General features: G+C 40.1%; 1 protein-coding gene across 1 annotated transcript; it reads right to left on the reverse strand.

Annotated features, from left to right (window-relative positions):
- Positions 1–12,136: 12,136 nt before the first annotated feature.
- Positions 12,137–34,650, reverse strand: DALRD3 (DALR anticodon binding domain containing 3). Its single transcript, XM_053720796.1, has 13 exons — positions 34,457–34,650; positions 31,371–31,672; positions 27,808–27,992; positions 26,153–26,211; positions 25,915–26,031; positions 25,356–25,426; positions 24,771–24,829; positions 23,936–24,018; positions 22,196–22,319; positions 22,063–22,121; positions 18,114–18,227; positions 16,557–16,625; positions 12,137–13,575 (listed from the first exon to the last, which is right to left on the reverse strand). The coding sequence occupies exons 1-13, from the start codon at positions 34,643–34,645 to the stop codon at positions 13,456–13,458; spliced, it is 1,551 nt and encodes a 516-aa protein (XP_053576771.1). The 5' UTR covers positions 34,646–34,650; the 3' UTR covers positions 12,137–13,455.
- Between the last annotated feature and the right edge of the window lie 37,439 nt (positions 34,651–72,089).

Below are 72,089 nucleotides of genomic sequence, written 5' to 3' on the forward strand. Positions count from 1 at the left end.
ACTGCCAATTCTAATCTCACACCTGTCACTCTAGAAAACAGTTAACGGTGCCAACACACGTGAATGTTAATTCAGGCAATGAAAAGCTGTGTGTCCAGTTGCTTAATCAGATGTCTCGGTACAAAAGCTTTGTCACCGCAGCACTTGACAAGAGCGGATGCTTTACACCTGAGCCGTTAGAGAAGTTTTATTACGTGTGTTATCTGCCACAGATTCCTGGCTTCTGTTATAGCATAATGCAGTGAAAAGCATCTGCACATCTGCTATACAAGAGCTAAAACCATGTTCGTGTAAATTTGTGATTTCAAATTAAAAGAAAAACAAAACTATTCATAAACCAACTAACTGGTGCAGCACTTCAGAAAAGCATAGTAATTACATCTGGTGTACGCGCACTTATATACTAAATATGCTACAGGAAAATGATCACAATTACTCACTTTAATCATTTAAAGGGACACGAAACACCTGGAAATTACAAGACATTTTCTGTTGTGTTGCTATAGAATAACACAGGGGTCTTCAGTGAGTTGTGATCTACTTATTTGTCACTTAATAGAATTTAAGAAAATTGTGCATTTATGTTGCTCCAAGTGCTAAAAAGCAGGGTGGTGTTGTGTTTTTCACATTCATTGGGGCATATTTATTAGGCTTCGTATGGAGCTTGATGCCCCGTGTTTCTGGCGAGCCTTCAGGCTCGCCGGAAACAGAAGTTAAAGACCGCTGCTCCATAGCCTGGCTGTCTGCCTGCTCTGAGGCGGCAGACAGAAATCGTCAGAAATCAACCCGATCAAATCCGATCGGGTTGATTGATACCCCCTGCTAGCGAATCTGCAGGGGGCGGCATTGCACCACCAGTTCACCAGAAATGCAGAGAGCGTATGCTGTTATCATTTATCGATGTGCAGCGGATATTAATAAATAGGCCCCATAGTGTGTTGGTTGTACCTTGACACCTAATAACTGCACTTTGTGCTTCTAGGGTGCAATTTTAAAGAAACATTTAGCTGCAGCACATTTCAGTAAATGGAGAAGAGACAGAGAAATTAAACCCCCCCCCAAAAAATGATTTCATGATTCAGATACAGCAGCAGTTTTAAACAACTTTCTAATTTACTTCTATTATCAATTTTGTTCTTTTGGTATCTTTTGTTGAGAAGCTGGTAATGTAAGCTTAGGAGTTAGCTCATTTATGGACTACTATATGGCAGCAGTTTTACAAGAATGTTATCCATTTGTAAGAGCACTAGAGGGCAGCACTATTTCCTGTCACGCAGTGCTCCAGATGCCTACCTAGGTATCTCTTCAAAACAGAATATGATGGGAACAAAGCAAATTTGATAATAGAAGTAAATTGTAAACTTTGTTGAAATGGTTTGTTCTGTCGGAGTCACAAGAGAAACGTTTTGGGTTTCATATCCCTTTAAGGCCCAGTGTGTGTAGGCCTCAATTTTTATTTACCAACCCATTTTAAATTTTCCAACCTCTGACATGGTACATGTGGCATTACAATTAAAGGGACATTATACACTAATTTTTTCTTTGCATAAATGTTTTGTAGATGATCTATTTATACAGCCCATAAAGTTTGTTGTTTTTTTTATATAGTTTTGCTTATTTTTTAATAACATTGCTCTAATTTTCAGTCTTCTAACCAAGCCCCAAAGTTTTATGAGAATACCGTCAGATACCTACTCCAGCCTGCTCCTGTTTGTGTAAAGGGTCTTTTCATATGCAAAAGAAGGGGGAGGGGGGGAGTGTCTTGTTTCCCACTTGCAGTGGGCGTTCCAGCTGCCTTTTCAACAGAGCCAAACTGACAGCTTCTAAGTAAGTTTTTAAACAGTTTTATACTGGATTTTTATATCCGTATCTGTGCATCTTATTCTTTATAGTAGAGTCTATTACATGCAGTTATATGAAAATGAGTGTACACTGTCCCTTTAAATTCCCAATAATTAGAACACATAAAATGGTCGCGCTATCCTTTTCATGATAATGTAACTTTAGTGCTATTGTGCCATCCTTTTCATGACAACGTAACTTTAGTGCTGTCGCGCTATCCTTTTCATGATAACGTAACTTTAGTGCTATTGTGCCATCCTTTTCATGACAACGTAACTTTAGTGCTGTCGCGCCATCCTTTTCATGATAACGTAACTTTAGTGCGGTCGTGCCATCCTTTTCATGATAACGTAACTTTAGTGCGGTTGTGCCATCCTTTTCATGATAACGTAACTTTAGTGCAGTCGCGCCATCCTTTTCATGATAACGTAACTTTAGTGCGGTCGTGCCATCCTTTTCATGATAACGTAACTTTAGTGCGGTCGTGCCATCCTTTTCATGATAAAGTAACTTTAGTGCGGTCGCGCCATCCTTTTCATGATAACCTAACTTTAGTGCGGTCACGCTATGCTTTTTATGATAACGTAACTTTAGTGCGGTCATGCCATCCTTTTCATGATAACGTAACTTTAGTGCGGTCACGCTATCCTTTTCATGATAACGTAACTTTAGTGCTGTTGCACCATCCTTTCCATGATAACGTAACTTTAGTGTGTTGCGCCATCCTTTTCATGATAACGTAACTTTAGTGTGGTCGCACCATCCTTTTCATGATAACGTAACTTTAGAGCGGTCATACCATCCTTTTCATGATAACGTAACTTTAGTGCGGTCACGCTATACTTTTCATGATGAAAAGGATGCTAATAATTACAAAAATTGTTGCGAACACTGCATCCATATAGTGCTCCTGAGCATACCTCTGTATGCTCCAAAGGAAAAAAAAATAATTTAGCCTTTCATGTCCCTTTAATTAAAGCATCAGTATAAGTATTTTTTTAATATTTGTACAAGACAGTACTAAGAATGAATAAATACATTTATTAAGAAGTCTTTCCAGTTCATTTGTTGTGAATTCACTAAAGAATGTAGAGATTAGTGAACTTTAGTGAATCAGCTGAGCAGAATAAGAAAGCTACTGGTGAAGATGGAGAGGGTGGTGGAAGCGTTGGAGGATAAGGATTATATCTGTTAAATAACAGAAAACAGTGAAGTTTGAGATACCTCCTAGTGAATTTAGCAGTTTTTTCTTTATTTATCTGTTCATGCATAAGAATAAACCTTTCATTTGTTATTACTGTAACCTGCAGGTTCCAGGAACAGAAATCTCGTAAGGTTTCCAGAAAACTCGCCGTCTCAGAGGCCCTCACAGAAACCGGTAAAAAATAAGCCCAAAGCCTTCCCTGCCGAAGAGGTGACACCGTGGGTCCTGCCATCTCCTTCTGAGAGCTCTCTCACTGAGCTGTTGAGTAGCATAACGTCCCCACGGCCTTGCTCACGTGACTTGGTGCGGAATCCTGAGGATCCTAAGCCCCGTCTGGTGCAGGAGATCAGCCGGCAACAGACTCTGTTGTCTGAGCTGCAGCTACTGAGAGATAAAAGTACTAGCCGAGCTCAGCCTAGGGCCCGAACTAGTATAATGAAGCTGCGGAATCTAAATAAGCTCCATAGCATGAAGCTCCCACCAGTGCCTCAAGTGACTGAACTCAGCTTCAGCAGAAACTTTAGTTTTTCGTTCTTTGAGCTGCCTGAGCACCAGAGTCTTCAGCACTGGCTCCAGCGGCAAAGAGTAGTGTATATGACGATGAGGCAGCTGTATTGTTAGAGGTAATGCTGTGCACATGTAGATATACTGTACACAGGAGTATTTATTTTTCTTTTATGGATTTAGTTACTTATTCAGCATTAGTATTCCCTACAAACCCTTTACAAATCCACGGCTTATAGTCAGGAGAAAAGTCACAAATTCCAGCAGATATTTGCTCGTCCTACTTGTTTAATAATTCTACAGGCATACCTCATTTTATTGGGCTTCGCAGATATTGCTCTTTTTACAAATTGAAGGTTTGTGGCAACCCTATGTCGAGCAAGTCTATTGGAGCCATTTCTTCCAACACATATACACATAAAAACACATGCATACACATATAAACACATGCATACACATATAAACACATGCATACACATATATACACATGCATACACATATATACACATGCATACACATATAAACACATGCATACACATATATACACATGCATACACATATAAACACATGCATACACATATAAACACATGCATACACATATATACACATGCATACACATATAAACACATGCATACACATATAAACACATGCATACACATATAAACACATGCATACACATATATACACATGCATACACATATAAACACATGCATACACATATATACACATATAAACACATATATAAACATATATATAAACACATATATAAACATATATATATATATATATATATATACACATGCATACACATAAAAACACATGCATACACATATAAACACATGCATACACATATATACACATGCATACACATGCATACACATATATACACATATAAACACATATATAAACATATATATAAACACATATATAAACATATATATATATATATATATATATATACACACATGCATACACATATATACACATGCATACACATATATACACATGCATACACATATATACACATGCATACACATATATACACATGCATACACATATATACACATGCATACACATATATACACATGCATACACATATAAACACATATATAAACATATATAAACATATATATATAAACACATATATAAACATATATATATATATATACACATGCATACACATATATACACATGCATACACATATAAACACATGCATACACATATAAACACATGCATACACATATATACATATATATAAACACATATATAAACATATATATATATATACACATGCATACACATATATACACATGCATACACATATATACACATGCATACACATATAAACACATGCTTACACATATATACATATATATAAACACATATATAAACATATATATATATATATATATATACACATGCATACACATATATACACATGCATACACATATAAACACATGCATACATATATATAAACACATATATAAACATATATATATATACACATGCATACACATATATACGCACCTATATATACACACCACCAGCAAAAAGAGTATGACTCCATGAAGGCTTAGAGGGTGCTTAGCATTTTATAGCAATAAAGTATTTTTTAAGGTATGTACATAGTTTGTTTTGTTTTTTTGACATAATGCTGTTGCACACTTAATAGACTACAGCATAGTGTAAACTAAATATAACTTTTATATGCACTGGGAAATAAAAATAGTGTGACTCACTTAATTGCTATATTCGCTTTATTGCGGTGGTCTGGAACCGAACCCTCAATATCTCGAGGTACGCCTGTATTTCTAGTTGTTTATAACTTCTCTCTCTTACGACCCCAAGCACTTATTTATCTTCAGTTTCCCTCAACTCTCTGGCACATCTTTCTACAGCCGCCATCACAAGGCAGTATCCAACACATTGGATCAGCACAACACCTAACGGCCACAGCCTAGGCTAGATCAGTGAAGTAGGAGCAACACTTTCACGGCCTCCCTCTGTTGGCCTCCACAGATATGCAAAAATGACAGATGAAGGTGGCACACTTGAATAAGCAAAACCATTTATTGGAGCAGAGCAACGTTTTGGGATTCCTGTTCCTTTCTCAAGCTTGAAAAAAGGGACAGGAGTCCCAAAACATTGCTCCTCAAATAAAAAGTTTTGCTTATTCAAGTGTGCCACCTTTATCTGTCGTCGTTGCCATCACAAGACAGGACCAAGCAACCTCTTTATAACATGGTGTCTCCCAGAGATCACAGGTATCACAGCCTTCCTCGTCTTGCAATGCTGTTTGTTTAAGGGGCCACTCAGAAGCCACAGAGAACTGCCCCTGACTCTCCAGCGCTAGTCACATGACTCAGCGGTTAAACGGTTATGATTACTTTTAAAATGACACACTGTGACAAATTAGATGATTCCGCTGCTATTTTGCTTTCATTTTGGTGCTCTCAGTTCCTATAAGTGGAGTCTGAGCAAACTGCACAACTTCTACATAAAGTTACATGGTTACGTATTGGTTTTAGCTGTGAACATGCGCCACCAACTGAACATAAAGACATTTTGCACTTGTCAAAAGGGACAGTAAACTCATAATTAATAAAAGGGACATTCCGGTCAAAATGTAAATGCACATAGATGAATTACATCTTTGAACAGAAACATATTTGCAATAAACAAGTATTGGCAAAAATGCTTCTAGTAAAAGTAATCACTGTTTTAGCGTTAACATTATTATCTGCATGTGCACGTGAGGCATAGCTAGATATTCTCAGTGCACCAGCATTTTATATACTGCAGCTGCTCAGAGCACCAGTGGGGCTTATATCAATATCCGCAATTAATAAATTGAGTCATTACCAGATGGTACAAGCACCTTAGGCTCTTTGAGCAAGTGCTATGTTTAAAATGCTTGTGCACGGTGCATACTTAAATACAATATAGCTTTATAAGTATTTTTTCTAATACATGTATAATACAAGCAGTCTTCACAGACAAATCTGTAGAAAGAGACAATAGATAGAGGCGCCAATGGTGGATCTTGAACACTTGTGACAAGTGGTATACACAGGGTACTCACATGTATAGAAGGCAATCAGTTATGCCTATAGAGACAGGCTGGATAGATAGGCATAACTGATTGCCTTCTATACATGTAAGTACCCTGTGTATACCACTTGTCACAAGTGTTCAAGATCCACCATTGATCTGCACCATTGGCGCCTCTATCTATTGTCTCTTTCTACAGATTGCCTTCTATTGGATGCCGTTAGAGAGCTGCCCTTATGATCAGCTAGCTGGACTGCTGTTGAAATCCAGCCTGCTCCTATTGGCATAATTGATTGCCTTATATAGAAGTGAGTACCCTGTGTTCGTCCTACATCAGCTACATTTAAGATTCATCATTGATCTGCACCATTGGCGCCTCTTCCCTCTGTGTTTCTTTCTTCACAGACAAATGTTGCCAGTCAGGTGGAGGCAGTTTAATACTTTTCAATATTATAACATTTCTTGTCATTTATAAATACTACTTAAGCTATCCAAAGCACAAATGAATTGCATGATCTAACAAACTGGTTTAATGATCATTTGTGCAACAAACAATGAAAACACTTAAAGGGACACTGAACCCAATTTTTTTTCTTTCGAGATTCAGATAGAGCATGCAATTTTAAGCAACTTTCTAATTTACTCCTATTAGCAAATGTTCTTCATTCTCTTGGAATCTGTATTTGAAAAGCAAGAATGTACATTTAAATGCCGGCCCATTTTAGTGAACAACCTGGGTTGTTTTTGCTGATTGGTGGATAAATTCATCCACCAATAAACAAGTGCTGTCCAAGGTCCTGGACTTTCTTTTCAAATAAAGATAGCAAGAGAACGAAGAAAAATTGATAATAGGAGTAAATTAGAAAGTTGTTTAAAATTGCCTGCTCTATCTGAATCACAAACGACAAAATTTGGGTTCAGTGTCCCTTTAAGCAACTTTCTAATTTACTCCTATTATCATTTTTTTCTTCGTTCTCTTGTTATCTTTATTTGAAAAATAATGCATCTAAGCTGGACAGCACATTTTATTGGTGGATAAATTTATTTACCAATCCGCAAGAACAACCCAGGTTGTTCACCAAAAATGGTCCGGCATCTAAACTTACATTCTTGCATTTGAAATAAAGATAGCAAGAGAATGAAGAAATTTTGATAATAGGAGTAAATTAGAAAGTTGCTTAAAATGTCATGCTCTATCTGAATCACGAAAGAAAAATTTTGGGTTCAGTGTCCCTTTAAACCACATTAGCTATTCAGTTGTATCCAAGTGGTCAGTAAAGTCATCACGTGCATTATACAGTCAATATTTGCATCTGTACTTGTTGCCTCCATCATACTCAACCCCTTGAGTGTAGAGGGTGACACCTGTTTGTCATCCACACTGTGTCGGGACAACAACCACGCGTTGTCATGTTGGGTGAGTGTTCTTTCTGAAGGGTATTCTGACGACCCCCCCACACACATTGCACCCTCCTTCCCAATCTCCATCTGCCCTACCACCACATACCCCAGTGATGATGTCACAAGGAACCCCCTGCAGCAGCGGAGACTTCCTTGTTATTGAGTCCCTACTTTAATGGATCTGAAGCCCAAACATTTTCATTCATGATTCGGAGAGAACCTACAGTTTTAAACAGCTTTCCATTATACTTCTATTATCTAATTTGCTATGTTCTCTTGGTATATTATGTTGAAAAGTATACCTAGGTAGGCTCAGGAGCTGCTGATTGGTGGCAGCACATATATGCCTTTTATCATTGGCTTAGGCTTACCGATATGTTCAGCTAGCTCCCAGTAGTGCATTGTTGCTTCTTCAATAAAGAGAATGAAGCAAAATTGATAATAGAATACAATTGGAAAGTTGTTTAAAATGGTATGCTCTCTCCGAATCATGCAAGGAAATCTGGGATATCATGTCCCTTAAGTCTCAGATCTCTTACAGGGACATTACTTTTTAAATAAGGGGTCTAAAGCCCCTGTAAGATGCAGATGATCGCTGTACAATTGGAAAATACCCACAGCAGCACTTAAAATGCTACTAACCCCGGAGAAAGAGGAGAGACCAGGATCATGGATTTCACCAGAATTTTCAAGGGGTGCATGCCTGAACTTGATTTGCAAAACCTTGTAAATGACAGTGTTAAATTAACCGATAACATTTATTTTGTATACAGAGCTTGTAATGCAGTGTTTAATTTCCAATATGCTATTGATATATATATATATATATATATATATATATATATAAAAAATAATGTACCTTTATTAAAGCAAAATATATTTATCTCTCTGTGGGTCTCAGCTGGTGAGAAATGTTTACTGCAGTGTTTGAAAATCATTATTATTTTACAACACAATTCATTTGAAATAACTTAAAGGGGCAGTAAAGTCAAAATTAAACTTAAAGGGACATAATACTCATATGCTAAATCACTTGAAACTGATGCAGTATAACTGTAAAAAGCTGACAGGAAAATATCACCTGAGCATCTCTATGTAAAAAAGGAAGATATTTTACCTCACAATTTCCTCAGCTCAGCAGAGTAAGTTCTGTGTAAAAAGTTATACTCAGCTGCTGGTAAAAAAAAAATATAAATGAAGAAATGAACTGCAACCAATCAGCATCAACAGTGTTGAGGTCATGAACTCTTTCACTGTGATCTCATGAGATTTCACTTAACTCTCATGAGATTTCATAGTAAACTTCCTTAAACTAAATAGGGAAATAACATGAGAGTGTGCACGAAGCTCACTCCCTTAGCTGTCCTGGGACAGACATACTGATTTGCTGCTTCGAAGTCCTTTACAATGGGATGTGGCTACTGAGGAATTTTTGAGGTAAAATATCTTTCTTTTTTACATAGAGATGTTCAGGTGATATTTTCTAGTCAGCTTTTTACAGCTATGCTGCATCACTTTCAAGTGTTTCAGCATTTGGGTATCATGGTACTTTAAAGTGATACTAAACCCAAATTTTTTCTTTAATGATTCCGATATTATCAAATGTTCTTCGTTCTCTTGGTATCTTTATTTAAAAAGCAGAAATGTAAAGCATAGGTAGGCTGACCATATTGCCGCTTTAAAAAGGGACACATATGAAAAATACATATGTCAGGGCTGTTTTCAGGGCTGTTTAAAGAAATGGTTTTGTATAAGAACCCTCACATATGTATTTTTCATATGTGTTCCTTCTTAAAGCGGCAATATGGTCAGCCTAAGCATAGGAGATGGCCCATTTTTGGTTGAGAACCTGGGTTATGCTTGCTTATTGGTGGCTAAATGTCAGTCATCAACAAGCAGGCACTATCCATGGTGCTGAACCTAAAATGAGCTGGTTCCTAATCTTTACATTCTTGCTTTTTAAATAAAGATTAGAAGAACAAAGAAAATTTGATAAAAGGAATAAATTAGAACGTTGCTTAAAATTGCTGCTCTATCTGAATCATTGAATAAAAAATTTGGGGTTAGTTTCCCTTTAAATGGATAGGAAAGAGTATGAAATTTTAAACTTTCAAATTGACTTATATTATTGATTTTGCTTAGTTGTCTTGGTATCCTTTGTTAAAGAGTAAACCAAGGTGAGCTCAGGAATGTGCACATAGGCATCTGGCAGCAGTGCTTGCAACATTGTCAGAAGCAATGTTATACATAGTTGCAAACACTGCTGCCATAGATTGTTCTAGACACGTGCATGGCTCCTAAGCCCCTACCAGCCTACCTATAATTACTCTTCAGCAAAGGATACCAAGAGAACAAAGCACATTTGATCATATACTGTATATGTATATATAAATGTGTGAACTTCATCTGAATCATTAAAGTTTAATTTTAACTTTACCGTCCCTTTAATTTGGTCTGGGTACATGAATTATGTATTAGTGTTGTACATTTACATGTTTCTATATTCACAAACTGCAGCTGAGCTGTATAAATAGTAACCCAAATGATACCCGCTGCAAGCACATGCTGTGTATGAAAGGGCAGTCATCATATTCCTCTCACCTGCATTATGTAGCTGTTCAGTTTGTACCATCTTCCCTGCACTTGTGTGGAACAAACACTTGTCGCTGGGTTGCTATGACAACTAAAACTTGGCAACAGATATCCTGGAAAATTGCCCCAACTATCTGCCTCCTAATACAACTTCAGTAACTCTCAAGTGATCTGCTCCTCTTACACTGGAGGTGGCCAACTGGGAACAGCAAGATCATCTTGTGCCGCGGCAACTCAACTCCATGAGAGCATACTGAGGTAGGTTCAGAAGCACTATATGGCAGCTTTGTAACAATCCTATACATAGAGTGCACAAGACACATGCACGTGCCTCAGCCTACCTCAGTATGCTCACATAGAAAGGAGTAGACCAAGAGAAAGAGGGAAATTTAATAACAAAAGAAGATTGGAATGTTTTTTCATATTGTCTAAATGATATTCCCTTGTCAGTTTAAACACTAAATACTTGCTCATCATAACGATGTACCCTGAGAATAGCAGGCAGATGCGTTTTCATTTCTATTAGTTGTTTGAAGAGACACGAAAAAAACAAAAACTTTTTGCTTCATGATTCCAACAAAACACACAATTTTATTTATTTTTAGATTTGCTTTATTCTCTTGACATTCTTTGTTGAGGGAGCAGCACTGCACTACTGGGAGCTAGCTGAACACATCTGGTGAGCCAATGACGAGGCATACATGTGTAGCAACCTCGATCCCAGTTATAGCATTGCTTTTCCTGAGCCTACATAGCTATGCTTTTCAACAAAGAATATCAAGAAAATTAAGCAAATTAGATAACAGAAGTAATTTGAAAAAGTGTTTAAAATGCTGCTGTATCCGAGTTATGAATGTTTAATTTAGACTTTACTGTCCCTTTAAATATTGAAGAAATAAACAGAGGTTTAGGGTCCGATAATCTAAAGCTCTCGGCTCTGGCGAGTTTATCTCTTCAGCACCAAATGTTAGAAAGCTGCGTATCTCACTATGCAGGTTACTGGATGTGACGGAGAGACACGTTACAATACTACGTAAAAAAAGGTTTTGTGCGATTTCTCTACATGTGGTGAGTCAGGTCCTATGTCTTATTAAAGTAATCGCCATGTTGCAACTTAAGTTTCTTCTCTGCTGAGGCCAGATAGGCACTGATGAGTTACAAGAGCGTGCAAACAATGGTCGTTTGGAATATAGTGGTAATAGGCTTGTGAAGTCTTATACTTTCATTTCCTGAGGAAATTAGAAAACACGCAAATTTTAAGTTACCAGAAAAGGGGACAAAATAAATAATGAAAGTGTATTGCAAATGTTTTTACTACACACGTAATTAAACACTTTATAATATAATCTCATACTAATGTTCTTTCACACACGCATGTTTATTATCTATCCGTCTGTCTGTCTGTCATGAAAATAATCTTTATTATACAGCTGTGCTGCAGGAGACTGGAAATGAGCTTAACCCTTGAGTGGAAAAGCATTACTGAAATCCAAAGGTTAATAGGTAAACTCAGGATTAGTGACAAGAGCAGGAGAACAGATTTTTTTATAAAAAGTACTATTTATTTGTTGTAAGAACGGAATACATAAATGCTAAAATAAACTATATTCGGTGGCAGATGGCTTTAAATGCACTGATGTATGTTTAGGGTAAAACAACAAGTGCGGTGTAAACCTGTGGATTTGACGTACGGTCTTATCTTTAGACAAACTGTTAAAATGCATTTTTAGAACAAAACAAATACTGTAATGTAATGAGACCCCATTCTAGGCACAATCTAAGAGTGCTGGTGTATAAAACTGTGATACACTTGTACATATAATAGTTACCTGTATCTCAGTACTGTATATGCATTGGTTTATTCCTGGGATATAACAGTATCCTGACAAAAGCTACAAGGCCAAAAGGCTTTGTGACACAGCAGTGACTAGAATTCATCAAAGCTGAAGGAGGCCTGACATTGGGTAAGGACGTGACATGAGAGCACATGACATAAGAGGACGTGATCTGAGAGGACGTAACGTGACATGAAAGGACGTGACATGAGAGCACATGACATAAGAGGACGTGATCTGAGAGGACGTAACGTGACATGAAAGGACGTGACATGAGAGCACATGACATAAGAGGACGTGATCTGAGAGGACGTTACATGAGAGGACCTGAAGTGATATGAGAGCACATGACATGAGAGCACATGACATAAGAGGACGTGACATGAGAAGACGTAATGTGAGATGAGAGGACGTGACATGAGACTCTGGTTGTGACTGGGTTTATATATTATGTATTAACATCTTCTTCACACTCTGTAACCCTCTGTGTGCCACTGCCACTATAAAACGTGCAGTCAGATGAGAGGAAAGTGACTGCAAATACATAACTCTAATGTAAGGGAATCTGCGTCTGATATTAGACACATCTCTCTATATGACAATTTATATCCTTTTTAGTATAATTGCAGATCCTCTTGCAGCATATTCCACAATATTCTTTCACTGAAATAACAACAAAAACACAGAGGGCTAAATTCACTAATGTCCTGTCCAGGTTCACTAGATTCACTGAATATTCGAGCTGAGTGAGCTTCAATTAATCTGTTGCATAGAACAGCACAGGTATTGGTGAGGCTAGAAAGGGTTTTGGTGAAAATTAGTCAATATGACATATCTTAAAGCATGCTTTCTACATGCAAAATAAGTTATCGCATCCGTCTCTAATATACATATATGTCTATAAATAGGATTATTTCTGTACATTTGTTGCTTTGGCACGTTTTAGGGATTCCATCCTCTCCATTGCCCTTTATGGCTCCACGGCCACTGATGCATGATCCATCGTGGTCAGACTGGAGCAGATTTATATCTTTGTTAGTGGGGAGAGATGCAGGGTTCCCAGTGCAGCATGCAGCAAGCTTTGCACCGCCTTCATCAGCTGTAACCGCGCAAACATCTGTCCATACAGATGCGGCAGAGGCTCCTGGGGGCAGATAATGGCAGAAGTTAAAATATATTGACAGTTTGCAAGTGGTTTACAAATGCGCACTATACATGACACAATCCGGTAAGCAGAAGTTTACTGTCTACCAACATTACATACACATTTTTATAGGGTTAATTATTATTGTCATTAGCTCCTTAATTCACAGCTGATTTAGATCAGATCATGTAGCCAGTCCATATCATTTAGGTTAGACTGTGAGCTTAAACCAGGATATTTCTTTACTACGTCTGATAGATTGTACAATTTCTATTATCAGTTACTTTATTCCGTAAGTAGCCTTTGTTAAAAAGCAGGAAAGTCAGCTCAGGGGCGTGCACGTGTATTTGAGATATGAAGTTATTTTGTCCAGACAATTATTCCACGTGAATTATAAAGATGAATACATTCATATTAGACATGAGGCACACAGAAAAGAGAAAATAAAAAGGATCTATTCTTATTCAATAATGAAAGTACAAGAAAAAAAAAAGAAGAAACTTTCCTACTCCTTTTCAATAACATCTAATAATGATAAAAGTACAGAAGGAGTTAAAACAAAAGCAAGATGCTTTTAATAAATTAGTCTTACTAAATAGTGCGCCAGACACATGCTCGCTGACTATCTGGGTATGTTTTCAACATAAATACATTGAGAACTAAATTTGTTTGATAACGTAAGTATATTGCAAACATTTTACAATTTTATATTCTATCTGAATCATGAAAGAAAATGTTTGGTTTTCATCTCCCTTTATGTTAGCATGACGCTCTGTCACGGCAGTGATAATCACTCAAGTGCCCATTGCAGACTTCCACAAACACCTACAATCTGCCATGTACACAATCACACACACAAACTGGATTTATGGGTTGTCGCTGTGGTGCTATATATGGGATGAAAGCACAGCATGACCTTTTTGAAGGTAACAATTATATGAATTGTCTGTCTACAAAGTGACACAATGGGCTAGATTTATCAAGCCCTTTTCTCCACTTTGACTGCAGGTTCGCACAAGTGAGTTTGCAGTCAGGATTTATCCAGCCCTGTTCTTCATCTCTTAGGTAGAGAATTTTAATCTCCCCGATCTCGTCTAACTGAAGAGATTGACAGCTCCTGCTTGCGTGTGATTGGCTGTGCCCATGGAAGGGGGCAGGGTTACATGCAAGTGCAAAGGTAAGCTTGTGTGCAATGTTAAATGCAGGCAGCGGATTGCTGCCAGCCAGAGGAGAAGCCAGGCAGATATGGGCGAATATGTCCACCCATTGTCCGCCAGTGTTTGATAAATTGAGCCCATTATTTCATTATACAGTACATCTACAAACACTGCAGTAAGGTTGTGCAAGTCACAATACTTCATCTGTTTGCGATCAGCTGTGACATAGCTTTGCCTATGTCTCCTGTGTGTGATCAAGATCAGCTGTTACATAGTAGCACCTAAGTCTCCTGTGTGTGATAACGATCAGCTGTGACATAGCAGCACCAAAGTCTACTGTGTGTGATCACACTCAACTGTGACATAGCAGCACCTGAGCCTCCTGTGTTTGATTACGATCAGCTGTGACATAGCAGCACCTAAGTCTCCTGTGTGTTATCACAATCAGCTGTGACATAGCAGCACCTAAGCCTCCTCTGTGTGATCACGATCAGCTGTGACATAGCAGCACCTAAGTCTCCTGTGTGTGATCACGGTCAGCTGTGGCAAAGCAGCACCTAAGTCTCCTGTATGTGATCATGATCAGCTGTGACGTAGCACCACCTAAGTCTCCTGTGTGTGATGATTACGGTCAGCTGTGGCATAGCAGTCTCTTGTGTGCAGCTCAGGCATTGTTCTGAAGCATCTTACAGCTTGTGACAATGTGTAAATGCTCATCACTGGGGACACAGCAAACCTTAGAGCGCTGCTATTTGACAAATGATGGGTTTGTGAAATAAAGTCTACAAACAGCTTCAGTACTACCACTAATGGGTAACTGGAATTACAGTGCCCTTCATATAAAAGGACATTGCAGCACAGACTCACACGTACTTTGTTTAAATAATATAAAATATCAATAATAAAATGCCATAGTGTACTATACTAGTTGAACACATTGGGTAAGCCAATGACAAAAGAAATAGGGGTGCAGCCACCAATCAGCAGTCAATTTTTCTGTGAGCTAAAAGGATTGAATTGTTCTCCAATCAGCCCTCTAGTTACAACAAAAGGCCTCCCAAGGGATAGCACTGATTGGAGAACAGTACAAACCGCTCACAGAAAAATTGACTTTTGAAGTGGGCGGCAGAGCACAGGGTATTTTAATATCTATAATAAAAAGCAAATTATAGCACAGCTTCATTAGAACTGATGAATTTTAACTCCATCTAAAATATCACTAACATTCCGGATCTGTTTTAAAGGGGAGATTTATCATCACTTTATTTAAAACAGCAATTAAAGGGACATTAAACCCAACTCAGAGCATGCAATTTTAAACAACATTTTAATATACCTCTATTATGTAATTTGGTTGATTCTTTAGATATCCTTTGTTGAAGAAATAGCAATGCACATGGATGAGCCAATCACATGAAGTATCTATGTGCAGCCACCAACCAACAGCTATTAAGCATATCTAGATATGCTTTTCATCCAAGGATATTAAGAGAATAAAGTACATTAGATTATATAAGTAAATTAGAAAGTTGTTTAAAATTGCATGCTCTTTCTAAATTAAAGAAAAAAAATAAGTTTGTTCTTTTGTATTTTAATGTTTTCTTATTAATTGATCCAGTTTCACTTTAATAAACTAAACCTATACGGCGTGGGGAACTGACAATAGTTTTGTGGTGTCCAGCGTGGCCAGTTAGGAGCAGTATTAAATGCCCGTCGGACAAAAGAAACACATTTTACAGATTTTCTTCTCAGTGTCAAGTAACACTCATGTAGTTACAGTATAATCCTCTGGGGGGAGCCAAATGCACACAAACGCACACTTACCCCTAGAATGTGCACTCTGTTGTAGTAGGAGCTGAAATCCATACTGAGGTTCACAAGGAATTTACACACCTACAAATGACAAACTCTGGTAAATAGATATGAATGATAAGGATTTTTCTTAAAGGGATATAACAGTCAAAACTGAAATGTGCAGATGTGCTTTAAGTGTTAAGCAGCATGTTGGTATATACTTGTTTCTAATAAACTTCTTATAGTTTAGGGCATATATACATGCTGCTCATGCCGAGTGTGCCATATATACGTACACTGTTCAGAGAGCCGTTGTTCTTTGTATGGTGCAAATAAAGTTATCGCCACCACTGGCTCTGTGTTTGAGATGTTATCCTTAAGCAAGAGCACTATAAATATATAAGACCCTGAAACAGTGACAGCTTTTACTGGAAGCACTTTCTGCTAATACGGGTATTTTGTGTCTGTTCAAAACTTAGATGCCCATTTTAGTTGTGAGTACAATGTCCCTTTTATAGAAACCGAAACAGAGTTAATTCTGCAGCGATCACTACAAGCCTATAATGTCTTAACCCCTTAATGACCACAATGTACCCTGTATGTCACTGGTCGTTAAGGTTTTTTTCAGGACATAATAGCACAAGTCTAGCAAGAACACACTATCAATGCCCTCCCTCCAGAAGGCTTTGTGGAATAGAGCAGTCTCAACGCTGGTGGCAAGACCGAGCTATAAAACAATCAAGTCCCAAAAAAAGGCCAGCGACATACAGGGTACGTCGCTGGTCCTTAAGGGGTTAAAGGGATGTTAAACAGTAAACAAACGCTAGACATAATGATCTATAGCAAAGATTAGCTTTAGAATAATATGTAGATTTATTTTTACATTAAATAATGAAAATGTAAGTGTAAAGGTTTAGTTTAAATAAAGTTATGGGCGCCACCATGCTTGAACTATTTTCTGTTTATCTCTCTGCAAACAAAGGATGTGTGTAAACCCTTTCAGATAATCCTATATTCCATACAGCCTTGTTTGGACATTCTCTTTTATTGCATTCATATATACATATACACACGCATACATACATGTATACACACATACATATACACATACAAACACACATATAAACATACAACATGCATACATATACAAATACAACATGCATACATATACACAGACACACATACAACATGTATATATATATATATATATACACACACACACACACATATACATATACATAAATACATACACACGCGTATACACACACATACATGTATGCACACCCACACACATACAAACCAACATGCATGTATACACACATGCATACACACATATATACAAACACATACATGCATAGGTACATACACAAACACGTATACATGCATGTATACACACACAAACAAGCATGTATACACACACATTTTTTTGCCACTCCCTATGTACAGTTGTACTACAGCACGAAAAATAAATGACATAGAAATATATATATATATATATATATATATATATATATATATATATTTATTTATATTTTCCATTGATCTTTTCAGTGCATATTCATCACCCCTGCACCATTTAATACTGACTGCATCTGTGCTGGCTGTGACCCGGCTCCCAGAGGACGTCAGTAATATCTGTGCAGACTGAGAGAGGACCTCTGGGAATGTCATGATATAATTAAACAGAAGGAGCCATTCACCCTGTAACAGAAACAAAAATACAAGAAATTAGCTGTTATATAGAGGACACATCCTACAAACAGAGACACGAGAATACAAAACAGAATATGATCTCTTTCCCCTGACTATTGTTTAGTGGTTTCTGTGATTTGTAAAAATGGGAACTGCAATATACTCTATTACCGTTTAGGCAAAACACAGTGATATTGGTCTAATGTGTAGAATAAAGGCTACGTCCCTTGACAGTTTACTTAACACCAGACAGACATTAATAACCTCATTGTTGTGTAGTTCTATGGGACAATTATATTCTATCAGTAATCTACAAAACAGCATCTGTAAACTGGTAACAACGTGTAATTGCTGTATTTATTCCACAACACTGATCACATTTAAAAAAGGGACACAAGCGATTCAGCTAGAGGAAGCGACTAAATAAATAACATTTCCAGTTTACTTTTATCAAATTTCCTTTGTCTCCCAAACGACATGAAAGGCAAATATTTACTGTCACTCGAATGAAAGGGAAAGAAATGATATAAGGTTGAATAAAAACAAATCTAGATGCATATTAAAAGGGACAGTATGCTGTAAAATGTATTTCCCTTAATACAGCTGCAGTATATAGAACGTATGAGAAATTGCATTTTCGGGTTTGTGTATATGAAATAGCTAGTTTTGTGCTTTAAAACCACAACCTAATAAAATGGGCTGAGCTTGCAGGTAAAATCTGATCTCTTTATTTTATCATTGTGTACACACAAACTTCCTTATCTTATTTCTGTCTGTAAATTAAAGACCAATACTTATAGAGAACAATGGAAAATCTTCACACTGAAGTGATAGCATACTCTCTGCTGACAGGTATATTGTGTCTCGTCTTCCCCTATATATACCCTTCCCTTCCTGCTGGCTTCAGTTCAGAAAAAGCTGAACTAGGACCTGATTGGAGAGAGAGAAAGCAGGTGGTCCCCAATAGTGACAGAGAATACAATGCACATAGACAAAAGTTGTACCAGGGTGGTCTTCAAACATTGTCCTTAGATATAACTAAAGTTATCTATACAAATCAGTCTTCTTTCTTCTCACTCTTGTGATTGGTTAGTACAACTTCCTACTAAATGCTGCTAATGAAGACGCTTGTTTGTTAAACATATGAAAGGTCCTATGCTAAACAGGCTGTATTATACCTGACCCAAAATGAAGCCATAGCTAGAATGGTGACTTATAACAAAATGCATGGATCGGACTTCTTCATGAGCAATAAGGCAATTAGCCAAAGAAGCATTGTGTCCTTTTCTGCAAACAGTGGACTGTGACTGCCACTGCTGACTGGTCAGTTCTGCTCAGGACCAGCAGTTATCTGTGGCTAACAAAGAGCACTTGATCTACTTTATGTATTTAACGATTGGTTGAAAGAATGTCAAAACATCAGAGTGAAAACCATCCGCTAAAGTAACACTGAACAGGCAGAAACCTGGTCTGCAGGAGAACTGATGGTGTATTGTACATCTGCAGCACTCTGGTTATTTGGTTAACATAAGGAAACAGAAAGCAGATGCTTTTCTTTACATCTGTTTGCTAGAAGCCCACAGTAACCTTAGTGGTAACAAGTTTGTGGGCCTAGAGCAGCATGAAATCCACTTAGTAAGAGAGTCCGTTATCACACAGGATACGTAATGCCATAACTACATACATACATTTCATATGTCAAGAAATTCCAGGTCTTAATAATCAAACAGATCTTGAATTTCTATTGACAAGAGAAAAAGAACTGTAAACCAGGTCCTTCTGGCACAGAGCTACATCTTCTCCTTGTCCCGTTTGTTGTTTAATAACATGAAGATGCTGAGCTACTGGAGTAAAGACACGAGTCTGAGCTTCCTAGAGCTTCTCCTTGTCCCGTTTGTTGTTTAATCACAAGAAGATGTTGAGCTACTGGAGTAAAGACACGAGTCTGAGCTTCCTAGAGCTTCTCCTTGTCCCGTTTGTTGTTTAATAACATGAAGATGCTGAGCTACTGGAGTAAAGACACGAGTCTGAGCTTCTTAGAGCTTCTCCTTGTCCCGTTTGTTGTTTAATAACATGAAGATGCTGAGCTACTGGTGTGAAGACACGAGTCCGAGCTTCCTAGAGCTTCTCCTTGTCCCGTTTGTTGTTTAATCACATGAAGATGCTGAGCTACTGGTGTGAAGATACGAGTTTGAGCGTCCTAGAGCTTCTCCTTGTCCCGTTTGTTGTTTAGTAACATGAAGATGCCGAGCTCCTGGAGTAAAGACACGAGTCTGAGCTTCTTAGAGCTTCTCCTTGTCCCGTTTGTTGTTTAATAACATGAAGATGCTGAGCTACTGGTGTGAAGACACGAGTCTGAGCTTCCTAGAGCTTCTCCTTGTCCCGTTTGTTGTTTAATCACAAAAAGATGCTGAGCTACTGGTGTGAAGACACGAGTCTGAGCTTCCTAGAGCTTCTCCTTGTCCCGTTTGTTGTTTAATAACATGAAGATGCCGAGCTACTGGAGTAAAGACACGAGTCTGAGCTTCTTAGAGCTTCTCCTTATCCCGTTTGTTGTTTAATAACATGAAGATGCTGAGCTACTGGTGTGAAGACACAAGTCTGAGCTTCCTAGAGCTTCTCCTTGTGTCTCACTACTACAAATGCTTTAGGATCCCTTCCTTGCTGGTTTTTGCTTGAGAACAAAAGCTCTTTCTGGACGAATGTTTCAAATTTAAAAATTTCAAAAATTCCAACTGTTGACACCTGGAATATAGATCCATCTAATGACAGTTTCTGCCCATTTCAGACATTTTATTTACTTCATTGCAGCCCCACTACAGGTCGCTCCCATCCTGATAATTGCTACAGTTGCCATGCAAACTGAACACTCAACAAGAAGTTCTATGTTTTAGAACCAGTAAAACTGCTCAGATTTCCAGAATATTTGTCATCTCAGAAGACTCCTAAAAAGACCACTTTTCTTGTGTTCTAAAAATTACTGCAGACTACACACACACTAGTTTGTATGTTAATTCCAGCCGAACTGGGAAAAATCTGTCTCTTCTAAACCAGCAATTAATTAACAACAACATTAGCAGCACAGAAGAATACTACAGTATAAAACCCTGCGCTTGTGATCCTATTTAGCTAATTAACGTAACAAAAAGACATGTCATTTTTGTATATGCAAAGTATATATCAACAATTATGTGTTGTATTTACAAAATAAATGTTTTATAAACATTGTAACTGTCATTTTGTTAGCAAAATTTGTATTGTTTGGCAGTCCAGTGACAAACTCCTTGAAACACCTCAAGTGTTTTTATCTTATCTCCTCTAATGCGGCCATTTAGTTACAGATATATATATATACAGTATATATAAATATATGAACCAGTGCTTTGACCATGCAATCACTGCTTAGCTGCTGGAGAGTCAGGATACTAAAGTCTGTAGGTCGCGCTATATTATCTAATGGGGGAGAGGGTAAAAACACAAAACTTTTAGAGTTAAATTACAGGAAAAACAGAAAAAATAAATCATAAAAATACCCGGAAAGTGTTTTGTTTTTTTAATCTGCAAATGTCGTATTTTTCTTTGTTTTAAGGTATTAAGGGTGGATCACCCAACATAATCATATGAAACTGAATACTGCAGGATAGGAAAGGTATATACAGAGCAAGAGAATGTCACCTGACCTCAGGTAACAAGAAGCTATCGTACTTACTAATGTACAATATGGCAGCATCAAGAAAACGGGAATAACTTTGTCTCTTTTAAGAACTGAATGAATCTAAGAGATCATGGAAATGACACGTGCACCCATCAGAGCTGCAAACATAATGACTAGTACATGGCTTACCTCTTCTTTTAGGGTTGAATAATTTAGTTCTCGAGCTGGGGGGAATTCTGGGTAGAAACCTGAAAGAGAGGAGAACACAATGAGAATCCCTGCAGCTCAGTCATACTGAGCCGTATTTTGTGAGATTGGGTACCTTGGCTGACTGCCATATTGTAGCTGTCGAACATGGTGGCAAGGCGAGCACAGTTATACATCACAAATGCCCCACTCTTTGTCCCTTTGGTTGTGATGCTGCTGTCTTCTAAATCCAACGTTACCTGATTGTAAAACAGGTACAGAAATAAAAAGAAAACAGAAATAAGCAACATTCAGACAAACTAAACCACCAACCTGAGCAATACCATCCTCTTTTAGTGTATTTGCACATAAAACAAGAAATAAAACTCATCTGTGTCTATTTTATGTTAATGGTCATTGATTTCACCACTGTACGTAAATACACAGGGAAAGGGGAAAATGTCATGGTTCCGTTCTTGCAAGAGGATCTACGTACAAGTCAATAAATAATAGCAGCTCAAAACCCACTTATTGGTTATCCAATCAGATGAGTGGAAAGGCTCAATTCTGACAGTGAACCCACTCACTGAAATCTTGATTGAGGAACCGGTTAACCACTCATAATTGCTTTAACTGTAAATAAATAGGAGGGATTCCAAAATAGCTTCATATAAAGGGTGATGAAGATGAATGGAAGTGATCATCTTACTAGGCCTGTGCATTCTTTGTGTTGAAGTCCAGCTACTTAACACGAGAGCATACTGCTAGAGTATTTATGCTATGGGTATTAGGTTCTTTTAGGGTTCTGTTTTTACACTGTTATGGAGGTCATGTTTGAAAGTTGGTTTGGTAGGGGACATCCCGTTGGGTACTAGGTGTTAACTTGTGATAGGAAAGTTGTGGAGGGTAGGTCATTTGGGTGCTGATGGCCGTTAGGTGGTTTTGCAGAAGGTTAAAGGGACATTAAACCCAAACATTTTCTTTTCATGATTCAGAAAATACATTTTTAAAAAGTTTCCAATTTACTTCTATTATCAAATTTATTTCATTCTTATGTTAGTCTTTGTTGAAGAGATACCTACGTAGGTAGCATGCACATGCCTGAAGGACTACATGACAGGAAATAGTGCTGCCATATAGTGCTCCTGCTAATGTATAACATTGTTGCAAAACTGCTGCTATAAAGTGCTGCAGACACGTGCACACTCTTGAGCTTACATTTCTGCTTTTTAACAAAGGATAACAAGAAAACGAAGAAAAAATGATAATAGAAGTAAATTAGAAAGTTGTTTAAAATGTTATGTTCTATCTAAATCATCAAAGAAAAATTTGGGGTTTTATGTCCCTTTAACAGGTTAACTGGAGGATCCTAATCCCTAAGTCCCTAATATATAGAGGTAACCAGTGATAACAAGACCTCATGATCTAAAACAATCCGTCAGTGCTACAAGGTACTTAACAGGATGAACTATGGCACATTTTACACCATGAGCTGTGTATCTCAGTAAGGGATGTAACCTTCATTTCTGTATGTGATAGTAACATGCATACAGGATAGTTCTCAATAAAATAAGCATTTTAAAATATATGTTTTTAACAAACTACTATAGTTCTCTCTGCATTGTTCTATGAGATCCATAAAGCCCATTTCTGCTGTTGCAAGACAACGGACTTCACTGGAAGACCGGAGGACTAACTAAAAGACAGGAGGTCAATCAGCTGGAAAACTGATATTTCCATAGGCGATTACATGTCACAGTGATAGTCTTTTACACACCCTAGTATATCACAGTTCCCTAATCAGATCTCTACATAACTTGTATTAAACAAGAACCCATTTAAATGAACAAACAGTGACACTGAGAACTTTGCTCACCTGGCTGCGCTGTGCTGTTGCCATCATTTCAAATTTAATAGCTGCTGCCGTTAAAGAACAGATTATTTCCTCCAAGCTGTCACCTAAAAAAATAACAAAGAGTGACTCAATAAGACGTACTGAGCTGTCGCACAGTAGGAGCGCACTGAAAATAAGGTAAACCCAACACTACAAGTCTCACATGTATTCGTAAAGTTGAGTGCTTAGATCAATTTTGGATAATTCACTGTGTGATCTATGTGTGCATGTGCCTTGACATCTGAGTGAGAAGAATACTGTAGGGAGTTTGTGCCGAGTTATGACTTATTCATCCAGTGCAAAATCTTCTTGTGAAAAATATATTTACACATTTTTATTTGTAAATTGAGGCTATATTGTCGCTGATACAGAGAAATGGGAAAGCACCCAGTCTGGTCATCTCCTGTTTACAAATTACTGGCATAACAGGAGATTCCAATCCAATCTACCTTTTGGGCAAATCATTTAAATTCACAGGACATATTGTTTTTATATTATATCCGATTTCATTTTACAATGGGTAGAAAAAAAAAAGATTAATGGAACAGCAGAATGAAAAGTAGAAATGCAGAATATAAAGTCTGTAAATGTCATGTAATCACTGTGCCCACAACACACAACATTGTCAAAATTATTCTATTAGTGTAAAATGTTCAATCATACTTTATAAAATATATATATATATATATATATATATATATATATATAACTTCTGGGAAAGCAGAGGTTAATAAAAGTATAAGAGCTGGTTGGCCCTGAATGAGTAGTATAGCGGTTATATAAGGAGCGCTATGGACTGAAAAAGAATTTAAGGAACCTTGAAGAAGGTCTCCGTACTTCATGACCGAGGCGTCAAGCATCTGTGTCTTTCGTAGACTGCAGAAAAGAAACGGGTTATAAGTGATAGTGCATTAACAAAGTTGCAAAGGAACAAGCAAAATAAATATTCAACTGCTTGATATTTCAAGGATTCAATTTTAGAAAGAGAACGTGTGTAGGTCACAGGGGAGCTAACAGAGACTACAACCTAAGCAGATACTACCCAACAGAACAAGCTACTAGATGTTCCTCAGCAAGTTGGCAACTCTGACATTTTACTTCTTATATGTGAACTATAGGATTTGTTATACTAAACATCACACAGCAACATAGACGTGTACCTAATAAATAATATGCATTTAGCTTATAGGATGAAAGTAAAAATGTAATTTATAGTAGTAGATTCTCTGTTACAGAGGAGGGAACAGTCAGTTGTTTGAGGAACAAGCTTATCATCACTATATGCTATAGGAACCCTTGCTTTTGTGTTTGTGAGAGTGAGCTTAGTACATGCCCTAAGTGTGCACCATAAAGACAAGACCATCATGCATTAAACATCTTGCTAAAATAAGGGATATCTTACTGGTAATACTCGGAGCAGCTAACAGCAGGGGAGGAGCTCAGAACTTTTACAGGTCCACAGATGAGATGTTTCTGCAACAGAGTAAAATGTGATACAAGAATTTCTTTTAACCCCCTGGTTGCCAGAGAGGTTTGCAACACATTTCTACACAGCTATGAGAAAATAGTTTTTGTTTTACTGGTCAGATCTATTTTCCCAAAAGTCGTTTCTCTGTTCTCTTTAGATCCAATACCATATGCAGGTTCTATATGTGAAAGGAAGACACCTACATTACAATGTAATTACTCTCCACACTGGTGAGTTTTTGATAAACCGGCCATTAGTTTATTAGCTTTTACTGGTGAATATTCTAATCTTTTAGAAAAACATTTCTATTGATCACTCTTCACAATTCACTATTAAAGAATTTGGGACTTTTGCACAAATATCATTTAATAAGCTTCTCTAAAGGACAGGCATATAGTCAGGAGGATATATCACCCTTTTCTATAAACTATCTCATGCTCATTCATGGCACATTTTGGCCCTTTGTTCTGGTACAAAACTATTCCTCGTTTACCTGGTCAGGTGCACTATCACCAGAATCCAGCATTGTGAAGAGACGGTCTAGCTTCTGCTGATGGAACTCCTTCTCATAGCTGACTACATGCAGCAGTGCGCAGTGCGTCCCCTCTACCTGAATGCAAGAAGAAATAACCCATATTTACTAAATTCCCCTACCCAGCAGACCCTGCAAGCAATTCCTAGTCAAGAACTGAAGACAGACATATGCCCTCAAAGAAATAACATCAACTTACCCGGCTTTCTTGCACAGCTCTCTGCAACTCTGCCACTTGCTTCAAGTCATCGTCTGTTACTGTGACAGAGGGAACAATATGTAATGTGATTTTTATTTCAAATAACATTATTTTACCCAAGGGTAACAAATATAAAATGTAGGAGCCAGCTGTATATTTTTTGGCATCAGGGACGGAATTTGAGGCAACAAGACAGGTTTTTGTCTTATATAAACATTTTAACTTATTCCTGCATTGTTAATATCTGCAGAGAAAACTATATATGGTATTTACAATAATGCAGAGTCATCATAACTAAGCAATAAAACGTGCGCTTCATATATTATACATATGGAGACTCTTCTAGAATGTTTAAAATGGTTACTTTAGAGAAGAGCGTTAGCATTCACTGCAACCATTCTATACAAATGAGATAAATGAAGAGGGCGGTTCAATGTTATCTATCTAAGACCATTAAATATTGTAGAATTGCACAATCCACAAATGCACAATAAAAATACTTTTTTTTTTTCTAAGACATTTCAAAGATTGCTTATATTTCTCTGCCCATGGTATCATGTGACAGTCATCAGCCAATTACAGACTCATATACGTATACACTGTAAACTCTTGCACATGCCCAGTAGCAGCTGGTGCCTTAGAAAATGTGCTTATAAAAAGACTGAGCACATATTGATAATGCAAATAAATTTGAAAGTTTTTTGGTTTTGTATTAATTGTACGTTCTATCTGAATCATGAAAGTCTAATTTTGAATTTAGGGTCACTTTAAAGACACAATCTCAATATGCTCTTATGGAAAAGAGCTAAGTTTCAGCAAACAGTTAATTTGGTAATAGAAGTAATGTGTTATCTAAACGTATACACTCCCTCTGAATCATAGAAGCTTCTTTCTGACTTCCATGTATCCTTAAAAAACAATAAAAATAACCCTGTGCTGTAAGATACTTTACGTCATCTATAACAGTACTTGACAAATACGGTCACAATCTAGGAGCCAGTCCAAAAATCTAGGAGACAGGTGTTCTTCATCAGTTAGCGTGACAAACAGACCCTTGCATTGCCATCAAAGGAATGACAAAAGTACAAAACGATTGCAATGTCTTCATAGGACACTTAATTTAAAAAAATAAAAATAAAATTGCATTGGTGTCAGAGGGTATTACAATATAAAAACAAATGCAGTGGCATCTGAGTAATAAAAAAAAAAATTACACTGGTGTCAGTGGGCATTAAAATGATATTGCATGAAATAAAAAAAACAGTCTATTGTCATCTGTGGGCATTTAAAAAATGTTTGCATTGGCATCAGCACCATACTATAGACTGTATCATATATGCTATTTTCGTACATTTGGAATCCTGTGTCGCTGTATTTGTATGCTCTGATCACCATGTGTTTGTGCTTCAGAATTCATTTGCAATATTAATTTGTGTGTTTTGAATGATATTAAATTAAATATTTTGTGAGACACAAGATCTGTTTGACAGAGCGCCAAAGCACTTGTGTGCGATAGTCACTAAGCTTTCAGCTGATGTACCACAAACTGATAGTGTCATTTACCTGGGAATTCATCCAGGTTTGACGCCTCTAGGCATATGTGCTGCTGCTAAGAAAATAATCTACATTTAAATTAAGCAGGATGTGTGTCTTACCATTTAGAGGCTGCTCCAGGTCATGGCTGTTAACATGATCCCTCTCTTTAAGGTATTTCTTAAATGCCGTTATTTCCTCCTGCACACACAGTGCTTCTGGTTCAAATGGCCAAGAGACTCCCAGCTGGTGCAAAAATAACTGGAGTTCAGTATTACGCAGTTTTGGGACTAAGTGGACTTGTGCTCTGAAAGAACAGGAGAAGTATATAGTTAGATAGGCACGGAGGTACCAGACCAGTGTGAATACTGCAGGTGTCATGGGAGCAAACAGTGAATAAATGAAATGTTCCCTCTTATATCCTAGAGGAGTGCTTCCTTCCAATTGTCCAACCCTGTAAAAACTCATCACTTATCACCAGCATATGTTTTGTGTCACTGATTAAAGGGCCACTATACACAATAAAATAGCATAATCAATAAATGCATAATACAAAGACAATGCAAAAGCACTTTGTTTGAATTTCAAGTAACTTTTAAGCCTCTGAATGACGGGGTTGATTTAAATTAAATTGTGTGTTAAATTGTATAGCCTTCACTTTTATCATAATATATTTATAGAGAACGCTAGTCATTGCCACTCCTAAAACTAGCAACACAATGACAATATTAATAACATATCATTGACTAAATGATGCTTTGATAAAGTAAAAGCACAAATAAACAGCACAACAAGGGGTCACAATCTCACGCTGAAGGGCAGCAGGTTCGGAAGTCATATGTGTTAGAAAAACCAAAGCTGATTCAAGGAACAAACAACTGGTGTAGGTGCTAAGGACAAGTACTACAAGACTTCCTGGGTATGCATGAGGCTATACTGAGAATTAAAGGGACAGTCTACTCCAGAATTGTTATTGTTTAAAAAGATAGATAATCCCTTTATTAACCATTCCCCAGTTTTGTATAACCAGCACTGTTATATTAGTATAATTTTTACCTCTGTGATTACCTTGTATCTAAGCCTCTGCAGACCGCCTCCTTATCTCAGTTCTTTTGACAGACTTGCATTTTAGCCAAACAGTGCTGACTCATAAATAACTCCATCGGAGTGAGCACAGTGTTACCCATATGACAATTGTGAACTAGCGCTCTCTAACTGTGAAAAACGGTCAAAATGCACTGAGATAAGAGGCGGCTTTCAAGGGCTTAGAAATTAGCAGATGAGCCAACCTAGGTTTAACTTTCCAAATTTGATGGTAAAAGTAAATTGGAAAGTTGTTTAAAATTGAGTGCCCTATCTGAATCATGAAAGTTTAATTTTGACTAGACTGTCCCTTTAAAGGGACAGTAAACACCTTGAAATTTTTATAGAATAGTTTAGTTATGTATAATAAAACAACTTTGTATTATACTTAATAAATAATATACTATTATTTATTTTGCCCCTTTTTCCTTTAATTTAGCTCTGAAACTTGAGGATTTTCTAATTCTCTGAATATAACAGACACACTGCATCCTTAAAAAGATTAACCCTGTTGCATGTCTTTCCCTAATTGTCTTTAACAAATAAAAACTACAAAACAACTCACTTTATACCAAAATAATGACCGTGGCTAGCCAGACTCAAGCTTGGAATGGATCCTCTAAATAAGGAAAGTGGCTATTAAAAACAATTGCAGCAAACAAGACGTTCATTTGTTTTAAAACATTTTTATATAGCAACACATCAGACATGTCTTGTAAGTAGAAGGTGTTTACTGACCCTATAAGCTGACATTTCAGGACAAATATGGGAAGATATGATGAGCCTTTTGCTTCTTATCTGGTGGTGTGGTGCTTTGATGGGCTGCACTGTAACACACATATGTACCATATTGCAGTCATTTTAACACTATAAACAGGTTTGGAAAACACAAATGAAAAGATCAAATATACCAGAATAAAAGAAAAAAACACAACCGCTTAGATCAAAGCTAAAGCCGGTCTTAAAGGCATTGTGCACACAAATGCAATTTACAAACTAAGCCACACTCCAACGCGTTTTGTGCACTTGAGATTAATTCATGTCTGTAGTGCTTTCTCTCAACCTAACGGCTGCAAACCTGAATAACACATAAGCTCACTTCTGTGGATATCTAGTTGTGCTGGGGATATACAATCTGACATTATTACTCCTTCCAAGGGACCCCAAACCTCCATCCTCTTCACTACTTCTCCTTGATCCAGTTACTATTCTCTAATTATCTGTAGCTGAACATTTGCAGCACAAGAAAAGTCTGGAAGATAGGAAATGAAGGAAAGATATAAATCACAGGCAGTCTAAAGAGAGCACTTAGGGGTCGATTTATCAAATGCTTTCGTCAGTCTTTGAGCCCCTACGGCTGCAGGTTCTCACAAGAGAACCTGCTCGCCGTAGATAACAAGCAGCGGTCATCAGACCACTGTTTTCCTAACTTTTCAACACCTCAAAGGTGGCGAAAATTCAATCTCCGCTGTCTAGTCCGACCGGGGAGATTGACAGCTCCTGCCCGCGCGTGATTGGCTGTGCGGGGTTGCACGCCAGCGCAAAATAGCTCTCGTGTGCAACGGCAAATTCCTCCGGGGAAATTCGCCCCACCAGAGGCAAGCTGTGGCAGACAGGGGTGCGTATATGTGCCCCTGTCCGCCTCAGCTTGATAAATCTAGCCTTAGTGGAGAATCTGGAGATAGTTATGGATACAAGATAGTTTATTGCTTTGTAAGCTGGGGTAAGTATCTGCATTTAGTTTGGTAACCCACAGGGAACCAGTGACAGATAATTACAGGTAATAATAATTGTCAGATGCATTAAAGGGATAGTCTAGTCAAAATTAAACTTTCATGATTCAGAATTTTAAGCAACTTTCTAATTTACTCCTATTATCAATTTTCTTAATTCTCTTGGTATCTTAATTTGATTGTAAGCTTAGGAGCCAGCCCATTTTTGGTTCAGCACCTGGGTGGCGCTTGCTGATTGGTGGATACATTTAGACACCAATCAGAAAGTGCTACCAGGTGCTGAACCAAAAACAGGCCGGCTCCTAAGCTTACATTCTTGCTTTTTCAAATATAGAAACCAAGACAACAAAGAAAAATTGATAATAGGAGTAAATTAGAAAGTTGCTTAAAATTGCATGCTCTATATAAATCATAAAAGTTTAATTTTAACTAGACTATTCCTTTTAATGATAGACTGGATAGAGGAGAGATCGGTATTGGGGTGACCACTAAGAAGCAGACACAATATGTCACATGAGTGGATTAATGTGGTGTCTTGGTTGAGTAAAATGGCAAATTCTACAGTGGTTATCTACATTAGACTCGTCAAGTGCTTGGGGAACAGCATTTATTTATTTCTGTACAATGATTTTCTACCAACAAGCTTTATACTCTAAGCTAAGACCGCCTTTCTTTGCCCAGTTTCTCAAATGAATAAACCTTTTAATATGTTGTATACATTCTTACACTATGGGGTGTGATCAAATATCCCTAATTTAAAAAAAAGTCAAACTAAATGTGTATAATTCTATGGATGGTAGGGAGTTCTTATGATAATTGGAGGCTTGCGTGTTAACTATATTTGTGCAGCTTTAAAAGAATGTACTGACCCCGCGAGTCGGAGGAGCTCAGCCAGGTGATCTGCCACTAAGACAGCCCTCAAATGGCTCAGTTTGAGTGCATTTAACCCCTCACAGCTGTGCAGAGGAGCACAGTTCAGTACAACTGAGTTTTCCCCATTATCGGAGGGCACCGGCTTCATGTACAGAGAGAAGTCTGTGAGAACACTCTGGAACACGGCAGGTCTGTCCAGTTGAACAAGAAGTCCAGCTTCGTTCTGCAGACATCTTTGGATCGGTAATACACCCGAGACTTTTAGTGAGGTCAGCTTGTTAAGGAGATCTTCAGGAACCTAATGGCACATAAAGAAGATACGTTTTATTTTAATAATGAATACAAAAATTACCAGAGCTCCCAATGATCCCAGCCCTCTCTCCTCCCAATGATTCCAGCCCTCCCCCTCACAGTGATCCCAGGCCCTCCCACTCACAGTGATCCCAGGACCGCCCACTCACAGTGATCCCAGGACCGCCCACTCACAGTGATCCCAGGACCTCCCCCTCACAGTGATCCCAGGACCTCCCCTTCACAGTGATCCCAGGACCTCCCCTTCACAGTGATCCCAGGACCTCCCCTTCACAGTGATCCCAGGACCTCTCCTCCCCTCCCAGTAATCCCAGCCATCTCCTTCTCCACTCTGTTAGTTACCCCAGACCTCTCCCTAATGAGTCACCCCAGCCCTCCCCTTCTCTCTATCAGTAACCCCAGCCCTCCCCTTCTCTCTATCAGTTACCCCAGCCCTCCCCCTCTATCAGTTACCCCAGCCCTCCCCTTCTCTCTATCAGTTACCCCAGCCCTCCCCTTCTCTCTCAGTTACCCCAGCCCTCCCCTTCTCTCTATCAGTTACCCCAGCCCTCCCCTTCTCTCTATCAGTTACCCCAGCCCTCCCCTTCTCTCTATCAGTTACCCCAGCCCTCCCCTTCTCTCTATCAGTTACCCCAGCCCTCCCCTTCTCTCTATCAGTTACCCCAGCCTTCCCCTTCTCTCTATCAGTTACCTTAGCCCCCCTTTCTCTCTATCAGTTAGCACAGCCCTCCCCCTTCTTTCTATCAGTTACCACAGCCCTCCCCTTCTTTCTATCAGTTACCACAGGTCTCTCCTCCCCCTGCCACTTAACCCAGATCACGACCTCATCAGTTACAACAGGCCTCTCTCTCACCTGTTACCCCAGGTTTATCCACCCCCATGCCAGTTACCGCAGGCCTTCCCTTCTCCCCTCTCACAGTTACCTCAGGCCTTCCCTTCTCCCCTCTCACAGTTACCTCTTCCCTTCTCCCCTCTCACAGTTACCTCAGGCCTCCTCTCCTCTCACAGTTACCTCAGGCCTCCTCTCCTCTCCTCTCACAGTTACCTCAGGCCTCCTCTTCTCCCCTCTCACAGTTACCTCAGGCCTCCTCTTCTCCCCTCTCACAGTTACCTCAGGCCTCCTCTTCTCCCCTCTCACAGTTACCTCAGGCCTCCTCTTCTCCCCTCTCACAGTTACCTCAGGCCTCCTCTTCTCCCCTCTCACAGTTACCTCAGGCCTCCTCTTCTCTCCTCTCACAGTTACCTCAGGCCTCCTCTTCTCCCCTCTCACAGTTACCTCAGGCCTCCTCTTCTCCCCTCTCACAGTTACCTCAGGCCTCCTCTTCTCCCCTCTCACAGTTACCTCAGGCCTCCTCTTCTCCCCTCTCACAGTTACCTCAGGCCTCCTCTTCTCCCCTCTCACAGTTACCTCAGGCCTCCTCTTCTCCCCTCTCACAGTTACCTCAGGCCTCCTCTTCTCCCCTCTCACAGTTACCTCAGGCCTCCTCTTCTCTCCTCTCACAGTTACCTCAGGCCTCCTCTTCTCCCCTCTCACAGTTACCTCAGGCCTCCTCTTCTCCCCTCTCACAGTTACCTCAGGCCTCCTCTTCTCCCCTCTCACAGTTACCTCAGGCCTCCTCTTCTCCCCTCTCACAGTTACCTCAGGCATTCCCTTCTCCCCTCTCACAGTTACCTCAGGCATTCCCTTCTCCCCTCTCACAGTTACCTCAGGTCTCCTCTTATCTCCTCTCACAGTTACCTCAGACCTCCTATTCTCTCCTCTTACAGTTACCTCAGACCTCCTATTCTCTCCTCTCACAGTTACCTCAGACCTCCTATTCTCTCCTCTTACAGTTACCTCAGACCTCCTATTCTCTCCTCTTACAGTTACCTCAGGCCTCCTCTTCTCCCCTCTCACAGTTACCTCAGGCATTCCCTTCTCCCCTCTCACAGTTACCTCAGGTCTCCTCTTATCTCCTCTCACAGTTACCTCAGGCCTCCTCTTCTCTCCTCTCACAGTTACCTCAGACCTCCTATTCTCTCCTCTTACAGTTACCACAGGCCTCCTCTTCTCTCCTCTCACAGTTACCTCAGACCTCCTATTCTCTCCTCTTACAGTTACCACAGGCCTCTTCTTCTCTCCTCTCACAGTTACCTCAGGCCTCCTCTCCTTTCACAGTTACCCCAGGCCTCCTCTCCTCTCACAGTTACCTCAGGCCTCCTCTCCTCTCACAGTTACCTCAGGCCTCCTCTCCTCTCAAAGTTACCTCAGGCCTCCTCTTCTCTCACAGTTACCTCAGGCCTCCTCTCCTCTCACAGTTACCTCAGGCCTCCTCTTCTCCCCTCTCACAGTTACCTCAGGCCTCCTCTTCTCCCCTTTGTCAGTTACCCAACATATCTCCCCATCAGTTACTCCAGTATTTCCTCTATCCCCCTAACAATTAATCCAGTCCTACATTTCATCCTGTCTTTGCCTCCACAACTGCTAGTTACTCCAAGTCCCCTGTTTCTCCCTAACCCCAGGAATTACCTTCCCCTCAATCCTCTCCCCTCAATAGAAACCCCAAGCTTCCCCTTCACCCCCTGACAGTCAGTAACCCCAGAGATCCTATTCTACCCCAAGCCTCCCCCTGTCAGCTACCGCAGGCTTTTCCTACTCCCCCTCTCAGTTACCCTCGTCTGCCTTTTTTCTCCCATTTCTTACCCCAAGCCGCCTTTTCACCCCATACTATATATACCATACCTCCCTATCTACCCCCGCCGGCTATCCTATCCTCTCCATACGTTTTACCTCTTCTCCATGGAAGATTTTATTGAGGGCGCCCTTTGGCATCAGGAAGTCTCTGCTCTTCAGATTTCTTTGGCTGCCCTCCTTAAACCAGACTACTGGGGCAGCCCTGTCACTTCGTACAACGTCAACCAATAACCTGAGAAGTTCAGAAACTCGCACCGGTCCCTCTCCGCAGCATCCGGTATCCATAGTGACCGCCGAACTGTATCCGGAACCTTCTACCTGTAGTTCCTGTGCCTGGGGGAAAGCATAAGCATCGGACCCTGCAGAACCGGAATTTGACGTCATATCGACGCCTAGTGACCGCCATATTTGTTGTGGTATAGAGAGAGAGTCAATAGCTTGCTAGTCCCATAAACAATGCGTTATAAAAGGTGACTTTTTATGTAAGAGATATAAACAGTAATATACAAAGACAGTAGTACATTTATTTGAAATTTCACTTAGCTTTATTGTATTTTTAAAGTTATAATGTCAGAGCAAATAAGGATTCACTTTATCATGTGGTATATTGTGCATAGGAGGTGCTGTCCCCTCACCGACACCACCAACAATATTAGTTCATATTTAATTTGCCTCATTTATTTCTTATAACTTGTGTCCAGGCACATATGAAGAAGGGGCTATCACCACCCACTAAACAACTGGAGGGGACATTTCCAGGGCTAAAAAAAATCCAGGGATTATATACAACAAAATCCAGGGACTGTTCCTGGGAATCAGGGACTGTTGGCAACTATGCTTTAGTTCCTTAGTTATGGTGTATATTAAAACAGTGTATTATTATTTATGCTAATGATTGTGGCCAGTATTTTTTTCCCCAGAAAAGGTGGCAATTCTATCTATATCCTGCTGCCAAGGCACATGCCTAGTTGCCCTACACTTGTTGGATAGAGAGGTCACATTACATTATACTGACACATGCTAAATATAACTGCTTTAAAATAAGATTATAATCACATTGCACACAGGAAAACGTTTATATAAATTAATTTAATGTCATTGTATATGTTCCCATAGTACAAATACACACATTTAATTACCTATTGAGAAGTGTGCAGTAACAGTTACTTTCTCATTATCAAACCACTGATATCTGTTTGTTTAGTGGTGCTGAGCATAGGGTTGTCACAGACAGTTTAGGTTTCGGTGTCCGGGTTTGAAGCTAAGTCAGGCCCGAACATGCAAATGCCCAGGTTTGGTGGAAACCAGCCACAGCCAAAAAGGTGACATTGTGCATTTGCAACACACTGCACATGCCCACAGTTATTTCTCTTGTGTCTGTGTCTTTGTGTGGGAATGTATCTGAGTAAGGGGATATGTGTGTGTCTGTCTTTGTGCGTGAGAGTGTGTGTTCTTAGTGTTTGTCAGTGTATTTCTGTGTCTGTGTGTTAAAGAGTGAGTGCATTTGAGTGTGTGTGAGAGAGAATGTGTGTGAGTATGTGTGTTAGAGAGTGTGTGAATATCTATGTGCTAGTTTGTGTTTATGTGCTATTATACATAGTGCATACTCTGCAAAAAAATGTATTAGAGATAGGCTGACCATATCGCCGCTTTAAGAAGGAACACATATGAAAAATACATATGTCAGGGTTCTTATACAAAACATTTCTTTAAACAGCCCTGAAAACAGCCCTGACATATGTATTTTTCATATGTGTCCCTTTTTAAAGCGGCAATATGGTCACCCTAATTAGAGAGTACTCGGGTTTGGCCTGAACTAAAGGTGGCAACCTTAACCGAGGGTCACACAAAAAATCCTTGGTGGGTCAGATGTGGGGAGTCTTGTTGAGTCTCTTCTCCTGAACACACATAAGCATTATAATATCTGAATGTAACATATATTTCCATTTAAACAGGGTATCGATCAGGCTGAATCACTGTCTCATGGACAGAAATTTGCAGGCAGATATGTCATATATAACAACATCTCACCATACATAACTTTCCCTGTGCAAGATATCAACTGATAAGGTAAAGTTTGAGACTTAAAGGGACACTGTACCCAAATTTTTTCTTTTGTAATTCAGAAAGAGCATGCAATTTTAAGCAACTTTCTAATTTACTCCTATTATCAATTTGTCTTCGTTCTCTTGCTATCATTAATTGAAAAAGAAGGCATCTAAGCTTTTTTTTGTTTCAGTACTCTGGACAGCACTTTTTTATTGGTGGATGAATTTATCCACCAATCAGCAAGGACAACCCAGGTTGTTCACCAAAAATGGGCCGGCATCTATACTTACATTCTTGCATTTCAAATAAAGATACCAAGAGAATGAAGAAAATTTGATAATAGGAGTAAATTAGAAAGTTGCTTAAAATTTCATGCTCAATCTGAATCATGAAAGAAAATTTTTGGGTACAGTGTCCCTTTAAGGAATCCCTTGGATGTGAAAGAGCCTTTTTTTACATCCAATGGGTAAACATTAGTTTTCTCCTCCAGCAGCAATATGGCATTGTTGATGTAGCCATCATTGTGTTCATCAGCAGCAGTGATAATTCTAAGAATATGAAACAATAAGTACTAGTTGGTTCATTTTACTTGTTGCATCTAAAACACAAACACCTAGATTACGAGTTTTGTCGGTAATGGTGTGCGGTGCTAACGCCCAGTTTTCCCTCACCGCTCACCTACAGACAACGCTGGTATTACAGGTTTTTACAAACCCAGCGTTAGCCGCAGAAAAGTGAGCGTAGAGCAAAATTTAGCTCCACACCTCACCTCAATACCAGCGCTGCTTACGGTAGCGGTGAGCTGGCAAAACGTGCTCGTGCACGATTTCCCCATAGGAATCAATGGGGCAGAGCCGGCTGGAAAAAAACCTAACACCTGCAAAAATGCAGCGTAAAGCTCCTAACGCAGCCCCATTGATTCCTATGGGGAAATACTTTTAATGTCTACACCTAACACCCTAACATAAACCCCGAGTCTAAACACCCCTAATCTTACACTTATTAACCCCTAATCCGCCGCCCCCGACATCGCCGACACCTGCATAATATTATTAACCCCTAATCTGCCGCTTCGGACACCGCCGCCACCTACATTATACTTATTAACCTCTACTCTGCTGCCCCCAACATCGCCGACACCTACATTTTATTTATTAACCCCTAATCTGCCGCCCCCAATGTCACCGCCACCTACCTACACTTATTAACCCCTAATCTGCCGCCCCCAACGTCGCCACCACTATAATAAACATATTAATCCCTAAACCTAAGTCTAACCCTAACCCCTCCTAACTTAAATATAATTTAAATAAATCTAAATAAATATTCCTATCATTAACTTTGTTATTCCTATTTAAAACTAAATACTTACCTATAAAATAAACCCTAAGCTAGCTACAATATAATAGTGACATTGTAGCTAGCTTAGGGGTCATTTTTATTTTACAGGCAACTTTGTATTTATTTTAACTGGGTACAATAGTTATTAAATAGTTATTAACTATTTAATAGCTACCTAGTTAAAATAAATTCAAATTTACCTGTAAAATAAATCCTAACCTAAGTTACAATTACACCTAACACTACACTATAATTAAATTATTTAATTTAATTGTATTTAGTTTAGGTAATTAATTTAATTATAGTGTAGTGTTAGGTGTAATTGTAACTTAGGTTAGGATTTATTTTACAGGTAAATTTGAATTTATTTTAACTAGGTAGCTATTAAATTGTTAATAACTATTTAATAACTATTGTACCTAGTTAAAATAAATACAAAGTTGCCTGTAAAATAAAAATAAACCCTAAGCTAGCTACAATGTAACTATTAGTTATATTGTAGCTATCTTAGGGTTTATTTTATCGGAAAATATTTAGTTTTAAATAGGAATTATTTAGTGAATTGTAGTCATTTTATTTAGATTTATTTTAATTATATTTAAGTTAGGGGGGTTAGACTTAGATTTAAGGGTTAATACATTTAATATAGTTGCGGCGACGTTGTGGGCAGCAGATTAGGGGTTAATAAATGTAGGTAGGTGTCGGCGATGTTAGGGACAGCAGATTCGGGGTTAACAAAATTTAATTTGTGTTTGCGATGCGGGAGGGCGGCGGTTTAGGGGTTAATATATTTATTATAGTGGCGGCGATGTCCGGTTTGGCAGATTAGGGGTTAAAAAATTTATTTTAGTGTTTGCGATGTGGGAGGGCTTCGGTTTAGGGGTTAATAGGTAGTTTATGGGTGTTAGTGTACTTTTTATCACTTTAGTTAAGAGTTTTATACTACGGCGTTAGCCCATAAAACTCTTAACTACTGACTTTTAAATGTGGTATCAGTCTTGACAGGAGAGGCTGTACCGCTCTTTGGATTTGCGGTATATCCAAGTCTGGCCAAAAAAGTGAGCGGTACACCTGTACCCTCAAGACTGTTAATACCAGCGTTAGGAAAAAAGCAGCGTTGGGACCTCTCAACGCTGCTTTTTAAGGCTAACGCACAACTCGTAATCTAGCCGAAAAGGATTGTTTATACATATTACATTATAAAAAGCTTTTTTTTTGCGTGTTCAATGTGTCACTTTCTATCAATAGAGCTATAGGGTTTTCCTTATCAGCCGCCAGTAATATTATTTCCCACTGAACTGCCTGGTAGTTCCAAAATAAATATAAACAGCTTTAAATGAACCTTTATTTTTTTATTTTTTATTTTTAACTATGATCAATGATTAAGAGCTCTGTGTAGTGCAACACCTTAGCTATTTTGGAGTTCTCTTTCACGGTTTATCATATTTTAAACATGTTTCAATCAAATGTAAAGATTGTTGCAACTCTATGAGTACAGTACTATATTTTATTTTTGTTCTTGTGGCTTTATTGCAGTTGTAGTTCCACAGTGTCTTTTTAGCTGCACCTGAGGCACTATATCATATTATTTTTCTTCCTGCACGTACCTTGGTATATGGATAAGAGGGGGTTCAAACAACACAAACCATGAACTGTGAATTTTAATGTAAATAAAATATTTGTTCATGTTTAAACAGTGCTCTTTTATATTCATGATATAAATTTCATGACATTAATGCCCTATTAATGTCACTGCATAGAAATAGAACAAGTTATGTGAACATTTATTTTAAAGGGCTAGTGTAAAAATCAAAGTCTTTATTTTGTTAGAGCATAACATTTTTAAAAAAAAAATCCTTATTCTTACTTTGCCTTTAACCCTAGCAAAGGGATTACATGAATACTCCTGTTGTATTCCTAAACCACTCCGGATGAGGATTAAGTTGTGAGCAAATGAGATGCAGGCATATGTGTGTATGCTCCAATCACTGGCCATATCCTCAGATAAAGGTGAATGGCGGTGTTCCAGGAATGCAATCTTGATGATGTGTTTAACCCTTTTGATGAAGTTAAATATATAAAAGGAGGACATTTGCTTAAAAATAAAACACTAATGAAATATAATGTTTTATTCTCTTCCTAAAATGGCCCTTTAAATTATATTAATCTTCTAGTCCAGAAACGTTCTGTGATATCGCTACATATGCAAATTAGCGTGCAGTATGAAATATTTTTATATATATCTGCAATACATCTATTTGAGCTAGTTCGTTAACAAGATCTCCCTTGCGCCATGTTTTAAAAACAGAATAAAAAATATTCATTAAATGATTTCTCCGTCATAGAAGATAATTTTAATTTAAAAATATACATAATGCTAAATCCAATACTGGTAACAGTATATCAGTATTTATAATCAAGCAGCAATATATTATGGTGTAAAGGCCTTGTCTTTCACATAGTCCTCTGGTAGGGCTGTCACCATTTTGGAATAAAATGTCGGCCATACTAGTTAGCATACCTAATTATTTGCCTCCCAACCGCCCCTGATATTGGGGGAATCTCACGGGTTTAGAAACCCTGTCCGATGTCCCTCCCACAGCTCGCTATCACATCAAATGCCCCAGTTTACAGGGACAGCCCAGACTCCGCCCATAACATGCTATGACTCCTGTGCTACAACCCTCCTGACACAGCTTCACCCACCAGTAGGGTTGCCATCTGTCCTCCACAAAAATACTGGACAATCTGTCGGTGACTGGGAACAATTTTAAATGGGGGTCACACATTGGCTTCAGCCCCAGTGCTTGAACACACAATGTATATTTCTCATAACTATAGTAATTTTATCCCTTGGCTACTAGTAGCTACAAATCAATCATTTTTATCTCTTTAGCTGACAGTAACACACATAAACAGAACTGATTTGACCCTCTTGACTGCCCCTCACCTTACATTTAGCAAACATTCATGGACTTAAAAAACTGGACATTTAAGCGTCCAGTATTTTTGTGAAGATTTTACTGGACAGCCTGCTAAACTACTGGACTGTGTGCTAGAATACTGGATACCTGGCATCCTTACCCACCACTGGTGTGCCACTACCTACAAGTCTCTATCATCTCCATGTCCGGAAAGCCTCCAATATTTATGCAAAATAATCCAGAAATGAAAGCTCCTAGGATTTAAAATGTATGTGCATTTCAAATTCTTACATACTAAGTCGAATTTTCACTGTTTAAGAGTATTTATTTTTATATTTATTCTTTATTGTTTACATGGACTGAAAAGTAAAAACACATTGTTCTCAACATTTTGCGGAGACTTTCTGGGATACAGTAGGGCTGAGGGGGAGGAACAAGAGTTGCAGGCAGATACTGGGAGGGGTCATGGGCAGTCTGTGGGTGTGGCTTATTGAATTCCCTAAAACAGGTTAAAGGGACAGTCTACACCAGAATTTTTATTGTTTTAAAAGATAGATCATCCCTTTATTACCCATTTCCCAGTTTTGCATAACCAACACAATTATAATAATATACTTTTAACCTCTGTGATTATCTTGCATCTAAGCCTCTGCAAACTGCCCCTTTTTTCAGTTCTTTTGACAGACTTGCAGTCTAGCCAATCAGTGCCTGCTCCCAGATTACTTCACGTGCACGAGCACAGTGTTATCTATAAGAAATATGTGAACTAACACCCTCTAGTGGTGAAAAACTGTTAAAATGCAATCTGAAAGAGGTGGGCTTCAAGGTCTAAGAAATTAGCATATGAACCTCTTAGGTTAAGCTTTCAACTAAGAATACCAAGAGAACATAGCAAAATTGGTGATAAAAGTAAATTGGAAAATTGTTTAAAATTACATGCTCTATCTGAATCATAAAAGTTTATTTTGGCCTAGACTGTCCCTTTAAAGGCTGTGGGCGGGTAGCAGATCAGACCTCCCAACAAGTGACAACCGTGCAAGATGTGAGATATTTGGGAGGTATGATTTTTTTGTCTATGCCAGTAAAATAGCACCTGGGTGCATTAACTTCCATTGCGCTCAAGCGATTGCATTTACTTTCAACTTGTAATAAAAGCAAAAAACCTGACATGCGCAAACTATTGCGATAAACCCATTTTTGCTCGTGTGCAACTGTTAGCGCTCCACTTGCAATCTGGCCCTATATCAGGGCCGGCTTTTTAATGAGTCCTGGTGGGACCCAGGCAGCACTTAACAGGGGCAGCATAAAGGAAGAAAACGGATGGCTTAAATAATATAAAAGTGCCAAAATTCTTGTATATATCTGTGTATCTCTTTTTATGGATGCCGTGCAATAGTGGGGTTTAGCCTGTAGTTGAAAGAGAGTTGAGGGTGTCATTTTATTCTCTGACACAGCAGCACATTATAACAGCAATTCCTTGAGCTGGCCCTGATCTAAATTCTACTCTGAGATTGACACTAATGCTCCCCCTACATACAGTAAACCCAACATTTCCCTTAGGTCTTCTTGCACTGGGAGGTGAGGGAGACTTTGTAGGTATAGCTGTGAGTGGGGCTGTGAGTGTTCTGTGGGTGGGGCTGTGATTGTTCTGTGGGTGGGGCTGTGATTATTCTGTGGGCGGGGCTGTGATTATTCTGTGGGCAGGGCTGTGAGTGTTCTGTGGGTGGGGCTGTGAGTGTTCTGTGGGTGGAGCTGTGAGTGTTCTGTGGGTGGGGCTGTGAGTGTTCTGTGGGCAGGGCTGTCAGTGTTCTATGGGCAGGGCTGTCAGTGTTCTATGGTTGGGGCTGTGAGTGTTCTGTGGGTGGGACTGTGAGTGTTTTGTGGGCGTGGCTGTTAGTGTTCTATGGGTGGGACTGTGAGTGTTTTGTGGGCAGGGCTGTGAGTGTTTTGTGGGCAGAGCTGTGAGTGTTTTGTGGGCAGGGCTGTGAGTGTTCTGTGGGCGGGCTGTGAGAGTTCTATGGGTGGGGCTGCGAGTGTTCTGTTGGCTGGGGCTGTGAGTGATCTGTGGGTGGGGCTGTGAGTTTTCTGTGGATGGGGCTGTGAGAGTTCTGTGGGCAGGGCTGTGAGTGTTTTGTGGGCAGGGCTGTAAGTGTTCTGTGAGTGGGGCTGTGAGTGTTCTGTGGGTAGGACTGTTAGTGTACTGTGGGCGGGGCTGTGAGTGTTCTGTGGGTGGGGCTGTGAGTGTTCTGTGGGCGGGCTGTGACTAAAGGGCTGGAGTTGCAAGTGTATCATGGGAAGTATTGGGCATGGCTTGGGCAGGGTTGGGCTTGCTGGGATAGAGTTGTGTGCAACATCTACCTAGAAGGGGAAGCTGCAGGAGGGGCAGAGCTGTGCATATGCTTGAGTGACATTTGCATATTATCTGGTTATATTGCACTTTAGGTATAAGAGACAAAACATTATTTAGTTTATAAGAAAAAGCTATTGCTTATGTGCCAGATAAAGGCTTCACATGTATACGAGTAGTGCTGAATATGGCTGACCCTGAACGTTTGCCCTGTAACTGTGATCTATTGAACTGTGAATCGTGGTCAGTGTTGGTCTAATCTTTAATGTAAAAAAACAAATGACAAGTCGCCCAAAACCTTCCGCCTGTAGATTATTTAGTGTTAGTGTCTCAAGAATTAAAGGGAAATTTAACATTCAACTGCTAAACAACACTAATTTTGCTAATAAAATTACAACTTTAAGTGCTTTAATATTTTGTTTACATGTTATTTGCAATGCTGTGATTAAAAGAATAGAAAACAAGTGTACTTGGTACATGTAAATATTTTATTTGCTAGAATGCTCCGTACTACTAAAAACCTTTTTTTTTTAAATTCATTTTATAATTTCTGCTTTGATTGCGCCTTTAGCACTGTGTACAAGGAGGCCTTTATAAGAGCCCTTGAGTTGTATCTACAGATAATTTATGAGTTTTTTTTATCCCTTTAATTGCTGATATATAATATGAATATATAAAAAAGCAATACAGTAATGTCCTTTTAAATACTAAATACCCTTAGTATTTCCAGCTTAACCCTTGATGCCGAGTTTGTGGTAACATGCAATAGAGCCTGTTGGTTTAACATTTTCACTTTTCTTCCTTTGTAAATAGTAGTTGTTCTAGACCATAAAATGTACACCCTAGCTACCTACCTACCCCTACTATTATTATCTTTTCACCCCTAACTTCCTCCTTTACTGCTCTCATTGCGCTGCACAGGGCAATGGGTATGTAGTGTAGGCACTACCTGTGTATTCAGCATAGCTGGCACCTTTGGGGCCCCATGATAATGAAGAGGGGTGCATAGGAAACCTCATCACCTTGACCTCCCCCCATATTCTTCCCACTTACGCGTTTCTCACCTTTGTTTAATTAATCATAGTTGGAAATATGAGATAAATACTTTGATATATTTACCTTCTGTCATCTTGTTATATGTTGTTTGTGTTATGCAGTACTGAATAAGATCTGGTGATGTAGTTGTATATTCTGCTATAAGCGACCTTAGCAGAGGGCGGCAGTTTCATGCTCTATATATCGTCTGAGATTTCTGTACTAAAACAACTCCTTGTACCTACATTTTCCAATAATAGCCCACCTGAGGGTCTTGTGATTCTGCAGCTGCTAAAGACAAATGCCTCTTGTTTGCTTTACTAAACAGGAGAAAACTAATGATGTAAATGAGCATTTCATATGACAAGTTTCTCTATGCAAATATATGTGCTGCTCAAACAGACACTGTGGGAAAATAACCGACTGAAAGAGCCTTTGTACATGTGTCTGAAATAAGAATAGCTCAATATGCGTTACCCACAGAATTAAGAATTTAAAGGGACCTAAAAGGGACACTGAACCCAATTTTTTTCTTTCGTGATTCAGAAAGAACATGCAATTTTAAGCAACTTTCTAATTTACTCCTATTATCAATTTTTCTTTGTTCTCTTGCTATCTTTATTTGAAAAAGAAGGCATCTAAGATAAGGAGCCAGCCAATTTTTGGTTCAGACCCTTGTTTATTGGTGGGTGAATTTATCCACCAATCATCAAGAACAATTCAGGTTGTTCACCAAAAATGGGCCGGCATCTAAACTTACTTTCTTGCTTTTCAAATATACCAAAGATATTTTCAAAGATACCAAGTGAATGAAGAAAATGTGATAATAGGAGTAAATTTGTAAGTTGCTTAAAAATTGCTGCTCTGTCTGAATCATGAAAGAAGCTAATTGGTTTCAGTGTCCCTTTAAACATAAAATGTAATTTCCCGTGTAATGTTTCAGTATGAGTAGTATAAAAGCTTTGTAATGTACTTTCAATATATATTTTGCTCAGTTTTCCTGTAACTCTGGTATGTGTTTTTTTTTACGCTGCCCCCAGAGAGGCTGTAATATGGCATCCAGACCTCAGCAAACATGCTATACAGTGATACAGCAGTTTATTAATGTCAATAATTGGTCAAAGCAATAGAGATAAGATCCACTTCTCAAGGGGTCTATCCCTGGACGGCAAAAAATGATGCGCTGTAAAAGAAAATGACTTTTCAACTGCTTATAGTCATCTAGTTTGTTTGGAGATGCTTTGCAATGTGGTGCCTAATTGCTGATTTATACTGTTCATATGTAAACACTCCTTTAATGTATTTTAACATACAGACACACATCGTTAGCTAATCGATTAGAATAAGGTTTACTACTACTGGAGTTGCAGGGTTGTGTGCACTTGCATACTTTGCAGCATGCCTTCATCTCCAGATACTTAAAAATAAGATACGCTGGTTAAAGGTGGTTAACCAATGGGTTGAGTTGGTGATTATTAATTACTGTTAGAAACTTTCTATTTGAAGCAAATAGAGATTTTAGAATTTTGTTTAGATAGTAAATATTATCTGTATTTTAGCTGTATTCAGCAGAATAGCCAATGTAATTTTGCAGGCTAGTTTTGCCACATACATCTGATGAGTATTTAACAAGGTCTGTAGCCTTGTACAGTGGCCTCAGCAAGACCTAGCTTTGTATAGTGACCTCAGCAAGAACTAGTCTTGTATAATGACCTCAGCAAGACCCAGCCTTGTACAGTGACCTCAGCAAGACCTAGCTTTGTATTATGACCTCAGCAAGACCCAGCCTTGTACAGTGGCCTCAGCAAGACCTAGCTTTGTATAGTGACCTCCGCAAGACCGTCTGTATTTGAATAGCCAATGTAATTTTGCAGGCTAGTTTTGCCACACACATCTGATGAGTATTTAACAAGGTCTGTAGCCTTGTCCAGTGACCTCAGCAAGACCTAGCTTTGTATAGTGACCTCAGCAAGAACTAGTCTTGTATAATGACCTCAGCAAGACCTAGCCTGGTATAAATGCATGGTGACACTCTACCATATGCATGTCTGTACTATTCCTTCTGTATTTGAATAGCCAATGTAATTTTGCAGGCTAGTTTTTCCACAGACATCTGATGAGTATTTAACAAGATCTGTAGTCTTGTACAGTGACCTCAGCAAGACCTAGTCTTGTACAGTGACCTCAGCAAGACCTAGTCTTGCACAGTGACCTCAGCAAGACCTAGTCTAGTACAGTGACCTCAGCAAGACCTAGTCTTGTATAATGACCTCAACAAGACCCAGCCTTGTATAGATGCATGCCGACACTCTATCATATGCATGTCTGTACTATACCGTCTGTATTTGAATAGCCAATGTAATTTTGGAAGCTTGTTTTGCCAAACACATCTGATGAGTATTTAACAAGGTTTGTAGCCTTGTATAGTGACCTAAGCAAGACCTAGCCTTGTACAGTGACCTCAGCAAGACTTAGAGGCCGAATTATGAAATATCTGTCGGACCTGATCCGACAGTGCGGATCAGGTCCGACAGACATCGCTGAATGCGGAGAGCAATATGCTCTCCATATTCAGCATTGCACCAGCAGCTCACAAGAGCTGCTGGTGCAACGCTACCCCCTGCAGACTCGCGGCCAATCGGCCGCTAGCAGGGGGTGTCAATCAACCCGATCGTACTCGATCAGGTTGAATTCCGGCGATTCCAGAGCAGGCGGACAGGGTTATGGAGCAGCGGTCTTTGTGACAGCTGTTTCATAACTGCTGTTTCTGGCGAGTCTGAAGACTCACCAGAAACACAGGCCCACAAGCTCCTTACGGAGCTTGATAAATGGGCCCCTTAGTCTTGTATAATGACCTCAGCAAGACCCAGCCTTGTATAGATGCATGCCGACACTCTATAATATGCATGCCTGTACTCATTAGGATGCATGTCAGTACGCTATTTGATGCATGCCGACACTCTATCATATGCATGCCTGTACTGTACTGTCTGTATTTGAATAGCCAATGTAATTTTGCAAACTAGTTTTGCCACACACATCTGATGAGTATTTAACAAGTTCTGTAGCCTTGTACAGTGACCTCAGCAAGACCTAGCCTTGTACAGTGACCTCAGCAAGACCTAGCCTTGTATAGTGACCTCAGCAAGACCTAGTCTTGTATAGTGGTCTCAGCAAGACCTAGCCATGTACAGTGACCTCAACAAAACCTAGCCTTGTATAGTGACATTAGCAAGGCTTATCCTTGTACAGTGACATCAGCAAGACCTAGCCATGTACAGTGACATCAGCAAGGCCAAGCCTTATACAGTGACATCAGCAAGACCTAGCCTTGTACAGTGACCTCAGCAAGACCTAGCCTTGTATAGTGACCTCAGCAAGGCCTAGCTTTGTATAGTGACCTCAGCAAGACCTAGCCTTGTACAGTGACATCAGCAAGACCTAGCCATGTACAGTGACCTCAGAAAGACCTAGCCTTGTATATTGACCTCAGCAAGACCTAGCCTTTTACAGTGACCTCAGCAAAACCTTGTCTTGTATAGTGACATCAGCAAGACCTAGTCTTGTATAATGACCTCAGTAAGACCTAGCCTTGTATAGTGACCTTAGCAAGACCTAGTCTTGTATAGTGAAATCAGCAACTCCTAGCCTTGTACAGTGACCTCAGTAAGACCTATTCTTGTATAGTGCCCTCAGCAAGACCTAGCCTTGTACAGTGACCTCAGCAAGACCTAGTCTTGTACAGGGACATAAGCAAGACCTAGTCTTTTACAGTGACATAAGCAAAACCTAGACTTGTATAGTGACCTCAGCAAGACCTAGCCTTATATAGTGACCACAGCAAGGCCAGTCCTTGTACAGTAACATACGTAAGACCTAATCTTGTATAGTGACCTCAGCAAGACCTAGCATTGTATAGTGACATCAGCAAGACCTAATCTTGTATAGTAACCTCAGCAAGACCAAGAATTGTATAGTGACCTCAGAAATACCTAGTCTTGTATAGTGACCTCAGCAAGACCCAGCCTTGTACAATGACATCAGCAAGACCTAGTCTTGTACAGTGACTTCAGCAAGACCTAGTCTTGTACAGTGACTTCAGCAAGACCTAGTCTTGTTCAGTGACATCTGCAAGACATAGTCTTGTACAGTGACATAAGCAAGACCTAGTCTTGTATAGTAACCTCAACAGGACCTAGCCTTGTACAGTGACATCAGCAATACCTAGGCTTGTACAGTGACCTTAGCAAGACCTAGCCTTTTACAGTGACCTCAGCAAACCCTAGCCTTGTACAGTGACCTCAGCAAGACCTAGTCTTGTATAGTGACATCAGCAAGACCTAGTCTTGTATAGTGACCTCAGCAAGACCTAGCCTTTTACAGTGACCTCATCAAAACCTAGCCTTGTACAGTGACATTAGCAAGACCTAGTCTTGTATAGTGGACTCAGCAAGATCTAGCCTTTTATAGTGACCTCAGCAAGACCTAGTCTTGTATAGTGAAATCAGCAACTCCTAGCCTTGTACAGTGACCTTAGCAAGACCTAGCCTTGTACAGTGACCTCATTGAGACCTAGTCTTGTATAGTGACATCAGCAAGAACTAGATTTGTATAGTGACCTCAGCAAGACCTAGTCTTGTATAGTGACCTCAGCAAGTCCTAGCCTTGTACAGTGACCTCAGCAAGACCTAGCCTTGTACGGTGACCTCAGCAAGACCTAGTCTTTTACAGTGACATAAGCAAAACCTAGTCTTGTATAGTGACCTCAGCAAGGCCAGGCCTTGTACAGTGACATAAGTAAGACCTAATCTTGTATAGTGACCTCAGCAAGATCTAGCCTTGTATAGTGACATCAGCAAGACCTAATCTTGTATAGTGACCTCAGCAAGACCAAGCATTGTATAGTAACATCAGCAAGACCTAATCTTGTATAGTGACCTCAGCAAAACCTAGTTTTTTATAGTGACCTCAGCAAGACCTAGTCTTGTATAGTGACCTCAGCAAAACCTAGTCTTTACAGTGACATCAGCAAGACCTAGTCTTGTACAGTGACATCAGAAAGACCTAGTCTTGTACAGTGTCATCAGCAAGACCTAGTCTTGTATAGTGACCTCAGCAAGACCTAGTCTTCTATAGTGACCTCAGCGAGACATAGCCTTGTATAGTGACCTCAATAAGACCTAGCCTTGTACAGTGACATCAGCAAGACATAGTCTTGTACAGTGACCTTAGCAAGACATAGCCTTTTACAGTGACCTCACCAAGACCCAGCCTTTTACAATGACCTCAGCAAGACCTAGCCTTGTATAGTGACATCAGCAACACTTAGCCTTGTACAGTGACCGCAGCAAGACCTACTCTTGTATAGTGACCTTAGCAAGACCTTGCCTTGTATATTGACCTCAGCAAAACCCAGCCTTGTACAGTGACATTAGCAATACCTAGTCTTGTATAGTGACCTCAGCAAGACCTAACCTTTTACAGTGACCTCAGCAAAGCCTAGCCTTGTACAGTAACATCACCAAGACCTAGTCTTGTATAGTGGCCTCAGCAAGACCTAGCCTTGTATAGTGACCTTAGCAAGACCTAGTCTTGTATAGTGAATTCAGCAACTCCTAGCCTTGTACAGTGACCACTGCAATACCTAGCCTTGTACAGTGACCTCAGTGAGACCTAGTCTTATATAGTGACCTTAGCAAGACCTAGCCTTGTATAGTGACCTCAGCAAGACCTATTCTTGTATAGTGACATCAGCAAAACCTAGCCTTGTACAGTGACTTCAGCAATACCTAGTCTTGTACAGTGACATCAGCAACACCTAGTCTTGTACAGTGACATAAGCAAGACCTAGTCTTGTACAGTGACATAAGCAAAACATAGACTTGTATAGTGACCTCAGCAAGACCTAGCCTTGTATAGTGACCTCAGCAAGTCCAGGTGTTGTACAGTGACATTAGCAAAACCTATTCTTGTATAGTGACCTCAGCAAGAACTAGCCTTGTATAGTGACATCAGCAAGACCTAGCCTTGTATAGCGACCTCAGCAAGACCTAGCCATGTATAGTGACATCAGCAAGACCTAGCCTTGTGCAGTGACCTCAGCAAGACCTAGTCTTGTATAGTGACCCCAGCAAGACCTAGTCTTGTATAGTGACCTCAGCATAGCCAGGCCTTTTATAGTGACATAAGCAAGACCTAATCTGGTATAGTGACCTTAGCGAGACCTAGCCTTGTACAGTGACATCAGCAATACCTAGTCTTGTATAATAACCTCAGCAAGACCTAGCCTTTTACAGTGACCTCAGCAACACCTAGCCTTGTGCAGTGACTTCAGCAAGACCTCGGCTTGTATAGTGACCTCAGCAATACCTAGCCTTGTATAGTGACCTTAGCATGGCCAGGCCTTGTATATTGACATAAGCAAGACTTAATCTTGTATAGTAACCTCAGCAAGACCTAGCCTTTTACAGTGACCTCAGCAAGACCTAGTCTTGTATAATGACCTCAGCAAGACCATCCTTGTATAGATGCATGCCAACACTAATTAGGATGCATGTCAGTACGCTATATGATGCATGCCGACACTATCATATGCATGCCTGTACTGTACCGTCTGTATTTGAATAGCCAATGTAATTTTGCAAGCTAGTTTTTCAACACACATCTGATGAGTATTTAACAAGGTCTGTAGCCTTGTACAGTGACTTCAGCAAGACCTAGTCTTGTACAGTGACCTCAGCAAGACCTAGTCTTGTATAATGACCTCAGCAAGACCCAGCCTTGTATAGATGCATGCCAACACTCTATCATATGCATGCCTGTACTCATTAGGATGCATGTCAGTACACTATATGATGCATGCCGACACTCTATCATATGCATGCCTGTACTGTATCGTCTGTATTTGAATAGCCAATGTAATTTTGCAGGCTACACACATCTGATAAGTATTTAACAAGGTCTGTAGCCTTGTACGGTGACCTCAGCAAGACCTAGTCTTGTACAGTGACCTTAACAAGACCTAGCCTTGTATAGTGACCTCAGCAAGACCTAGTCTTGTATAGTGGTCTCAGCAAGACCTAGTCTTGTATAGTGACCTCAGCAAGACCTAGCCTTGTATAGTGACCTCAGCAAGACCTAGCCTTGTATAGTGACATCAGCAAGGCCTAGCTTTGTATAGTGACATCAGCAAGACCTAGTCTTGTACAGTGACCTCAGCAAGACCTAGCCTTGTATAGTGACCTCAGCAAGACCTAGCCTTGTATAGTGACAACAGCAAGACCTAGTCTTGTACAGTGACCTCAGCAAGACCTAGCCTTGTATAGTAACATCAGCAATGCCTATCATTGTACAGTGACCTCAGCAATACCTAGCCTTGTATAGTGACCTCAGCAAGACACAGCCTTGTACAGAGGCATCAGCAATACCTAGCCTTGTAAAGTGAATCAGCAATACCTAGTCTTGTACAGTGACATCAGCAAGACCTAGTCTTTAATAGTGACCTCAGCAAGACCTAACCTTGTACAGTGACATCAGCAAGACCTAGTCTTGTACAGTGACATCAGCAATGCTTATCCTTGCATAGTGACCTCAGCAAGACCTAGCCTTTTACAGTGACCTCAGCAAGACCTAGCCATTTACAGTGACATCGGCAAGACCTATCCTTTTACAGTGACATCGGCAAGACCTAGTCTTGTATAGTGACCTCAACAAGACCTAGCCTTGTACAGTGACCTCAGCAAGACCTAGTCTTGTATAGTGACCTTAGCCCCTCAACTGGGGAATGGGTAATAAAGGGATTATCTATCTTTTTAAACAATAAACATTTTTAAGAAGACTGTCCCTTTAAAGAGGAAAGTGACAGCCAGGGAAAGAAAGAGAGCCAGCCAGGGCTAGAGAGGAGAGAGACAGACAGAGACAGCCAGGGCTAGAGAGGGGCGATGCTTACAGAACAAAAGAGGAGAGACAGCCAGGGAAAGAAATAGAGAGACAGCCAGGGCTAGAGAGGGGAGAGTCTTGTACAGTGACTTCAGCAAGACCTAGACTTGTTCAGTGACATCTGCAAGACATAGTCTTGTACAGTGACATAAGCAAGACCTAGTCTTGTATAGTGACATCAGCAAGACCTAGTCTTGTACAGTGACATCAGCAAGATCTGGTCTTGTACAGTGACCTTAGCAAGACCTAACCTTTTACAGTGACCTCAGCAAAACCTAGCCTTGTACAGTGACCTCAGCAAGACCTAGTCTTGTATAGTGACATCAGCAAGACCTAGTCTTGTATAGTGACATCAGCAAGACCTAGTCTTGTATAGTGACATCAGCAAGACCTAGTCTTGTATAGTGACATCAGCAAGACCTAGTCTTGTATAGTGACATCAGCAAGACCTAGTCTTTTATAGTGACCTCAGCAAGACCTAGCCTTGTATAGTGACCTCAGCAAGACCCAGCCTTCTACAGTGACATCAGCAAGACTTAGTCTTGTATAGTGGCCTCAGCAAGATCTAGCCTTTTATAGTGACCTCAGCAAGACCTAGTCTTGTATAGTGAAATCAGCAACTCCTAGCCTTGAATAAAGACATCAGCAAGACCTAGCCTTGTACAGTGACCTCAGCAAGACCCAGCCTTTTACAGTGACCTCAGCAAGACCTTGTCTTGTATAGTGACATCAGCAATGCCTAGCCTTGTACAGTGACCTCAGCAAAACCTAGCCTTGTACAGTGACCTCAGCAAGAACAACGCCTAGATCTAGAGTTCTGCGGCCAAAGGGGTGCGTTAGCTACGCGTGCTTTTTTTCCCCCGCACCTTTTAAATACCGCTGGTATTTAGAGTTCACAGAATGGCTGGGTTTTCAGTGCGTTAGGCTACAAAAAGGGAGCGTAGAGCATAATTTAACGCCACTGCAACTCTAGATACCAGCGGTGCTTACGGACGCGGCCAGCTTAAAAAACTTGCTCGTGCACGATATCCCCATAGAAAACAATGGGGCAGTTTGAGCTGAAAAAAAAACTAACACCTGCAAAAAAGCAGCGTTCAGCTCTTAACGCAGCCCCATTGTTGTCTATGGGGAAACACTTCCTACGTCTGCACCTAACACTCTAACATGTACCCCGAGTCTAAACACCCCTAACCTTACACTTATTAACCCCTATTCTGCCGCCCCCGCTATTGCTGACACCTGCATATTTTTTTTAACCCCTAATCTGCCGCTCCGTAAACCGCCGCTACTTACATTATCCCTATGTACCCCTAATCTGCTGCCCCTAACACCGCCGACCCCTATATTATATTAATTAACCCCTAATCTGCCCCCCACAACGTCGCCTCCACCTGCCTACACTTATTAACCCCTAATCTGCCGTCCGCACGCCGCCGCCAGCTACATTATAGCTATGTACCCCTAATCTGCTGCCCCTAACACTGCCGACCCCTATATTATATTTATTAACCCCTAATCTGCCCCCCACAACTTCGCCTCCACCTGCCTACACTTATTAACCCCTAATCTGCCGAGCGGACCGCACCGCTACTATAATAAAGTTATTAACCCCTAATCCGCCTCACTCCCGCCTCAATAACCCTATAATAAATAGTATTAACCCCTAATCTGCCCTCCCTAACATCGCCGACACCTAACTTCAAGTATTAACCCCTAATCTGCCGATCGGAGCTCACCGCTACTCTAATAAACTATTTAACCCCTAAAGCTAATTTTAACCCTAACCCTAACACCCCCCTAAGTTAAATATAATTTTATTCTAATGAAATAAATTAACTCTTATTAAATAAATTATTCCTATTTAAATCTAAATACTTACCTGTAAAATAAACCCTAATATAGCTACAACATAAATTATAATTATATTGTAGCTATTTTAGGATTAATATTTATTTTACAGGCAACTTTGTATTTATTTTAACCAGGTACAATAGCTATTAAATAGTTAAGAACTATTTAATAGTTACCTAGTTAAAATAATTACAAAATTACCTGTAAAATAAATCCTAACCTAAGTTACAATTAAACCTAACACTACACTATCAATAAATTAATTAAATAAAATACCTACAATTATCTACAATTAAACCTAACACTACACCATCAATAAATTAATTAAATACAATACCTAAAATTATCTACAATTAAACCTAACACTACACTATCAATAAATGAATTAAATACAATACCTACAATTATCTACAATTATACCTAACACTACACTATCAATAAATTAATTAAATACAATATCTACAAATAAATACAATGAAATAAACTAACTAAAGTACAAAAAATAAAAAAGAACTAAGTTACAAAAAATAAAAAAATATTTACAAACATTAGAAAAATATTACAACAATTTTAAACTAATTACACCTACTCTAAGCCCCCTAATAAAATAACAAAGCCCCCTAAAATAAAAAAATGCCCTACCCTATTCTAAATTTAAAAAGTTCAAAGCTCTTTTACCTTACCAGCCCTGAACAGGGCCCTTTGCGGGGCATGCCCCAAAGATTTCAGCTCTTTTGCCTGTAAAAAAAACACATACAATACCCCCCCCCCAACATTACAACCCACCACCCACATACCCCTAATCTAACCCAAACCCCCCCTTAAATAAACCTAACACTAAGCCCCTGAAGATCTTCCTACCTTATCTTCACCTCACCGGGTCCCGATCTGTCCAGAAGAGCCTCCGATGTCTTGATCCAAGCCCAAGCAGGGGGCTGAAGAGTGACGTCCATCCTCGGGCTGAAGTCTGGATCCAAGCGGCGGCTGAAGAAATCCATCATCGGGCTGAAGTCGGAAGTCCATCATCGGGATGAAGTCTTCTATCAAGCCGCATCTTCAATCTTCTTTCTTCTGGAGCGGAGCGGAGCCATCTTCTTTCCAACCAACGCGGATCCAACCTCTTCAAGCGACGCCTACTAGCCGAATGACGGTTCCTTTAAATGACGTCATCCAAGATGGCGTCCCTCGAATTCCGATTGGCTGATAGGATTCTATCAGCCAATCGGAATTAAGGTAGGAAAATTCTGATTGGCTGATGGAATCAGCCAATCAGAATCAAGTTCAATCCGATTGGCTGATCCAATCAGCCAATCAGATTAAGCTCGCATTCTATTGGCTGATTCCATCAGCCAATCAGAATATTCCTACCTTAATTCCGATTGGCTGATAGAATCCTATCAGCCAATCGGAATTCGAGGGACGGCATCTTGGATGACGTCATTTAAAGGAACCGTCATTCGGCTAGTAGGCGTCGCTTGAAGAGGTTGGATCCGCGTCGGTTGGAAAGAAGATGGCTCGGCTCCGCTCTGCTCCAGAAGAAAGAAGATTGAAGATGCGGCTTGATAGAAGACTTCATCCCGATGATGGACTTCCGACTTCAGCCCGATGATGGATTTCTTCAGCCGCCGCTTGGATCCAGACTTCAGCCCGAGGATGGACGTCACTCTTCAGCCTCCCGCTTGGGCTTGGATCAAGACATCAAAGGCTCTTCTGGACAGATCGGGACCCGGTGAGGTGAAGATAAGGTAGGAAGATCTTCAGGGGCTTAGTGTTAGGTTTATTTAAGGGGGGTTTGGGTTAGATTAGGTGGGTGGTGGGTTGTAATGTTGGGGGGGGATTGTATGTGGTTTTTTTTACAGGCAAAAGAGCTGAATTCTTTGGGGCATGCCCCGCAAAGGGCCCTGTTCAGGGCTGGTAAGGTAAAAGAGCTTTGAACTTTTTTAATTTAGAATAGGGTAGGGCATTTTTTTATTTTGTTGGGCTTTGTTATTTTATTAGGGGGCTTAGAGTAGGTGTAATTAGTTTAAAATTGTTGTAATATGTTTCTAATGTTTGTAAATATTTTTTTATTTTTTGTAACTTAGTTCTTTTTTATTTTTTGTACTTTAATTAGTTTATTTCATTGTATTTATTTGTAGATATTGTATTTAATTAATTTATTGATAGTGTAGTGTTAGGTATAATTGTAGATAATTGTAGGTATTGTATTTAATTAATTTATTGATAGTGTAGTGTTAGGTTTAATTGTAGATAATTGTAGGTATTTTAATTAATTTATTGATAGTGTAGTGTTAGGTTTAATTGTAACTTAGGTTAGGATTTATTTTACAGGTAATTTTGTAATTATTTTAACTATTTTAGCTATTAAATAGTTCTTAACTATTTAATAGCTATTGTACCTGGTTAAAATAAATACAAAGTTGCCTGTAAAATAAATATTAATCCTAAAATAGCTATAATATAATTATAATTTATGTTGTAGCTATATTAGGGTTTATTTTACAGGTAAGTATTTAGATTTAAATAGGAATAATTTATTTAATTAGAGTTAATTTATTTCGTTAGAATAAAATTATATTTAACTTAGGGGGGTGTTAGGGTTAGGGTTAAAATTAGCTTTAGGGGTTAAAAAATTTATTAGAGTAGCGGTGAGCTCCGATCGGCAGATTAGGGGTTAATACTTGAAGTTAGGTGTCGGCGATGTTAGGGAGGGCAGATTAGGGGTTAATACTGTTTATTATAGGGTTATTGAGGCGGAGTGAGGCGGATTAGGGGTTAATAACTTTATTATAGTAGCAGTGCGGTCCCCTCGGCAGATTAGGGGTTAATAAGTGTAGGCAGGTGGAGGCGATGTTGAGGGGGGCAGATTAGGGGTTAATAAATATAATATAGGGGTCGGCGGTGTTAGGGGCAGCAGATTAGGGGTACATAGGGATAACGTAGTTGGCGGCAGTGTACGGAGCGGAAGATTATGGGTTAAAAAATTTAAATATAGTGGCGGCGATGTGGGGGGACCTCGGTTTAGGGGTACATAGGTAGTTTATGGGTGTTAGTGTACTTTAGAGCACAGTAGTTAAGAGCTTTATAAACCGGCGTTAGCCCAGAAAGCTCTTAACTACTGACTTTTTTCTGCGGCTGGAGTTTTGTCGTTAGATTTCTAACGCTCACTTCAGCCACGACTCTAAATACCAGCGTTAGAAAGATCCCATTGAAAAGATAGGATACGCAATTGACGTAAGGGGATCTGCGGTATGGAAAAGTCGCGGCTGCAAAGTGAGCGTTAGACCCTTTCCTGACTGACTCTAAATACCAGCGGTAGCCCAAAACCAGCGTTAGGAGCCTCTAACGCTGGTTTTGACGGCTACCGCCCAACTCTAAATCTAGCCGCAAGTCTTTTATAGTGACCTCAGCAAGACCTAGCCTTGTATAGTGACCTCAGCAAGACCCAGCCTTGTACAGTGACATCAGCAAGACCTAGTCTTGTATAGTGACCTCAGCAAGACCTAGCCTTTTACAGTGACCTTAGCAAAACCTAGCCTTGTACAGTGACATCAGCAAGTCCTAGTCTTGTATAGTGGCCTCAGCAAGATCTAGCCTTTTATAGTGACCTCAGCAAGACCTAGTCTTGTATAGTGAAATCAGCAACTCCTAGCCTTGTACAGTGACCTCAGCAAGACTTAGCCTTGTACAGTGACTTCAGCAAGACCTAGTCTTGTTCAGTGACATCTGCAAGACATAGTCTTGTACAGTGACATAAGCAAGACCTAGTCTTGTATAGTGACCTCAGCAAGACCTAGTCTTCGATAGTGACCTCATCAAGACCAAGCCTTGTATAGTGATGCTTACAGAACAAAAGAGGAGAGACAGCCAGGGAAAGAAATAGAGAGACAGCCAGGGCTAGAGAGGGGAGAGTCTTGTACAGTGACTTCAGCAAGACCTAGTCTTGTACAGTGACTTCAGCAAGACCTAGACTTGTTCAATGACATCTGCAAGACATAGTCTTGTACAGTGACATAAGCAAGACCTAGTCTTGTATAGTTACCTCAGCAAGACCTAGTCTTGTACAGTGACATCAGCCAGATCTGGTCTTGTACAGTGACCTTAGCAAGATCTAACCTTTTACAGTGACCTCAGCAAAACCTAGCCTTGTACAATGACCTCAGCAAGACCTAGTCTTGTATAGTGACATCAGCAAGACCTAGTCTTGTATAGTGACATCAGCAAGACCTAGTCTTGTATAGTGACATCAGCAAGACCTAGTCTTTTATAGTGACCTCAGCAAGACCTAGCCTTGTATAGTGACCTCAGCAAGACCCAGCCTTCTACAGTGACATCAGCAAGACTTAGTCTTGTATAGTGGCCTCAGCAAGATCTAGCCTTTTATAGTGACCTCAGCAAGACCTAGTCTTGTATAGTGAAATCAGCAACTCCTAGCCTTGTATAAAGACATCAGCAAGACCTAGCCTTTTACAGTGACCTCAGCAAGACCCAGCCTTTTACAGTGACCTCAGCAAGACCTTCTCTTGTATAGTGACATCAGCAATGCCTAGCCTTGTACAGTGACCTCAGCAAAACCTAGCCTTGTACAGTGACCTCAGCAAGACTTAGTCTTTTATAGTGACCTCAGCAAGACCTAGTCTTGTACAGTGACTTCAGCAATACCTAGTCTTGTTCAGTGACATCTGCAAGACATAGTCTTGTACAGTGACATAAGCAAGACCTAGTCTTGTATAGTGACCTCAGTAAGACCTAGTCTTCTATAGTGACCTCAGCAAGACCTAGCCTTGTATAGTGACCTCAACAAGACCTAGCGTTGTACAGTGACTTCAGCAAGACCTAGTCTTCTACAGTGACCTTAGCAAGACCTAGCCTTTTACAGTCACCTCAGCAAAACCTAGCCTTGTACAGTGACCTCAGCAAGACCTAGTCTTGTATAGTGACATCAGCAAGACCTAGTCTTGTATAGTGACCTAGCCTTGTATAGTGACCTCAACAAGACGTAGCCTTGTACAGTGACATCAGCAAGACCTAGTCTTGTACAGTGACCTTAGCAAGACCTAGCCTTTTACAGTGACCTCAGCAAAACCTAGCCTTTTACAGTGACCTCAGCAAAACCTAACCTTGTACAGTGACATCAGCAAGACCTAGTCTTGAAGAGTGACATCAGCAAGACCTAGCCTTTTACAGTGACCTCAGCAAGACCCAGCCTTTTACAGTGACCTCAGCAAGACATAGTCTTGTATAGTGACATCAGCAATGCCTAGACTTGTACAGTGACCTCAGCAAAACCTAGCCTTGTACAGTGACCTCAGCAAGACCTAGTCTTGTATAGTGACCTCAGCAAGACCTAGCCTTGTATAGTGACCTCAGCGATACCCAGCCTTGTACAGTGACATCAGCAAAACCTTGTACAGTGACCTCATTGAGACCTAGTCTTGTATAGTTACTTCAGCAATACCTACACTTGTATAGTGACCTCAGCAAAACCTAGTCTTGTATAGTGACCTCAGCAAGACCTAGCCTTGTATAGTGACCTCAGCAAGACCTAGCCTTGTATAGTGACCTCAGCAAGACCTAGCCTTGTATAGTGACCTCAGCAAGACCAAGCATTGTATAGTGACATCAGCAAGACCTAATCTTGTATAGTGACCTCAGCAAGACCTAGTCTTGTATAGTGACCTCAGCAAGACCTAGTCTTTACAGTGACATCAGCAAGACCTAGCCTTGTACAGTGACCTCAGCAAGACTTAGTCTTTTATAGTGACCTCAGCAAGACCTAGTCTTGTACAGTGACTTCAGCAATACCTAGTCTTGTTCAGTGACATCTGCAAGACATAGTCTTGTACAGTGACATAAGCAAGACCTAGTCTTGTATAGTGACCTCAGTAAGACCTAGTCTTCTATAGTGACCTCAGCAAGACCTAGCCTTGTATAGTGACCTCAACAAGACCTAGCGTTGTACAGTGACTTCAGCAAGACCTAGTCTTCTACAGTGACCTTAGCAAGACCTAGCCTTTTACAGTCACCTCAGCAAAACCTAGCCTTGTACAGTGACCTCAGCAAGACCTAGTCTTGTATAGTGACATCAGCAAGACCTAGTCTTGTATAGTGACCTAGCCTTGTATAGTGACCTCAACAAGACGTAGCCTTGTACAGTGACATCAGCAAGACCTAGTCTTGTACAGTGACCTTAGCAAGACCTAGCCTTTTACAGTGACCTCAGCAAAACCTAGCCTTTTACAGTGACCTCAGCAAAACCTAACCTTGTACAGTGACATCAGAAAGACCTAGTCTTGAAGAGTGACATCAGCAAGACCTAGCCTTTTACAGTGACCTCAGCAAGACCCAGCCTTTTACAGTGACCTCAGCAAGACATAGTCTTGTATAGTGACATCAGCAATGCCTAGACTTGTACAGTGACCTCAGCAAAACCTAGCCTTGTACAGTGACCTCAGCAAGACCTAGTCTTGTATAGTGACCTCAGCAAGACCTAGCCTTGTATAGTGACCTCAGCGATACCCAGCTTGTACAGTGACATCAGCAAAACCTTGTACAGTGACCTCATTGAGACCTAGTCTTGTATAGTTACTTCAGCAATACCTACACTTGTATAGTGACCTCAGCAAAACCTAGTCTTGTATAGTGACCTCAGCAAGACCTAGCCTTGTACAGTGACCTCAGCAAGACCTAGCCTTGTATAGTGACCTCAGCAAGACCAAGCATTGTATAGTGACATCAGCAAGACCTAATCTTGTATAGTGACCTCAGCAAGACCTAGTCTTGTATAGTGACCTCAGCAAGACCTAGTCTTTACAGTGACATCAGCAAGACCTAGTTTTGTACAGTGACCTCAGCAAGACCTAGTCTTCTATAGTAACCTCAGCAAGACCTAGCCTTGTACAGTGACCTCAGCAAGACCTAGCCTTGTACAGTGACCTCAGCAAGACCTAGTCTTTTACAGTGACATAAGCAAAACCTAGACTTGTATAGTGACCTCAGCAAGACCTAGCCTTGTATAGTGACCTCAGCAAGGCCAGGCCTTGTACAGTGACATAAGTAAGACCTAATCTTGTATAGTGACCTCAGCAAGATCTAGCCTTGTATAGTGACATCAGCAAGACCTAATCTTGTATAGTGACCTCAGCAAGACCAAGCATTGTATAGTGACATCAGCAAGACCTTATCTTTTATAGTGACCTCAGCAAGACCTAGTCTTGTATAGTGACCTCAGCAAGACCTAGTCTTTACAGTGACATCAGCAAGACCTAGTCTTGTACAGTGACATCAGAAAGACCTAGTCTTCTACAGCGACATCAGCAAGACCTAGTCTTGTATAGTGACCTCAGCAAGACCTAGTCTTCTATAGTGATCTCAGCAAGACATAGCCTTGTATAGTGACCTCAACAAGACCTAGCCTTGTACAGTGACATCAGCAAGACATAGTCTTGTACAGTGACCTTAGCAAGACATAGCCTTTTACAGTGACCTCAGCAAAACCTAGCCTTGTACAGTGACATCAGCATGACCTAGTCTTGTATAGTGACATCAGCAACGCTTAGCCTTGTACAGTGACCTCAGCAAAACCTTGCATTGTACAGTGACCGCAGCAAGACCTAATCTTGTATAGTGACCTTAGCAAGACCTTGCCTTGTATAGTGACCTCAGCAAAACCTAGTCTTGCATAGTGACCTCAGCAAGACCTAACCTTTTACAGTGACCTCAGCAAAGCCTAGCCTTGTACAGTGACATCAGCAAGACCTAGTCTTGTATAGTGGCCTCAGCAAGACCTAGCCTTGTATAGTGACCTTAGCAAGACCTAGTCTTGTATAGTGAAATCAGCAACTTCTAGCCTTGTACAGTGACCTCTACAAGACCTAGCCTTGTACAGTGACCTCAGTGAGACCTAGTCTTGTATAGTGACATCAGCAAGACCTAGCCTTGTACAGTGACATCAGCAAAACATAGACTTGTATAGTGACCTCAGCAAGACCTAGCCTTGTATAGTGACCTCAGCAAGTCCAGGTGTTGTACAGTGACATAAGTGAAACCTAATCTTGTATAGTGACCTCAGCAAGAACTAGCCTTGTATAGTGACATCAGCAAGACCTAGCCTTGTATAGTGACCTCAGCAAGACCTATCCTTGTATAGTGACATCAGCAAGACCTAGCCTTGTGCAGTGACCTCAGCAAGACCTAGCCTAGTATAGTCACCTCAGCATAGCCAGGCCTTGTATAGTGACATAAGCAAGACCTAATCTGGTATAGTGACCTCAGCAAGACCTAGCCTTGTACATTGACATCGGCAATACCTAGTCTTGTATAATAACCTCAGCAAGACGTTGCTTTTTACAGTGACCTCAGCAACACCTAGCCTTGTACAGTGACTTCAGCAAGACCTCGGCTTGTTTAGTGACCTCAGCAATACCTAGCCTTGTATAGTGACCTTAGCATGGCCAGGCCTTGTATAGTGACATAAGCAAGACCTAATCTTGAATAGTAACCTCAGCAAGACCTAGCCTTTTACAGTGACCTCAGCAAGACCTAGTCTTGTATAATGATCTCAGCAAGACCCAGCCTTGTATAGATGCATGCCGACACTCTATCATATGCATGCCTGTACTCATTAGGATGCATGTCAGTACGCTATATAATGCATGCCGACACTCTATCATATTCATGCCTGTACTGTACCGTCTGTATTTAAATAGCCAATGTAATTTTGCAGGCTACGCACATCTGATGAGTATTTATCAAGGTCTGTAGCCTTGTACGGTGACCTCAGCAAGACCTAGTCTTGTACAGTGACCTTAGCAAGACCTAGCCTTGTACAGTGACCTCAGCAAGACCTAGCCTTGTATTGTGACCTCAGCAAGACCTAGCCTTGTATAGTGACCTCAGCAAGTCCAGGTGTTGTACAGTGACATAAGTGAAACCTAATCTTGTATAGTGACCTCAGCAAGAACTAGCCTTGTATAGTGACATCAGCAAGACCTAGCCTTGTATAGTGACCTCAGCAAGACCTATCCTTGTATAGTGACATCAGCAAGACCTAGCCTTGTGCAGTGACCTCAGCAAGACCTAGCCTAGTATAGTCACCTCAGCATAGCCAGGCCTTGTATAGTGACATAAGCAAGACCTAATCTGGTATAGTGACCTCAGCAAGACCTAGCCTTGTACATTGACATCGGCAATACCTAGTCTTGTATAATAACCTCAGCAAGACGTTGCTTTTTACAGTGACCTCAGCAACACCTAGCCTTGTACAGTGACTTCAGCAAGACCTCGGCTTGTTTAGTGACCTCAGCAATACCTAGCCTTGTATAGTGACCTTAGCATGGCCAGGCCTTGTATAGTGACATAAGCAAGACCTAATCTTGAATAGTAACCTCAGCAAGACCTAGCCTTTTACAGTGACCTCAGCAAGACCTAGTCTTGTATAATGATCTCAGCAAGACCCAGCCTTGTATAGATGCATGCCGACACTCTATCATATGCATGCCTGTACTCATTAGGATGCATGTCAGTACGCTATATAATGCATGCCGACACTCTATCATATTCATGCCTGTACTGTACCGTCTGTATTTAAATAGCCAATGTAATTTTGCAGGCTACGCACATCTGATGAGTATTTATCAAGGTCTGTAGCCTTGTACGGTGACCTCAGCAAGACCTAGTCTTGTACAGTGACCTTAGCAAGACCTAGCCTTGTACAGTGACCTCAGCAAGACCTAGCCTTGTATTGTGACCTCAGCAAGACCTAGTCTTGTATAGTGACCTCAGCAAGACCTAGCCTTGTATAGTGACATCAGCAAGGCCTAGCCTTGTATAGTGACATCAGCAAGACCTAGTCTTGTACAGTGACCTCAGCAAGACCTAGCCTTGCATAGTGACCTCAGCAAGACCTAACCTTGTATAGTGACATCAGCAAGACCTAGTCTTGTACAGTGACCTCAACAAGACCTAGCCTTGTACAGTGACCTCAGCAAGACCTAGTCTTGTATAGTGACCTCAGCAAGACCTAGCCTTGTACAGTGACCTCAGCAAGCCCTTGTCTTGTACAGTGACATCCGCAAGACCTAGTTTTGTACAGTGACCTCAGCAAGACCTAGCCTTGTACAGCGAGCTTAGTAAGACCTAGTCTTGTACAGTGACCTCAGCAAGACCTAGTCTTTTATAGTGACCTCAGCAAGACCTAGCCTTGTACAGTGACATCAGCAAGCCCTTGTCTTGTACAGTGACATCTGCAAGACCTAGTTTTGTACAGTGATCTCAGCAAGACCTAGCCTTGTACAGCGAGCTTAGCAAGACCTAGCCTTGTACTGTAACATCAGCAAGACCTAGTTTTATATAGTGACATTAGTAAGACCTAGTTTTGTACAGTGATATCAGCAAGACCCTATACCATTTAGTAGCCCTCCTTTGAATGCTTTCTAGTGTCTAGTTAAGTCACAATGTGAGTTGAGTGACACACTGTTTTGAATGTCTTCTTTATTTTGAAACAAACAAATAAATAAATATATATATATATATATATATATATATATATATATATATATATATACAGTATATATATATATATATATATATTTGAGGAAGGAGTATCCTATTAATCCAGTTTAGAAGAATGTTGCGTGTGCATACTAGTGACTCAATGTAAAGTAGGGCTGGTCTTTAATATTTTCCAGGCATGCTAGTTATTCCCAATCCGGCTATGTTTGGGACGCTGCACCCTGCACACAGATTCTGTTATATTTTATGTGGTCTCTAATACATGGGACAGGTAAGGAAATAGTATTCTGACTAGTATGTGTAAAATATATTAGCTATTTCCTCTATGGAATGAGGCAAACACAATAGATTTTATCACAGTCACTTTATTTAATTTAGGTAGTAACAAGCATTTGGTTAACACAGGGGTATTTGTCACATTATACATATATATATATATATATATATATATATATATATATATATATATATATATAAAACAACGACGTGTGTATGCACTCCCACTATCTCCAGCCGACTGCCAGGGTGCTCTCAGTGTAGTAATAATCGAAATGAAAGTAAGCACTCACTGGTCTTAGGACAACAAAGTCACCAAAAAGTATTTTTTATTGCGTGCTGTGACGTTTCGGGACCAAGCACAGTCCCTTCTTCTGACAGTGTTACAGAGAAAATGCAGCCTTATATAGGCCCTAAACACACTCCCACAAACCAATCAAAGGTCCTGTTACATACACACCCCCCTATTAGCAAAAATGACAGATAAACACCTCCCCCGTGAGTATATAAAACTAGCGTGTGATATAAAACACTATATATAGAATACAAAGTATATTCCTCCTATCATCGGGTTCCAAAATCCCAGCCACAAATTGAACGATATGCCAAAGGTATCGTAAAATGAGGATTACAGAGAAAACCGACCTCCTAAAAACGGAATCACTAGTCCAATCACAGTAACCACCTGGTTGTCCAATGGCCATCTCTCATAGACATTTGCGTGAGCAGCGTGTTCTTTGTTGTTTATTTACATTCCCTAGACATGTGGGTTTGTTATTATGCAGGGATTGGCTACGATTGAACATGTGATCTCGGATACTACCCTATGGGGGTGGGTCTTGGTAACTACGGGAGATATGATCATGAACATGAGCGCACACTATTCCCTGGTTAAGGTAGATCCTATCTCTGCAAAGGATGCAGTGTTTGATATTGAATTGATAATCACATCTGTGATGTCTCACATAGTGGTACCTTGACCTGAAGTGGTGATCTAGCTTGGTATTATTTTCAAGTAGTGATTGATGGGCAGAGTTTGTCTCATCATGTCTATGAGAGATGGCCATTGGACAACCAGGTGGTTACTGTGATTATACTAGTGATTCCGTTTTTAGGAGGTCGGTTTTCTCTGTAATCCTCATTTTACGATACCTTTGGCATATCGTTCAATTTGTGGTTGGGATTTTGGAACCCAATGATAGGAGGAATATACTTTGTATTCTATATATAGTGTTTTATATCACACGCTAGTTTTATATACTCACGGGGGAGGTGTTTATCTGTCATTTTTGCTAATAGGGGTGTGTGTATGTAACAGGACCTTTGATTAGTTTGTGGCTTGTGGGAGTGTGTTTAGGGCCTATATAAGGCTGCATTTTCTCTGTAACACTGTCTGAAGAAGGGACTGTGCTTGGTTCCGAAACGTCACAGCACGCAATAAAAAAGACTTTTTGGTGACTTTGTTGTCCTAAGACCAGTGAGTGCTTACTTTCATTTCGATACATACTTTCATTTCGATATATATATATATATATAATACCTGAGATACGGTTATACTTTTGTGCCTGCTGGCCAATCACAAACCTGCGCTGTACAAAATAGTTTCATTAAAACAATAGAGACTAAGGGTCGGACATAGTAAGGGAAAGAAAGACTGTAAGGGCTAGAGTGGGAAGGGACAGTATAGCCTGAGAGAGAGAGAGAGAGCCACGGTTAGTGAAGAGAGGGTCAGACAGAGCAGAGAGAGGGCTAGAAAGGAAAGAAAGACAGAGAAAAATAGCAAGCCAGTGTTAAAGGGACAGTCTAGTCAAAATTAAACTTTCATGACTCAGATAGGGCATGCAATTTTAAACAACTTTCCATTTTACTTTAATCTTCAAATTTGCTTTGTTCTCTTGGTAATCTTTGTTGAAAGCTAAACCTAGGTAGGCTCATATGCTAATTTCTAAGCCCTTGAAGGCCGTCTCTTATCTCTTACAGCTAGACAGTGCTAGTTCATGTGTGCCATATAGATAACATTGTGTTCACTCCGGTGGAGTTATTTATGAGTCAGCACTGATTGGCTAAAATTCAAGCCTGTCAAAAGCACTGAGATAAGGCAGCAGTCTGCAGAGGCTTAGATACAAGGTAATCACAGAGGTAAAAAGTGTATTATTATAACAGTGTTGGTTATGCAAAACTGGGGAATGAACAATAAACATTTTTAAGAAGACTGTCCCTTTGAAGAGGAAAGCGACAGCCAGGGAAAGAAAGAGAGAGCCAGCCAGGGCTAGAGAGGGGAGAGACAGACAGAGACAGCCAGGGCTAGAGAGGGGAGATGCTTACAGAACAAAAGAGGAGAGACAGACAGGGAAAGAAAGAGAGAGACAGCCAGGGCTAGAGAGGGAAGAGACAGACAGGGCTAGAGAAGGGAGATGCTTACAGAACAAAAGAGGAGAGACAGCCAGTGAAAGAGAGGGAAGAGACAACCAGGGCTAGCGAGGGAAGAGACAGCCAGGGCTAGAGAGGGAAGAGACAGCCAGGGCTAGAGAGGGAAGAGACAGACAGGGCTAGAGAGGGGAGATGCTTACAGAACAGGAGAGACAGCCAGTGAAAGAAAGGGAAGAGACAACCAAGGCTAGAGAGGGAAGAGAAAGCCAGGGCTAGAGAGGGAAGAGACAGCCAGGGCTAGAGAGGGAAGAGACAGCCAGGGCTAGAGAGGGAAGAGACAGCCAGGGCTAGAGAGGAAAGAGACAGCCAGGGCTAGAGAGGGGAGATGCTTACAGAACAGGAGAGACAGCCAGTGAAAGAAAGGGAAGAGACAACCAGGGCTAGAGAGGGAAGAGAAAGCCAGGGCTAGAGAGGGAAGAGACAGCCAGGGCTAGAGAGGAAAGAGACAGCCAGGGCTAGAGAGGAAATAGACAGCCAGGGCTAGAGAGGGGAGATGCTTACAGAACAAAAGAGGAGAGACAGCCAGGAGGGTTGATAAGTAAAAGGCAAATCTGTGTGAAAGAGAATGTCAGCATTAGAGACGGGAAAGACAGCCAGGGTGACAGATGAAAGAAACAAGAGAGAGAGTGCACTCTGACATTTCCATATCAAGTTAAACAACACGTACTTCCTAGCAATGAATAAATTCATATTTAGGAATGAATTAAACATACACAGAAGTGCTCTTTGGGTTCCCAGCAGTTTTCTTGGAGCTGCGCACAGCCAAGAGGTGATCTGAGAACCAATCTCACACCAGACCAACTTCTGACTGTCGGCAGCAACAAACATTTTTAGTGGCACAAGTTTTGTGTGACGCCTGATTAACTGCAGGATTACGATTTTGAAGGGTGTTGATGTAAACAGATATCATAACGGTCACACTTCTTCTTTGTTGCTTCTGTTCAGCGGTAAGGGGGTTCTCAGCACTCCTCGTGTCTGCAAGCTACAAGAGAACATGTTTTTTGTTGAATTGTTTCCATGTATTATAGTCATAGGTCACATACGTGATGGATCCTGATGATTTTAAAGGGATAGTGTACACCAATTTTTATATAACTGTATGTAATAGACACTACTATAAAGAAGAATATGCACAGATACTGAGCTAATAATCCAGTATAAAACCTTTTTAAATACGTACTTAGAATCTCCTAGTTTAGCACTGTTGATGAGGTTAGGCTGGGACACCCAGTGAAGGGGGATGGGAAACCAGGAAGAACAGAACCCCCCACCCTTCCATACATATGAAAAGACCCATTATACAAACAGGAGCAAGCGGGAGTCTGTAGATCTGGGTCTTCACCTGACACTTTGGGGCTTGATTAGGAGTCTGAAAATCAGCAAAATGTTATTAAAAATAAGCAAAACTATATATTGTTACAAAAACACGCCCAGATAGGCGATATAAATGGATCGTCTACAAAACATTTATGCAAAGAAAAATCTGTGTGCAATGTCCCTTTAAGATCCCTGGTCTGCAGAGGTTATCTAAGAAGTCTCGTCAATACAATGAGGTTCCTTTAAAGAATGTTAGAAAGCAAATGTTAGCTTGTGAGAGGTTTATCTGGTTATACATCGCTCTGGATGTGAAGGAGACACCTATATTGTAATACAAAATAAGCCCACAAACATTTTGTGCAATTTCTCTACGTACCAACGAGTTTTTGATCATTAGAGCCATGTGGGACCGATTTATTAAAGTGCGAGCGGACATGATACGATGTAGAATATCATGTCCGCCGCACATCGATAAATGCCGACAGCATACGCTGTCAGCATTTATCATTGCACCAGCAGTTCTTGTGAACTGCTTGTGCAATGCCGCCGCTTGTGCAATGCCGCCCCCTGCAGATTCGCCACTAGCAGGGTTTGTGTCAATCAGCCCGATCATAAAGGATCAGGCGGATTGATGTCCGCAGCCTCAGAGCAGACAGACAAGTTATGGAGCAGCGGTCATTAGACCGCTGCTTTATAACTGCTGTCTCCGGCGAGCCTGAAGACTCATGCAGAAACAGGGGCATCCTATTCGGAGCTTGGTAATTCGGCAGGATAATATCAGCAGGATCCTAGTCTGATAAATGTAACTTGTGCATCTGATTTGAAGGTGGAAACTGTATCTGATATTTTCTATCATAAGTTTACTTTGAAGATTTTAATAATGGTAAAATAAAAGAATATTGATTGGAAAGATAAAAAAACAAGTTATTTTTCGGTCCATTCATGTCCGTATTACTCTTCTTTATCTTTATCACATTAAAGAGACAGAGATGTCCCTGACCAGATCACTGTATATAAAAGTGCAAAAAGAAATTGCTGTTATACATCAGTGCTTTTTTATTGCACGTAACTGTATTTAACACATTTAAATAGGGTTAAACACATGGTTAAAATCAGCTCAAGAGCAGCAATTCATGACTGGGAGCTTCCTGAACACATCATGTGAGCAAATGGCAAGAGGCATATGTGTGCAGCCACCAATCAGCAGCTAGTTCCCAGTCGTGCATTGCTGCTCCTTAGCCTACCTCGGTCAGCTTTTTAACAAAGGACACCAACAGAGCAAAAATAAATTTGCTGCCGACAGTCAGAAGTTGGTCTGGTGCAACCTTATTGCTCTATCGGATCCATGAAAATATAATTATTGCTATCATGTATTTTTCATTAACTTGTAAGTATTAAAGGGATATGAATTATGAAACCCACATTTTTACTTTCATGATTCAGAGAGATCAGCAATTTTAAGCAACTTTCTAATTTACTCCTATTATAAATTTGTCTTTGTTCTTTTGGTATCTTTATTTGAAAAGCATGAATGTAAGCTTTGGAGCTGGCCCATTTTTGGTTCAGCACCTGGGTAGGGCTTTCTGATTGGTAGCTATATTTAGCAATCGCTACCCAGGTGATGAACCAAACATGGGCTGGCTCCTAAGCTTTACATTCCTGCTTTTCAAATAAAGATACCAAGAGAACAAATAAAAATTGATAATAGGAGTAAATTAGAAAGTTGCTTAAATTTGCTGCTCTATCTGAATCATCAAAGAAAGAAAAAATGGGTTTCATATCCCTTTAAGAATAAACATTACAGTTAAAATATTTTTTCTTTTGTAAGCACAAAAGGCACCAATGCCCCTGGCACTTACAACTGTAGCCAGGTGTTTGCTTTAGTGATTTATGTTTGAGCTCTCGGTGATCATTATACATCTGGGCTCACAGCGTGAGTCAGTATGAAAGGAACATCACAAATAAACGCTGGTCATGATCCCATGTGTACAATTAGCGCATAGCTACACAGCGCATAGCTACACATAATCTGATCAGCATCGGAGCCTTCCTATTGGATTGTTTTACAGACTGTAAAGATGTCATTTACAGGCACAGTGAGTGACAGCTCATATATTGTTAGTATAGTTAAAGGGACAGTATACACTCATTTTCATATAACTGCATGTAATAGACACTACTATAAAGAATAATATGCACCAATCCGATACTGATATAAAAATCCAGTATAAAACCTGTTAAAAACTTACTTATATGCTCCCAGTTTAGCTCTGTTGAAAAGATTAGCTGGAACACCCAATGAAAGTAGCAAAAAGAGAAGACACTCCCCCCTCCCCCTGCATATGAAAAGACTCTTTACACAAACAGGAGCAAGCTGGAGTAGGTATACGTCAGTATTCTCTTAAAACTTTGGGGCTTGGGGCTTGGTTAGGAGTCTGAAAATCAGTGCAATGTTATTTAAAAATAAGCAAAACTATACCTTTTTGTTTTTAGAAATACCTAATAAGGCTTTATAAAAGGATCATCTACAAAACTTTTATGCAAAGAAAAATCTAGTGTATAATGTCCCTTTAATGTCTGACTCTCACTCAGATTCTGTGTAAAATAAAAAGTTAAATACAGATGTACCTGTCTTGTATTCCAGTACCTATACTGTGACTCACTGTACTGTCTGCATTTATCGATGTGCGGCAGACATGATACGCTACAGTGGATCATGTCCGCCCGCATCTTAATAAATCGGCCCCTTTAGAGTCATCGGAGCACACTCTATAAACAGATGTTTTTAAATAAATGTTACCAAAGTGTATATTATATTAGAGCCCAGAACAACAACCCTTGAAAATCCAGAGTATATTTAGCTTATATCCTCTGCTGTGGTCAGTTAGTAACAAATAGAAACAAACTGCTGCACTGATCAAGCAATCACTGTGTGTGTAGGAGGTTCAGGATTCTAAATACCACAGACTGCACTGCAAACTATCTGGGGTAGTGGAAAAACTACAATTTTCATATTTAAAAAATTACAGGAAAAGTAGGCAATGAATTAAAGTGCATAATTAACCCTTTGTGACAATTTGTCCAGTGTCCTGTGTTGACGTAGTACCTACATCCAACACTGTGGGGTAGGGTTGTCACCTGTCCGGGAATGACCCAGACAGTTCGGTTTCCTTTTGTGTATCAGAGTCATATCCAGACCATAAAAATGTCCTGGTTTGTGGGAAACAGCCACAGTCAAAAAAAGTGACATTGTACAGTTGCAGCATACTGCACATGCCTAGAGTTATTTCTCTCTTGTGCGTGTCTTTGTGCGTGAGAGTGTGTCTTGGTGTTTGTCAGTGTCTTTCTCTGTGTGTGAGTCTGTGTGTGAAAGAGTGAGTGTATTTTAGTGTGTGTGAGAGTGGTAGTGTGTCTGTATTTGTATGTGTGAGAGAATATCTGTGTGTATTAGTGCATTAGAGTGTGTGTGTGAGTGGTGTTAGTGTGTTAATGCATTAGAGTGTGTGTGAGTGTGTGTAAGTGCATTAGAGTGTGTGTGAGTGAGTGTGTTAGTGCATTAAAGTGTGTGTGAGTGCATTATAGTGTGTGTGAGTAAGTGCATTAGAGTGTGTGAGTGTGAAAATCTATGCGCAAGTTTGTGTTTATGTGCTACAATACAAAATGTTGCTGTGCACGGCACAAGAGTGTTCAGGTTTGGCCTGAACTAAAG

This window comes from Bombina bombina, chromosome 7 (assembly GCF_027579735.1).
Source record: "Bombina bombina isolate aBomBom1 chromosome 7, aBomBom1.pri, whole genome shotgun sequence".
Lineage (NCBI taxonomy): Eukaryota > Metazoa > Chordata > Amphibia > Anura > Bombinatoridae > Bombina > Bombina bombina.

What these genes read in the sequence shown, in the direction of transcription:
- DALRD3 (XM_053720796.1), bottom strand. Translation starts at nt 34,645, where the DNA reads ATGGATACCGGATGCTGCGGAGAGGGACCGGTGCGAGTTTCTGAACTT. An exon ending in GAGCTCCTCCGACTCGCGGG is followed by an intron (nt 27,993 to 31,370) that starts GTCAGTACATTC and finishes CTGTTCTTTCAG; the next exon opens with AGCACAAGTCCACTTAGTCC. An exon ending in GAGCTGTGCAAGAAAGCCGG is followed by an intron (nt 26,032 to 26,152) that starts GTAAGTTGATGT and finishes TCTTGCATTCAG; the next exon opens with GTAGAGGGGACGCACTGCGC.